This window comes from Lynx rufus, unplaced genomic scaffold (assembly GCF_022079265.1).
Source record: "Lynx rufus isolate CCGP_SWC_20201006 ecotype Redwood Valley unplaced genomic scaffold, mLynRuf1.p SCAF_5, whole genome shotgun sequence".
Classification (NCBI taxonomy): domain Eukaryota; kingdom Metazoa; phylum Chordata; class Mammalia; order Carnivora; family Felidae; genus Lynx; species Lynx rufus.
Genome location: NW_025814867.1, coordinates 56,252,367 through 56,324,455, shown reverse-complemented (window position 1 = coordinate 56,324,455; position 72,089 = coordinate 56,252,367). Strand labels below are relative to the sequence as shown.

The 72,089-nt window shown below is 35.9% G+C and overlaps 1 non-coding gene and 1 pseudogene across 1 annotated transcript; one reads left to right on the top strand and one right to left on the bottom strand.

Annotated features, from left to right (window-relative positions):
- Positions 1–35,809: 35,809 nt before the first annotated feature.
- Positions 35,810–58,337, bottom strand: LOC124527168 (40S ribosomal protein S2-like; annotated as a pseudogene).
- Positions 58,338–70,885: 12,548 nt separating this feature from the next.
- Positions 70,886–70,992, top strand: LOC124527351 (U6 spliceosomal RNA). The gene has a single exon (XR_006965815.1). It is a non-coding gene; the product is annotated as a U6 spliceosomal RNA (small nuclear RNA).
- Positions 70,993–72,089: the final 1,097 nt, after the last annotated feature.

Sequence of the window (72,089 nt, the reverse complement as noted above, 5' to 3'; positions counted from 1 at the left end):
GTCCGTGAGTTCGAGCCCCGCGTCGGGCTCTGGGCTGATGGCTCAGAGCCTGGAGCCTGTTTCCGATTCTGTGTCTCCCTCTCTCTCTGCCCCTCCCCCGTTCATGCTCTGTCTCTCTCTGTCCCAAAAATAAATAAACGTTCAAAACTTGAAACTTGAAAAGGCACTGTTCTAGGTGCTTGTAATCTCCAGATAGAAAATTTACTTGTAGATTTTCAAATTTTACTTGGCTGATACAGAGGCAAATTACTGTCTCCACATATTTTTTGACTACCCTGTCCCAGTCTACTCTCCTTGAAAAAGGGTGGAAAAATCTCAGGGAACAGGTTAGAAGTTTCCCTACCATTGCACCTCTGCCCCAATTAATAAAAAAAACAAAAACAAAAACAAAAACAAAAAAACTATAAGAATTCACTGTCAACAGTTCTCTGGTAAGGGTTATAGATTGGGGGCAGGGTTGGGGAGGGAGAGTATATTCTGTGGCCAAATAACCTTGGGAAAATCTGGGTTAATTATTTTTCATTTTTGTAAGCTGTAGAACTTTTGTGATCCTTTTGTATCAATGACTATCAAGTATGTGATCCGTTAAGAACTATTAATGTAGAATAAGATTGCTAATCTTTAAAAGGGTGCTATAAATGCAGATTTATAGAATCTATTTGATTATAATTTGCTAGTAATTTCTGAATTTCTGTGTGTGTGTGTGTGTGTGTTTATCATTCATTACAGACTGCTGTACACAAGTTTTCTTTTGTGATCATGCCTCTCTCCTTTGAGTTTTTCATTTGCACATCTGTAAAATGAGACTTAGACTGTATGAGCTATAAGATATCTTCTAGATTTAAAACATGATTTTATAGAACTAAATCAAATCTTTTATCTTTTTGATAAATCCCGAGTTAATGGAATAGCCTTAATTCATAATTCAGGTCTTCTTCTGATTATTTCTAAATGAAGACATGCACTGACCTAACAAGAAATGAAGCCCATTTATCTCTAAGATTTATGTGCACATTTCAGTGTATTTAATTGGATTTATGCCAACTTGAAATGTGATGTCTATGGAATGATTTAACCACATGTATCTTTAGTCTGTAGATTTAGTTCTCATGACTGTGAACCTTCTTTCAGTTGTCATGCATACATTCTCCTGACTTCAATAACATTCTCAGATGTTCCTGCTGTAGCATAAAGCATACATTTTTTACTTTGATATGTATAAAGTGTGGGGTGTTTTGCATGCATTTCTGTTATGAGCTACTGCATATTTATTTCATCACTGGTATCACATTCTGAACTTTTAGAAGCATTTTAGTTGGCAGGGTTTATATTTTTTTTCAAATTTTTAATTTTCTATATGAGATAAATATTCTGTGATAAAACATTTTGTAGTATAAAAATAGTCCATTTTTAACTTAAGTATGGGCAACATGGAAAAAATTCTATCAGATTAATAACAAAAACTATTTAAAAAAATTTTATTCTCTCTAGGACATCTACATTTTATTAACATATTGTATGTGCTTAAAAAGTTTTATACTGGGGGGCCCAGGTGGCTCAGTTGGTTAAGCATTGGACTTCGGCCCAGGACATGATCTTGTGGTTTTTGAGTTCAAGCCCTGCATCAGGCTTTGTGCTAACAGCTAGGAGACTGGAACCTGGTTCAGATTCTGTTTCCCTCTCTTTCTGCCCCTCCCCCACTCAGGCTCTGTCTCTCTGTCTCTGTCTCTCTCTCTCTCAAAAATAAAATAAACATTAAAAAAAGAAAAAGAACAAACTATACTAGGAATACAATATATAAAAGTGCACATTAAAACCTGAAGCTTGATGTGTTATCATAAGTTGAAACACTATCAAAGAGAGTAAATAAAATGTGGCAGACTGTTTAGAAAACTTTCAGCATTTGTAAAACTCCTCTAAAGGAACCACGACTTTTTTACCTCCTTCTAAAAGTTACTACTATCTTGTTTTCTTAAAGTTTGATTTTGATGGCTGATAGTTATATAAACTGAATCACATAGGTTTCACTTTTTCCTGTCTAGTTTACTTCAAAAATATGTGTTTGTATCATATGCATTCAGAAGTGCAGCCTTTTGCTTATTTTAATTGTGTATAATTTAAAGTTTATCATTTATATATTTTACACTGATGGACATTTGAGTTGTTTTCATTATGCGATTATCACAAATAATGAAGCTATGAACATTCTGATATGTCTTCACTGCATATGTGCATGTATTTCTGCTAGGTATATGTCTAGGAATGAAACTGCTGGTTCAAAGATGTGCATATGCTTGTCTGGAGCAGACCACTCCAAAATGGTGACTGAATCAATACAATATGAAATGGGAGAATCTGGCTTTTTTTTTTATTTCCCCATATGAAAATCCAGATTACCTGGTAATACTTGGTGAAAAAGCTGTGTCTAGTATCACACTACAAATCAAGCGCTGTTTTGTGTATCACTTTGTTTCTGTATCTTATTCTGTTCCAATAATCTTGTAATAACATGGCATTAAAAAAGAAATGGAGGGGCACCTGGGTGGCTCAGTCGGTTAAGCGTCTGACTTCTGCTCGGGTCATGATTTCGCGGTTTGTGGGTTGGGGCTCCGCGTCAGGCTCTGTGCTGATAGCTCAGGGCATGGACCCTGCTTTGGACTCTGTGTCTCCTCCTTTCTCTGCCCCTCCCATGCTCATGCTCTGTCTCTCAATAATAAATAAATGTTAAAAAAATTAAAAAAAAAGAAATGGATTTTTTTTAACTTAGAACAATTGTTATGGTCACAATTATTTTTAAAATGCATTTAACAAAAAATAAAAATAAAACAAAAATAATTTTGCAGGGAGGAATTTGTATAGAGTTCCAATAGGTCTTCAAGAAACTGTATGACATTAACTGGAATATGTTGCTATATAGGAATACACCAAGATCTAACGTTCTTGGAATATAAGCCATGAATTGTGACTTTAGACCACAAATGTGACGGAAAAACTACTGAATCAATAACAGTTCTGGATTACATATAAGAGATACATGAAAACAGGAGTGTTTTGGAACAATCTGTGGAAACCACCACTAGAAGTTCTCTGCATCTCTGGCAAATAAAGCTGTTCTTTTTGAATGAGCTCTTCCCCTTAACAACTCTGAACTCAGATGTGTGCACGTGGGGATCCACGCATGAGCACGTGCAGATGTCTATTTACCTCTATGGTGAGAAGATTTGTTAAACTGGAGTTTTAACACCACTGGTGATTTATGAACTGTTTGTCCCTAATGCATTTTATTACAAAATGTATCAGTTTATTATAGAACATATAACACCAGATTTAAGAAGACCATTATGGAGAATCAAGACGGTTATAAGACATAAATGTTTCTATCAGAATTAAAGCATCCACTTAAAAATTGAGGTATACGTTGTAACTGACAAATGCGAGGTAAATTTAAAATCTTTCTAAGTTGTCACCTGTTTCACCAGTTGTGACTTCGATGACCCAGAGTAGATACGAAATAAATAGTTCACAAAAGCTTCAATTATGCTTCATTTGAGGACTCAAAATTAATATTTGAATTATTTTTTTCAAATAAAAAATGTGTTAACATTTTAAAACTAATTTTAACTCAATGAGGGATTTTAACTTTATCATGTTTCTAAATTGCTTCTCTATTTTAATGTACTTAAGCAATTATGGTCCAGCTTCTAGTAACTCAGTATATTTAGTTAGACACATGCTTATCTCCACAAATGGATCTTAATATAATTATCTTGAAAGTGTGTAAAATGTCAAATCTCTCAAAAGGAAATCAAATCAACAATATATTATTTCTCTGATTAACTGGAATGAAATTTTTCTACAACTCTAATTTTCATTAGTCACCTGTAAGCTAAGTTATGTTAGAGACCCAACAGAAGTTTCATTGAACTTGGAAAAACAAATATGGAACAAGATTAATTCCTGACTGTGAAAATAATTACACTGTCTCTTACACGTGTATTCGTAATCAATCTTCTTTCTTGCTAATAGTAAAAGATGCCTTAAAGACACACACAAATTAACATGATTTGAATCTTCTTTCATTTCATTTTGTAATATATAACTGTCTTTAAATCCTGTTTCTCAAATGTTTTCAGGAAATTGATATTGCATAAGTGTAAACAATTTATACTGGAAACATTTATTATTATATTTTATAAAAAATAGACTTTTGTAACTCCTGATAAGGCGCACCAAAAAAATGAGTCCTGAGGAAACATATATATACATGGATATAAATGACTCTTAATAACTCAAATACATTTTAAAATTTAATAAGGCAGCTTACTTCACAGAAGCCCTATTGGAAATTATTTTAATCATGATAAAAGCATTGATTTAGACTGGTTCTAGTACTAGTATTTTTTTTTAAGACAGGTTTTACATAATTGTTTATTTTAACTTGTTTTGTGGCTTGAATTATATCTGGTCCCCTACTCCTCCAAAATATATTCTAGTCCCAAACCCCCAGCAGCTGTGAATGCGATTTAATTTGAAAACCAGATCTTTGCAGAAGTAATCAAGACAAGGTCATATGTGATTAAGATGGGACTTAATCTAATGACTAACATCTTTGTAATAAAGAAATTTGGGCACAGTGGGAGAACAACTATATAACAACAAAGGCAGATCTGGAGTGACAGACAGTAAGCTAAAAACACAAAGAATGGCTGACAACCACCTGAAATGGGAAAGGAGGGACCCTTCCCTAGAATCTTCGGAGGGAACATCACCTTACTCATCTCTTGATTTTGGCATCTAGATTCCATAAGCGTGAGAAAATTTATTTTGTTTTAAGCTATTCAGTTTGTGGTCATTTGTTACCACAGCTCAAAGAAACAGATACAACCTGGTAGGAAGTTGTTCATGCAGTTACATATCATAAGGAGTATTTTCTCTTAAATTCCCGGGCCTGTGTTAAGTGCTTTTTATTTCAATCTTTTACATTCTGACAAGAGCTAATACAGTGGGGGAGAACATTAGAATACTCAATTTGTACATAAAAAACCCAAATCACAGAGGACTCCACATATTAGACATGTTCAATGTAGTTCTAGGTAAACTACAAAATGTACTTCTGCTAAGTATTTTCTGTACATAGGGGAACCCAAGTTGTTAATTTTTAATGTATTTCATCTTCAATTTTGAAAAGACAGTAGTGATGTATGTTTTGTCATATATGTTGATATTTTAATGTGTGAAATCATAGAATAGTAATTTTATGTTATACAACTATTTTTCTACCAGGCAGCAGATTGTTCTTGTATGTGAATTTTTAGTTTTCATCTCTTCTCACGTTCTGTATCAATCAGTGCTTTTAACAGCTTTCTTGATATATAAATTACATACCATATAGTTTTTCCAGTTTAAGTATATAATGATTTTTAGTAAATTCAGAGTTGAGAAATTATTATAATCTAATTTTAGAACATTTTCATCACCCTGAGATGATCCTTATGCTCATTTGCAGTGAATGCCCTTTTTCATTCATGGCCCTGGCATCTCTCATCTACTTTCCATTTTAGATTTGTCTTTTCTGGTTATTTCATATAAACAAAATTACATAATATGTGGTCTTTTGCATCTAGCTTTCTTTCATTTAATGCTTTTAAGGTTCATCATCCAGGTTGTTGCAAGCATCAGTACTTTGATTTTTTTTTTTTTTATTGCTCAATAGTCTTCCATCATATGGATATACCACAGTATGTTCATCCATTGATGTTATCAATCTCTACATTTTTTTTTAATTTTTTTTTCAACGTTTATTTATTTTTGGGACAGAGAGAGACAGAGCATGAACGGGGGAGGGGCAGAGAGAGAGGGAGACACAGAATCAGAAACAGGCTCCAGGCTCTGAGCCATCAGCCCAGAGCCTGACGCGGGGCTCGAACTCACGGACCACGAGATCATGACCTGGCTGAAGTCGGGCGCTTAACCGACTGTGCCACCCAGGCGCCCCATCAATCTCTACATTTTTGATTATTCTGCCAAAAGCTGCTATAAACATTCATATGTAAGTATTTGTGTGGACACGTTTTCCATTTCTCTTACCTGGGAATAAATTCATGTTTAAGATTTAAAAAAATAACATTTATTTATTTTCAAGAGACAGATTGAGACAGTGTGTGTGGGGGAGGGGCAGAGAGAGAGGGAGCCACAGAATCTGAAGCAGGCTCCAGGCTCTGAGCTGCCAGCACAGAGTCCAAAACGGGGCTCAAACCCACCAACTGTGAGATCATGACCTGAGCCAAAGTCATAACGCTCAACTGACTGAGCCACCCAGGCGCCCCTCATGTTTAAGGTTTTTAGAAAAGGGGCACCTGAGTGGCTCAGTCAGTTTAGCATCCGACTCTTGGTTTCAGTTTAGGTCATGGTCTCATGGTTCGTGGGATCAAGCCCTGCATTGGGCACTGTGCTGATAGTGCGGGACCTGCTTTGGTTTCTCTCTTTCTGTCCCTCCCCTGCTCATGTAAGTGTGCTCTCTCTCCCTCTAAAAATCAATAAATACTAAAAAATATATATTTTTAGAAATTACCAAGCTATGTTCCAAAGCAGCTGAAACATTTTATATCCCAATCAGCAATACATGAGGATTCATATCTCTCCATCCCTGACAACACTTTATTATGTGTGTTTTTTATTAGAGTCGTTCTAGTAACTGTGAAGCATTATCTGATTATGGTTTTAAAATGCATTTCCCTAATGAAAAATGAAGTTGAAGATCTTTTCATATGGTTACTGACCATTCCCATATCTTTGGTGAAGTTTCTATTCAAAATCCTTTGCTCACTTTTTACTTGAATTATTTGTAGTTTTTAAATTCTAAAGGATCTTTCTATATTCGGGATGCAAGCCCATTACCACATATATGATTTGCAAATAGTTTTTCTACTCCGTGGTTTTCCTTTTCATATTATTAGTGTCTTTTCAAGCACAAAGCTGTTGAATTTGATCAAGCCTAATATTGCAGATACCAGTTTTTTTTTTTAACTCCTTTGTACATTTCAATCACTTAAAAAGTTTAATAAAGAAAAATCACTTCTGTTCCTTTTTTTAATCCAGGGACCGAATAGAATCAGTCACTCTTCAGTGCTGTCAGTTTGAGAATCAGTACTCTATATGGAAAAATTCTTGTATGCAGAGTATGCTCCAGGGTTTTCTTTTGGGGTATAGAACTCAGAAAACAAGTGCATGAAGTGCTGGAGACTGATTTGCACATTCCAAAAACCTGTTCAGGATTAGACTAGGAATGAAGACTGTTCTGAAGGGTGTGTTGTAGATTATGAATTTCATATGTTTAATATGCATAATATGGGATATTTTATACTGTTTATAAGCATCAGCAGATAAGCAAGGTGGAAGTTAGAGAACTTTCTAAGAGAAGATGAAAAAAGTTTTTCATGTTGACCTGTGTGAACATGAGGCTGAGTGAAGACTAATGTAAGAGTGAGGAACTTATGGGGCCACATTCTCAAGCAGCCTGTTTTTTGTGGGTTTCCTTCTAGAAACCCCATAAATTTTGAGTTCTCACTATGAGGATCCAAGAAATATCCCCTCTTGGCTCTGGCCAGAAGAGGGGGAGAATATTATGAACCACAGCAGAACAAAAGACCACTCTCCAGGGAAAACTATTTTGACAGCACAGTTATTAAACTTTATTCATTCTTGGAAAAGAGATGATCCACCCTTTAGTTCCCTCCAGCATGAACTCCAAAAAATGATTAAAAAAAAAGATAGCAGTCAACAGGAGACAAGGCTTCAAGGAAATAGGCTGGGAGTTTTTCGGACAGGGAAAAAAGTAGGGAATAGGACAAATTATAGAATACAGACAGGACAAAGAATGTAAGAAATATTTAAATTAATAATGGTGGAGAACTTTCCAGTATTAATGAGAGAAATGCTTATGAAAGTCTCAGTACTGAAAGACAGATTCACTAAAACACTGTTTCTCAATCAGTAGATTATAGAACATCCTCCTTCCCCACCACTTAATTACCACACAAATAGAGTCCCAGTGTAACATAATTATAGTGGGGTTAGATAAAAGAGATGTATAATACAGACCCTCTATAAAGATATCCATCTCCTCAAAGTCAAGATAGGACATAGAAACATCAAAAGCATTTGAATCACCTGGTACATAAAGCTTCAACAAACATTAAACATAGCCCAACTCCTAACTAAATTAACTTAAATCCTCATAAAAAAGACATATTTATCTCATTTCCTGTTCCCCAACTTCTCAGGTAGTTAGTCCAACTTTCAAAAAAAAATGCAAACATTATAAAAGGCAAGAAAAAATGAAACCTGAAGAAACAAAGCAGTCATGAGAACGAGCCTAAGATATGACATAGATGTGAGAATTATCAGATAGGAAATTTAAAATAAGTATGATGAAGAAACTTAAAGACTCTAATGAAAAAATTAGACAACATAAAAGAACATAGAGATAATAGAAGCAGAGAGATGGAAACTAAAATAGTAAAGAAATGTTAGAAACAATAATACAAATAAAAATTGCCTTTCTGGGGCTCATCAGTAGACTCAACATAGCTAAGACAGAATCAGTGAAGGATAGACAGTAGAAACATACAGATAATTGGAATACTACTAGAAAAAAAAGGAAGAAAGAAGAACTATCTAAATCAATAATGGTGGAGAACTTTTTGGTATTAATGAAAGACACCAAACTACATCAAGGTAACTTTAGCCAACACCAACCAGGAAAAATATATGTGCACCCACACATACACACCCCCCCAAAGGATAACACATTCACAAAAAGACAATATTAAAAGAGGAAAAAAGACACCCTATTTGTAGATGAACAAGCATTACATTTACAGTGGATATATCACTATAAAAAGTGCAAGGAATAAAAAAGCAGAGTGAAATATTTGAAGTGTTAAAAGAAACAAAAGGGTAGAATTCTATAATCAGTGAAATTATCCTGTAAAAGTGAATGAGAAATGAAGACCTTTTCAGACAAAAACTGGGAGATTATATTGCCATAATACTTGTCCTGCAATAATTTTAAAATTAGTTTTTTGGGGAGGTGGAAAATGATATAGGTTAGAAACCTGGACTTACATAAAGAAAAGTACCAAAAAATAAATAAATAAATGAAAGCAAAATCTGTATTTTTTACTTGTAACTTATCTAAAAGATAAGTATTTAAGTAAATAGTAGGGACCATGCACAGGTGATTACAGAGTACAAATAAATGAATTAAGTGACAGCAATGTCATAAGGGGCAATAAGAAAAAAATTGGGACTATTATACTAAAAAGTACCTCACCATCCTGCTAAACGATGAATGGGCTAACCAAGGAGTTAAAGAAGAAATTAAAAAGTACATGGAACCAATGAAAATGATAACACCACAGCCCAAAACCTCTGGGACACAGCAAAGCAGTCATAAGAGGGAAGAATATAGCAATCTGGTCCTTCCCAAAGAAGGAAGAAAGGTCTCAGATATACAGCCTAACCTTACACCTGAAAGAACTGGAAAAAGAACAGCAAGTAAAACCCAAAACCAGCAGAAGACAGGAAATAGTAAAGATTATAGCAGAAATCAATGCTATCGAAACCAAAAAAAGAGTAGAACAGATCAGTGACACCAGAAGCTTGTTCTTTGAAAAATTAACAAAATTGATAAACCACTAGACAGTTTGATCAAAAACGCAAAAGGAAAGGACCCAAATAAATAAAATCAAGAATGAAAGAGGAGAGATCACAATCAACACACCAGAAACATAAACAGTAATAAGAGAATATTATGGGCAATTATATGCCAATAATATGGGCATTCTGGAAGAAATGGATAAAATCCTAGAAATGTATAAACTACCAAATATGAAACAGGAAGTAACAGAAAATTTGAACAGAATGATAACCAGTGAAGAAATCGAATTAGTAGTAAAAATTCCCCCCCCCCCAAAAAAAAGAGTCCAGGTCCAGATAACTTTCCAGGGGAATTCTACCAAACATTTAAAAAGAGTTAATGCCTATTCTCTTGAAGCTGTTCCAAAAAATAGAAATGGAAGGTAAACTTCCAAACTCTTTCTATGAAGCCAGCATTACCTTGATTCCAAAACCAGACAAAGATCCCACTAAAAAGGAGACCTATAAACCAATTTCCCTCATGAACATGGATGCAAAAATCCTCAACAAGATATTAGCCAACTGGATCCAACAATACATTAAAAAAATTATTCACCACGACCAAGTGGGATTTAAACCTGGGATGCAGGGCTGGTTCAATATCCACAAAACAATTAATGTGATTCACCACATCAAGAAAAGAAAGGACAAGAACCACATGATCCCTCAGTAGATGCAGAGAAAGCATTTGACAAAATACAGCATCCTTTCTTGATAAAAACCCTTAAAAAGGTTGGGATAGAAGAAGCATACCTTGAGATCATAAAAGTCATATCTGAAAGACCCAACGCTAATATCATCCTCAATGGGGAGAATTTGAGAGCTTTCCCCCTAAGGTCAGGACCAAGACAGGGATGTCCATTCTTGCCACTGTTACTCAACATAGGATTGGAAGTCTTAGCCTCTGCAATCAGACAACACAAAGAAACAAAAGGCATCCAAATTGGCCAAGAGCAGGTCAAACTTTCACTCTTCACAAATGACATGATACTGTATATGGAAAACCCAAAAGATTCCACCAAATAACTGCTAGAACTGATCCATGAATTCAGCAAAGTTCCAGGATATAAAATCAATGCACAGAAATCGGTTGCATTCCTATAGACCAAGAATGAAGCAACAGAAAGAGAAATCAAGGAATCGATCCCATTTACCATTGCACCAAAAACCATAAAATACCTAGGAATGAATCTAACCAAGAGGTGAAAAATCTATACACTGAAAACTGTAGAAATGTTATGAAAGAAATTGAAGAAGACACACACAAAAAAGGAAAAATATTTCATACTCTTGGATAGGAGAATAAATATTAAAATATTAATACTACCCAAAGCAATCTACATATTCAATGCAATTGCAATACCTATCAAAATAACGCCAGCATTCTTCACTTAGCTAGAACAGACAATCCTAAAATTTGTACGGAACCAGAAAAGACCCCGAATAGCCAAAGCAATCTTGAAAAAGAAAACCAAAGCTGGAGGCATCACAATCCTGGACTTCAAGCTGTATCACAAAGCTATAATCAACAAGACAGTATGGTACTGGCACAAAAACAGACACTTCGATCAAGGGAACAGAATAGAGAACCCAGAAATGGACCTACAAATGTATGGCCAGGTAATCTTTGCAGGAAACAATATACAATGAAATAAAGACAGTGTGTTCAGCAAGTTGTGCCGTGAAAACTGGACAGTGACATGCTGAAAAATGAACCTGGATCACTTTCTTACACCACACACAAAAATAAACTCAAAGTGGATGAAAGACCTAAATGTAAGACAGGAAGCCATCAAAATCCTTGGGGAAAAAGCAGGCAAAAATCTCTTTGATCTTGGCTGTAGCAATTTCTTACTCAACATATCTCCGGAGGCAAGGGAAACAAAAGCAAAAAATAAACTATTGGGATCTCACCAAAATAAAAAGCTTCTGCACAGTGAAGGAAACAATCAGAAAAACTAAAAGGCAACTGACAGAATGGGAGAAGATATTTGCAAACAATATATCAGGTAAAGGGTTAGTATTCAAAATCTATAAAGAACTTATTAAACTCAACACTCAAAAAAACAAATAATCCAGTGAAGAAATGGACAAAAGACATGAATAGACACTTCTCCAAAGAAGACATCCAGATGGCCAACTGACATGAAAAAATGCTCAACATCATTCATCAGGGAAATACAAAATCAAAACCACAATGAGATACCACCTCATACTTGTCAGAATGGCTAACATTAACAACTCAGGCAACAACAGATGCTGGTGAGGATGCAGAGAAAGAGGATCTCTTTTGCACTGCTGGTGGGAATGCAAACTGGTGCAGCCACTCTGGAAAACAGTATGGAGGTTCCTCAAAAAATTAAAAACCGAACTACCCTATGACCCAGCAATTGCACTACTAGGCATTTATCCACGGGATACAGGTGTGCTGTTTCGAAGGGACACAGGCACCCCAATGTTTAGAGCAGCACTATCAACAATAGCCAAAGTATGGAAAGAGCCCAAATGTCCATTGGTGGATGAATGCATAAAGAAGAAGTGGTATATATGCATACAATGGTGTATTACTGAATCATCAAAAAGAATGAAATCTTGCCATTTGCAGCTATGTGGATGGAACTAGAGGGTATTATGCTAAGCAAAATTAATCAGTCAGAGAAAGACAAATATCCTATGACTTCACTTATATGAGGATTTTAAGATACAATATAAAGTTAAGGGAAGGGAAGCAAAAATAATATAAAAACAGGGAGGGGAACAAAACAGAAGAGACTCAAATATGGAGAACAAACAGAGGGTTAATGGAGGGGTTGTGGGAGGGGGGGATGGGCTAAAAAGGTAAGGAGCATTAAGGAATCTACTCCTGAAATAATTGTTGCACTATATGGTAACTAACTTGGATGTAAACTAAAAAATAAATCAATTAAAAAAAAGTTCCTGAACTGCATATGAAGTGGTATAAGATTACATGAAATTGGACTTAGATTATGTGAAAATATATACTGTAAACTCCAAGGCAACAATTACATGTTTTTAAAAGATATACAATATGTTAAAAGTAAAATAAAATGAATTAAAATGGTTAATTAAAATGAGACCAGGGCACCTGGTGGATCAGTTGTTAAGCATCTGTCTTCGACTCAGGTCATGATCTCATGGTTTGTTGGAGCCCTGAGTAGGGCTCTGTGCTGACAGCTTGGAGCCTGGAGCCTACTTCTGATTCTGTGTCTCCTTCTCACTCTCTTGCCTCTTTCTCACTGGCACTCTGTCTCTCTCCTTCCCTCCAATATAAATAAACATTAAAGAAAAGAGAGAGAGAGAGAGAGAGAGAGAGAGAGAAAGGAAAGAGGGAAAATAAGCAAGAGCAATGAATGGAAAACAACTACAAACATAGTAATCCAAAAATACCAATAAGCGCTTTAACTGGGAATGCCTAAAAACACCAATTAAAAGACAGAAATTAGGGGCGCCTGGGTGGCGCAGTCGGTTAAGCGTCCGACTTTAGCCAGGTCACGATCTCGCGGTCCGGGAGTTCGAGCCCCGCATCAGGCTCTGGGCTGATGGCTCAGAGCCTGGAGCCTGTTTCCGATTCTGTGTCTCCCTCTCTTTCTGCCCCTCGCCCGTTCATGCTCTGTCTCTCTCTGTCCCAAAAATAAATAAACGTTGAAAAAAAAAATTTTAAAAAAAATTTAAAAAAAAAAAGAAATTATCAGAATGGATGATCTAAAAACAAGAATCAAGTATATGTTGCTTACCAGAAATCCACATTAAATATAAAGACACAAGTAGGTTGAAGGTAAAAGGATAAAGAAATGCACACAATGATAATACCAATCAAGGGAAATCTGGACTAGCTTTATCAGTTTCTAATAAAGCAGACATGAAAACAAGAAACAGTATCAGAAATAAAGTGGAACTGCTACATAATGCAAAATTTATATTCTCCAGGAAAAGTATCTTATATATCTGCTTATTGAACAACAAATATGAAATACATGAGACAAAACCTGATAGAACTTCAGGAGCATCCATTTTATTTTATTTATTATTTATTTTATTATTTTATTTTATTTTATTTTATTTTATTTTATTTTATTTTATTTTTATTTTATTTTATTTTATTTTTTCATCCAGTATTTTAGTTGGAGACTTAAACAACCCTCTCTAAGTAATTGATGGATAAGCAGGCACAAAATTAGTAAGGGTACAGATCACCCTAGCAGCACTATCACATACCACTGATATAATATGCATATATAAGAAACTCCATCCAACAAAAGAATAGTCTTCTCAAGCTCACATGAAACTCTCAACAAGACCACATACTATATCATAAAACACACTGTAATAAATTTAAAAGAATAGATCCCTATATAGGATGACTTCAGACCATAAAGGAATTAAGCAATAGTCAATAGCAGAAAGATAGCTGAAAAGTCTCTAAACTATTTACAAATTATGCAACACATTTCTCAATGACCTGAGTCAAAGATGCTATCTCAATCTAAGGTAAATAAAATACAACTTATCAAAATTTGTACATCAAAGGTATAGTGAGAAGGAAACTTGTAACATTAAATGCACGTGTAAGAAAAGAAGACCTGAAATAGTCTAAGCTTCCATCTTAAAAATCTAGAGGAACAAGAGAAAATTAAGCAATAAGAAAAAAAAGGAAAATAAACAATTACAGCAAAATCAATGAAATTGAAGATAGGAAAGCAATAGATAAAATTAAAGCAATCAAAAGCTGGTTCTTTGGGAAAAACAAAACAAAACTTCTACCCAGACTAACAAAAAGAAAGTGAGAAAGAGAGAGAAAGAGAGATTAGGCATAAATTACTAATATCAGAAATTAAAGTGAGTCATTGCAATGAATGCCATGAAAATTAGGACAATAAGGGTATTCTATAAATAATTTTGTGCTGACCTATTTGATAACTTAAAAAAATTCCTTGAAACACAACAGCTATCAAAACTCACAAAAGGAAAATAGCTAATCTGAATTTCCTTATATTTATTAGTTAAATTGAATCAATAATTAAAAACCTTCCAAAAAGAAAAGCTCCAGGTCCAGATGACTTCACTGATGAATTATTCCAAACATTTCATCCCAGAAATAGAAGCAAAAGGAACATTTTCTAACTCACTGTATACAACCAGCATTACCCCATTATGAAAACCAGTAAAGTCATTACAAAAAAAGAAAATTACAGGCTAAAACTTCCTATGAACATAAGCACAATAGTCCTTAACAGAATATTATCAAAGCAAACTCAACAATATATACAAAGGATTTTACATTTTGACCAAGTTAAGTTCATTCCATGAAATACTATTTTAACCTTTATATGTTAATCAATATATTTCATCAGATTAACAGACTAAGAAAAACCATATGATTACATCAACAGAATGCAGAGACTTGTAAATAATCACTGTACTTGATTTGATGATGTCATGTTCCATGGTGCACAGATAAACAGTCCTGAAAACTCTACATATAAGTATACCATAATTGAACAACTCTGTAAATTGATGGCAGATGGTGGGACCCAGTTTTCTTACTGTTGTAGAAATATTACGACAGGTAGGAGGAGAAGACTAGTATTATCCATGTGGTAATGGATTAGATTTGAAGATATCAATGTGAACCTGTGTTTACTTTAATATAGACTCAGATACAGAAATGTTTATGGGCAAGTGTGTGTGTATATGTATATGTATTTTCGTTCATTTGTTATTGAGATGGCCTAGACACAACAATACCCCAGTAGAAATAAGTATTCCTAGGTACCAAGGTCTTAGTTTCTAATAACACTCTCTAATAGAAGAAACCAGAGCTCCTGGCGAAATGGTTGACTTTAGGGTTGAGACAGGTAATACACAAGATGATCTTGGAATACCTTGTAGTATAGAAAGTAAGGAAGTACTAAAAGATCAATTAAAGACATATGCCAGGGGACACAGGGGCCAAATGAAAGAGCTAATGTTTGAAGTTGAAAGAATTTGAGCAACATTATTTGAACATACCATGCTATAAATAAATGACTGACCACATAAATAAATGAATAGGTAAATCTTCCATGCAGAAGAATTCCAAGTAACTTATGTACCATTTCTCCTTTAAAGAGGTAAAGCAGATCTTCTTACTTAAGTGTATAATAATTTCAAAGATTACAGTATGTAAATGAAGGAAAAAGGTAAATTTACAGTGAATAAAACTGATAAACACTATCTCAACCCAGTTGATCAAAGTCAACATCAAAGTGATGTCATAGTGATTGGCACATATCCTTAATATAATGTGATAAAAATGTCAGTTTCCTTCTCTGGTCTTCTTTCCTAAAACACATTACCCCAATATAATCATGAGAAAAACATCAGACAAATTTTAGGAACATTCTACAAAACTTTTGACTGGTCCTCCTCAAAACTGTCAATGTCATCAAAAATAAGGAAAGCCTCAGAGACTATCAAAACCAAATGGAGCCTAAGGAGACATGACAACTAAATGCAATGTGGTATACTGGTTGGAGATAATGACAGAGAAAAGTGGTATTAGGGGAAAACTGAGGAAGTCTGAAAAATAAACTTTAGTTAATAACGTATCGATAATTATGTTCATTAATTATGCCAAATGTGTCATACTAATATAAAATGTTTATAATGCTTGTTTTATCCTTCCTCTGGATATATTTATTTATATTCTAATATGTAAAAATCTTGAATCCTTCACTTTCACTTCCTGAGGACAATTTCCTTATGGTAAGAAGCAAAGATATCTTTGACTAAAAAGAAAGAACGGAACAGCTATCCCACTCCTTTATAAACTTTCAGATTCATATTTTGGGAAGCCTCTTTGTAGTATATGTGGCTGACATTAAGCTTTTTGACTGTAATGTCAGTGCCTGACTTTAAACTTTTGATTGCCTTGAAATCCATTTCAAAGACATCTATCTCAAATAAAGGTATTACCAGATGTATGATACAGCTACTAGTAAAACAACTAGATAAGAAACTGGGTTCTCTCAACTATGGAATTCCCCTTTTAGAAAGCCCAGGGTAACCTAGATAACTGATGGCTTGAGTGACCTGGTTTCTTTCTTCCTGTGCCCTGATTCTTGCTCTTACACTTTAAATTAATCAATAAAGAGTGAAGTGGAGAACCTATTCCACCCTTGGACCTTAATAAAGGCAGAGCTTCAGGTCCTTCTATCTCTCTCTATCAATAACCTCACTTTGTGGGCCTGGGTATGCTCTTTTCCCCTCCAGGATCTGTGAGGAATAAATAAGTTCTCTGATGGTTTTGATGAGATGTATCATATATAATCATAATAATCACAAGGGCTGGTCCACAAATTGCTTCACATGTCAACTCTACCAAGCATTTAAAGAGTTAATATCTATTCTTCTTGAACTACTCCAAAACGTAGAAGAGTAAGGAAAATTCCAAATTCACTCTCAAGACCAGCATTACCCTGGACCAAAACAAACCACTACAAAAAGAGAAAACTACAGGCTAATATCTCTGATGAATATAAAGGCAAAAATCCTCAACAAAATATTAGAAAACTGAATTCAACAATACATTAAAAGTCATCATTCACCATGATTAAGTAGGTCATTCAATTTTTGAAAGTCAATGTGATAAATTAGATTAATAACAGGAAGGATAAAAACCATATGAGTTTCCCAATAGATGTAGAAAAGCATTTGACAATTTACAAAATCTATTCATGATTAAAAAAAAAAACCTCTCAACAAAGAAGGTTTAGGGGAAACATACCTCTACATAATAAAGATCATATATGAAAAATCAACAGCTAACATTCTATGCTCAACAGCGTACAACAGAGTTTTTCCTCTAAGATCAGGAAGAAAACAAGGATATGCACTCTCCACACTTTCATTCAACATAGTAATGGAAGTCCTAGCAAAAGTAATAAGGCCAGAAAAGGAAATAAAAGGCATCCAAATTGGTAAGGAAAAAGTAAAACTCACTATTTGCAGATAACATAATAGTATATGTAGAAAATCTTGGAGGGAAATGATAGAGGAATATAGCAGATTAGGAGGATCCTAGTTTACCCAGTCTCACAGGATGATAACACCTAGATAACAGCTGCATCAGTGCAAACCAGGAAACAAACTCAAGATTGACAGAACAAATTCCCACAGTTAATCATAACTACATTGAAAACAGTGGGAAAGGCAGAGACCCAGTGGGGAACCAAACTAACCTGTCAGACTAGCCATAAATAGGAGGGACACCACAAGCATGGGGAAGGGAGAGGAATCAACCCCACACCAAGCATCCCAGACATGGGAAACCTGCATGGGTAGACAAGTCCCTATGACATTAGGCTTTAAATCTAGAGGGGCTTCACTTAGAGGGTTTTTATAATCAGTGGGGCTTAATCCCAGGAAGTTTAAAAATTAGCAGGCTCAACTCTTGGAGAGCTGGAGGGTGACAAGAAGTTGTCCTTGCCCTTACATAGCATAACAAACAACCTCACCAAGATACAGCAAAGTAGAAGTTTGAAAAGCACCTCAGGTACACAAAAAGGAGATTTATTTGCTAATCTCAGAAAGTGTGTTAGAGGGGCAGTCATCTTTAGGAGACTTTTCAATAATCAGAAAACCCTAAAGACTCCACCAAAAAACTATTAGAACCAATAAATGAATTCAGTAGAGTTGCAGGACACAAAATTAATATACAGAAATAGGTTTCATTTCTATACACAATAAGGTAGAAAGAGAGATCAAGAATACAAAATAATTGCAACAAAAAGAATAAAATACTTAAGAATAAAGTTAAACAAGAGGTAAAGACATGTACCCTGAAAATTCTAAGATATTGATGAAAGAAATTGAGGATGACACAAATGGAAAGATATTTCATATTCATGGATTAGAAAAATTAATATTGCTAACATATGTCCATGCTACCTAAAGCAATCTACAGAGTCGATGAAATCCCTATCAAAATACTAACAGAATTTTTCAGAGAACTAGAGCAAATATTCCTCAGAATTGTGTGAAATACAAAAGACCATGAACAATCAAAACAACCTTGAGAAAGAACAAAGCTGGAGGTATCAAAATCCCAGATTTCAGGATATACTACAAAGCCATAGTACCCAAAACAGTATGGGACTGGCACAAAAATAGACATGTAGATCAATGGAAGAAAATAGAGAGCCCAGAAATCAACCTACACTTTGGTCAATTAATCTACAACAACAACAAAAAAAGAAGACAAGAATACACAGTGGGGAAAAGACAGTCTTTTCAATAAATGATGTTGGGAAAACTGGACAGCTACATGCAAAAGAATGAAACTGGATCACTTTCTTACAAAATACACAAAATGAACTCAAAATGGATTAAAGACCTTAATGTGAAACCTGAGACCATAAAACTACTAGAAGAAAACATAAGTAGTAATCTCTAGGACATAACCCTTAGCAACATGTTTATGTATTTGTCCCCTCAGTTAAGGGAAACAAAATCAAAAACAAAACTATTGGGACTATACCAAATAAAAAGCTTTTGCACAGCAAAGGAAACCATCAACAAAACAAAAAAGGTGAATGATTTAATAGAAGATATTTGTAAATGCTACATCTGATAAGGGGTTAATATCCAAACATATAAAGAATTTACACAACTCAACACCAAAAAAGTGGGCAGAAGACCTGAATAGACATTTTTCCAAAAAACACACACAGATGGCCAACAGACACATGCAAACATGCTCAACATCACTAATCATCAGGAAAATGCAAATTAAGACCACAATGAGATATTACTTCATACTAGTCAGAATGGCTGGTATCAAAAACAGAAGAAATAACAAGTGTTGATGAGGATGTGAAGACAAGGCAACAATTTTACATTGTTGGTGGGAATGTAAATGGTGCAGTTATTGTAGAAAACAGTATGGAGTTTCCGCAAAAAATTAAAGTTGGAAACACCATATCATCCAGTAATACCACTACTGCACATTTACCCAAAGAAATGAAAACACTAATTTGGAAAAGTAGATGCACACCTATGTTTATTGCATCATTATTTACTGTAGCCAAGATATGGCAGCAGCCCAAACATTCATACACAGATGAATGAATCTAAGAGGTTTATGTGTATATATATACGTATATATATATATATACACACACACACACACACACATATAGATATGTATATATATACACATGTACCTATAAAGAAAAAAAAAGACTCACAAAGGTTGATTCAGCCATAATATCTGGTGGTGGATGGTACAGGAAAGATGTTTCTAGTGCTCCCTTATGAGTATATTTGGGCCCAGGTAAGTGCCTCAAGCATTCCTAGCTGAGAACATCAAGTTCAGTAGACTGAGACTCACACAACATTCTCCTATAGTACAATCCCATTATATGTGTAGACTGTGCATCTGGCTGTCATTCTGCTACCTGTGATATGTTACATACTAGGGACCAATGCTAGAGTATCATTCTTCCATGTTGCTATAGGTAAAGAAACCCCTGATTTCTGACCCAGAGAGCTGGTATTTCTGTTGGGGTGTCTGTGTGTTTGTGTGTATCTCTTTATCATCTATCTATATGCATATGCATGTAAACAAGAAAAATCTAAGCTCCCTTATACTTTCTGATTTAGTAATTTCAAGACGTGAGAATATGATTTTGGTTTTAAACTTAGAAATGTTATAAACCTATATATAAATGTATAGTATAGGAATTATAAACAAGAAAACAAATTATTCATAAATCAAAAGTAGCTGCCATAGATATTTTTTCTCATGACCATGACTGTCTCTCTCTCTCTCTCTCTCTATACATGCATATATAAACAAATGATCATCTTCTACATTGCTATTATATTTGGCTCATTTTCATAGCATCTTATGCATGTTACATATTTAATCAGTTTTAACAAGTATTCTTTTTTCATACTAGTATGCTATTTAATAATTTTCTTTAATTTTTCTTGAATATGACTCATTTTGTTTTTCCTTAGCCTTATTTTAAGCAATATCCTTGAAATATTATGATACGTTAATTATAATTTCTTTTTTAAGTCTTTTATTCACACTAAAATGAATGTAAAATGCTAAAGTTTTTAAATGTTTATTCAGTTTTTATGCCCATAATAATTTTCCTTTTTTTCCTGATTATGAAAATCAGAACTAATAATTCTGAACTAAGGACCAAAATTAGGGAAATATTCAGCTCCACAAACAAAAACAAAAACCTCAACATAAGTAGCATGTATGGTCACAGGATGAAGGAATATGTGATTAACTTAAAGTAACAACAGGAAACAGAAAAGACCCAGGCTTTCAAAAGCAGCAGGAAATCTTAGATCTTATTTTTATGATACTAAATTAGATTATGCTCTCTCAAATTATCTGGTCACCATTTACATTCCTAGGTGAGAGATTAAAAAGTAGTCCAATTTGGCCCAGCAATATATTGTTGAAATTGTAGTCCTGTAATTATCTTTCATTGAGATTCACACAAAGTAGAGGAAAAAAAGATCCTTATTGGAAGGGAACGTTTTTTAAAAAACAAAGAAAAAGAAGTTGCCTCTATGTTGCACTCGGGGACCACTGTGCATTCAAACTATCTTTTTACACATACAAACCCAGAAAATCTTTCCATTGAGCATGCAACTTTTCTTCAAACAAAAAAGATAGAGATTCATTCCCTGTCCAGTGAGAGAAACACAAGATTTCAATTTGCTACTGTGTCCAAAAGATAATATTGTGAAGTCATTCCTCTCAGAATCCAGAACCACTAATTGATGGCACTGCTCATTTTCCTTCTAGTTCTTACTAACTAACCCTATGTAATATTACAGTAAGAAGGAAGATAATAATGTTTTTCCTTTTTTAAAAGTTTATTTATTTTGAGAGAGAGAAAGTGGGGCGGGGGGAGGAGAGAGAGGGCCAGAGAGAGAGAATCCCAAGCAGGCTCCATGCTCAGGTTGACCCTGACACAGGGCTCAATTCCATGACTGTGAGATCATGACCTGAGCCAAATTCAAGAGTCCGACACTTAACTGACTCAAACACCCAGGCGCCTCTAATAATGTTTTTCTTACGTGAGAATAACCTCCAAACACTTTGGTGGCCTGCCTGTGTTGTTGTCGCTCATCTTCTGCCTCCTGATAATCATTGCCTCTAAACATAGGAATACTATGAAGTACTCCAAATGTGTCACAATTAGAAATTTCATTTAGGTCTTTACTGGAAAATAAGCCCTCTTTCTTCTTCATAGTCATTAGTCACTCACCACATATATATTCTATCCTGTTTCCAATCATCTAGTGAGGAGCACTGACTGCAATGAGGTAGTTATCAGTGTGCCTTGGTGGCATCATCCCTTGGTTACTATGACCTGTAGACTGCAAGAGTCCAGAATTAGAGGAGCAAGCTATAAACCTGCTCAGAATAAGCTCCTAGTATAACCCTGAGAGGCATAGCCATTTCAAATTCTGTGTATCCCTGTAGAGAATATTCTTTTAACAATTAAAGTACCTGCTTTAAATAAACATCAACAAATCCACTTAGCTTATGTTAATAATGATTTACATTATGATAATGCACTCTGTTTAAAATCTGCATTTCATGTTTTTAGATTATTTGACATTTTAAATACCATTCTGTTAATTACAAAATTAATTAGAGTATAATACTCCTCTCATTAATGATGAAAATTAACATGCTATGCAATATAGATTGTTCAAATATGAAAATTGTCAGTGTTTACTGAAAGCTTAGGTAATTTTCATTTAAAATATGCATAATTGCATCCATTCATAGGAAATTTTTTCAGGAAATTATAGTTAGACTTTTTTTTTCTTTGAATGTGCTTCATATTTTTTGAGAAAGAACTGAAAACCTGATTAAGATGAGTTATAAATTTAGGAAAAGTCTTTTATCAGAAATAAGCCTTCTCTAAGGTTACAAAGTTAAAGCATGGAAATATTTCATTTATTTACTTGTAAATTTTGAGAAAATAAATTCCTTTATCAGCAATTTTTCCTTAAAAAGCCAATGGCTAAACCCACAGAAGATTTGTGGGTTCACAGTTACAGATGTCAGCTAACTTCTTGGGGTACTAGGAGAAGAGATATAGAATAAGTCACTCTAGTCTTCAGAATAACCCAAAGTGCAAAATGTACAAAGTCTTCAGAATTGTATTATGTATTAATTTTCTAGAATACTTGTCTATCTGGTTTCATCCCCACAACCTTCAACATGAAAAAATACACACACACACACACACACACACACACACCAATTTTAAATTGCATATCAATTTATGGTCAGTTTTTACAGATTATCATTTTATTAACTCAGCTACCATTGACTGAGTATATTTACTAGAGTTTTCTGTAATAGCATAGCAGGCTAATGTGTCTTGTAATAGACTAAACTAGTTGTTCATTTTCTCCTGGGAACATACAGATCAGGACTGGTTACCACTCCAACTTAGAATCTATTTTGGTCATTATTTCCATCTTGCCTCTTACCATGGAGTACCAATCTCAGTCTCTGGTTTTTGAGAATACTAACAATCCTACCAATACACTACAAAGTAAACTAGTTCCATCGCAATACCATGGTAATGGGAACACCAAGGTAAATTAGTTTATTCTGTCAACTCTGACCTCTTGAGTTTCATAAATATCCTCCTGTGTTCTTACCAGCGTATTTCTTACTACCTTGATGGAAAAAGTTGCTTTTGAGTATTTCCTGGGAACCAAATAAAGTTGTAGTTGTTCTCAAATTAGTCTTTGCAGCAACCTAGCCTATTTATTGGCTTTAAGATAAATTGAAGAATGGCCTAGAATTGAAGCACTGAGATAGCCATAGAGCATCTTTGTGCAAATGCCTCAAGTGAGATTTCTGCTGTTGTTGTCTTATAGCAAGGAAGGAGCTGGTTCCCTTGGATGGAAATATAGAGTTCAAGATGCTCAGCTACACCAACAAATTTCACCATCATATATACCATCATTATACTTTTTCCCTATCTGGGTCCTGACTTTGGCATAGATCTCCGAATATGTACATTTGGTATCCTTTGAAGCTCTGCTACAACTTAAATTAAATTTCAGCCTGATTTTTCGGTACAGTCTACCTCTCAGCTGTAGGTGACGAGTTTCTTAAAATGTCCCCATGGAATTATTCTGACAGTCATAGTGTGCCATTGATAGTTTGCTAATCTGAGTCTATCATTTTCTTTCAGGGCTCCTAAAATTAATCTCAGGACATCAACCAAATCCTTATGATGTCCAAAATGTTCCAGAATGTTGAAGAATAATCCCTACATTATAAGTCAAAGTTTCACAGCCTACCTAGTTGCATGCTGGAAGTTGGCTTTAAATAATGGATGTCTATGTTCTAATCCTCTGAACCTGTGAATATTGTCTTAGATGGATGGAAAAGGAAGTGATTAAGAATCTTCACAGGAGGAGTTTACCATTGATTTTTCTGGGTGAGCCCCAAATACAATCACATGTAACCTTATAAGAATGAAAATAAGGTTTCTTTAAAACAGATACACAGAGAAGTGAAAAAGGTAGAGATTGGAATAATGGCTACAAATCAGGGAACACCAACAGAATCTAGGAGAGAGGCATGGAATAGATTCTCTTAAAGCCTCTGGAGGAAATATAGCCTTGCCATCTCCCTCATCTCAGACTCCTGGACTATGAACTGTGAGAGAATGAAGAATATCCTCGTTTGTGGTAATTTGTCATGGCCGCACCATGACACCAATACACACCTCATAAAAATGTTCCACCAGTGAGATTCTTAGTAATGATAATGCTTCTGCATTCCACGGGTTATTGTTACCACGACTGATAACATCAGTGGAGTCCTTATTGCTGTCTGTCCTGCGGGTGATCTCTCATCAGAATGCCATGTTGAGTATCTGCTTTCTAAGGCCACTGTGATACCAATTATCTCATATCAATTGTCTGTCTCCCCATCTTCGGAAATAGAGTTTACAACCTGGGTTAGCATGCAGGTAGTTTATGTGAGGATTTTCTCCTAGGGACAAGGATTTAGAGCATGACACTAAAGTCAAACTAAGTATGTATTATTGAAGTGGTTTATGTTCAGGACAAATAAGGCTCAGGCCCTAGGATGGGCTACTTGATGTGCTGACTTGGCCAGACCATAGTCCTAAGTCATTTAACATAAACCAATCTAATTTTCCTGTGAAGATATTTTATAGATATTATAAAAATTGACTTTAATCACTTGAGTTTAAGCAGGGGATATTATTCTAGATAATCTGGGTGGGCTTGATTCAGTCAGTTGAAAGGCCTTAAGAATAGAGCTGAGCCTTTCTTGAAGAAGAAACTCCATCTATGGGCAGCAGTTCAGCTTTTGACTTGGAAGTTCCAGCTTGCCCTTCCTGATAGTTGCTGCACAGAACTGGAAATTGCCTAGCAAGCCCTCCTCAACTGCATAGGCCAATTCCTTGCTAGAAATTTATCGGTTGATCTCTCATCTATTATCTATCTAATCTCTAACAGAATGATTCTACTTCTCTGCTGAAATATGGCTGACATGAATCCCTTGAAGTAGTTCATGTACCTGTACGAACTACACCTGAGGATTTTTAACAGGAACAGAGAAGTACTCATCCACAGACTTCTGTTGTCAAATCATCAAGGGTTCCTTCAGGAGCCATTAACTACCTTACCTTTCCAAGTTTGTGCTTGAACTAGATTGGTTGAGCAAGTCTTACAGGTAAACCATGTAGTGATGGTAGATACATGCTGGGGAAAAGGAAGCAAGAGATGCAATGTGGACTGAGAAAAGTGCCCAGTGGACTCCTGCAAACTTCTGGTGCCTGCAGCAATGGCCTGATTAAAAAGGTGGCTCAAAATGATATAAGATGATTATGTAGCTATCTCTGTGTAGATACACAAAGACTCAATAAGCAAGTTGTTCTAAAAGAAAAAATAATAAAAATTCTTTTGCTTTTTCCACAATGATCACGATAAAGAAAAAATATGATTTGTTTTATTATGTTTTGCGGGACCAGTTTAGCAAAACATTTATTAAAAAATGTGAAATATTAAGTACTTAGCCATTCATATTAATTAACTTTTATTACTGAATAATATTTTTTCTTTATATAGCCCTGATTTCATTAGTGTTATTTGGAAGTAACCATGACTGATTAATTGAACATTTCATTAAACGATTTATCTGTTATGGGGTGCTTGGATGGCTCATCGGTTGAGTGTCTGACTTCAGCTCAGGTCATGATCTCACGGTCTGTGAGTTCAAGCCCCACGTCGGGCTCTGTGCTGACAGCTCAGAGCCTGGAGCCTGCTTCGGATTCTGTGTCACCCTCTCTCTCTGCCCTTCCCCCACTCATGCTCAGTCTCTCTCTGTCAAAAATAAACAAACAATAAAAAAATTAAAAAAAAATTGACTGTTAGGTTAGCTGTGATCCCTAATACTAAAATACCACATTTGCAAATACCACACTACTATTTTGGAATTTAGATTAAAATGCCCAAAATACATACAAATATTTAAATTAAAAATAATATTTATACATGTATGTAATATGCTCATGTGTCCATGGATGTATTCAAGTTGAAAAGTAAATCAATACACACACACACACACACACACACACAAACTGACAGTCATGTGTCTAGGTATATGTACATTCTTCTGTTTAGAGGAAAACTGTATTTTTCTTAACACAAGCTCAATTTTTCCTCTGAACACAACAGTGTGGAAATTTTATACATACATTCCTTTACATATTTCTACTTATTTTTTTCTATATGTATGTTTCTTCACATATTTCTTACTTTTATGTACATGCCTTTACATATATCTACTTATAAATTTCCACACATTTCTACCTTTACATATAGCTACTATTAAATAAGCATTTTTTTTAGATTGTAAAGGGGAATACTACCAAACATTTAAGGAAGAGTTAACACCTATTCTCTTGAAGCTGATCCAAAAAATAGAAATGGAAGGTAAACTTCCAAACTCTTTCTATGAAGCCAGCATTACCTTGATTCCAAAACTAGACAAAGACCCCACTAAAAAGGAGACCTATAAACCAATTTCCCTCATGAACATGGATGCAAAAATCCTCAACAAGATATTAGCCAACTGGATCCAACAATACATTAAAAAAAATTATTCACCACGACCAAGTGGGATTTAAACCTGGGATGCAGGGCTGGTTCAATATTCACAAAACAATTAACATGATTCACCACATCAAGAAAAGAAAGGACAAGAACCACATGATCCCTCAGTAGATGCAGAGAAAGCATTTGACAAAATACAGCATCCTTTCTTGATAAAAACCCTTAAAAAGGTTGGGATAGAAGAAGCATACCTTGAGATCATAAAAGTCATATCTGAAAGACCCAATGCTAATATCATCCTCAATGGGGAGAATTTGAGAGCTTTCCCCCTAAGGTCAGGACCAAGACAGGGATGTCCATTCTTGCCACTGTTACTCAACATAGGATTGGAAGTTTTAGCCTCTGCAATCAGACAACACAAAGAAACAAAAGGCATCCAAATTGGCCAAGAGCAGGTCAAACTTTCACTCTTCACAAATGACATGATACTGTATATGGAAAACCCAAAAGATTCCACCAAATAACTGCTAGAACTGATCCATGAATTCAGCAAAGTTCCAGGATATAAAATCAATGCACAGAAATCGGTTGCATTCCTATAGACCAAGAATGAAGCAACAGAAAGAGAAATCAAGGAATCGATCCCATTTACCATTGCACCAAAAACCATAAAATACCTAGGAATAAATCTAACCAAGAGGTGAAAAATCTATACACTGAAAACTATAGAAATCTTATGAAAGAAATTGAAGAAGACACAAAGTAATGGAAAAAGATTCCATGCTCCTGGATAGGAAGAACAAATATTGTTAAAATGTCAATACTACCCAAAGCAATCTACATATTCAATTCAATCCCTATCAAAATAACACCAGCATTCTTCACAGACCTAGAACAAATAATCCTAAAATTTGTATGGAACCAGAAAAGACCCTGAATAGCCAAAGCGATCTTGAAAAAGAAAACCAGGGGCGCCTGGGTGGCGCAGTCGGTTAAGCGTCCGACTTCAGCCAGGTCAAGATCTCGCGGTCCGGGAGTTCGAGCCCCGCATCAGGCTCTGGGCTGATGGCTCAGAGCCTGGAGACTGTTTCCGATTCTGTGTCTCCCTCTCTCTCTCTGCCCCTCCCCCGTTCATGCTCTGTCTCTCTCTGTCCCAAAAATAAATAAAAACGTTGAAAAAAAAATTAAAAAAAAAAAAAAAAAAAAAGAAAAAGAAAACCAAACCTGGAGGCATCACAATCCCAGAGATCAAGCTATACTACAAGGCTGTAATCATCAAGACATTATGGTACTGGCACAAAAACAGACACTCAGATCAATGGAACAGAATAGAGAACCCAGAAATGGACCCACAAATGTATGGCCAACTAATCTTTGACAAAGAGAAAAGAACATCCAATGGAATAAATACAGTCTCTTCAGCACGTGGTGCTGAAAAAACTGGACAGCGACATGCAGAAGAATGAACCTGGACCACTGTCTTACACCATACACAAAAATAAACTCAAAGTGGATGAAAGACCTAAATGTAAGACAGGAAGCCATCAAAATCCTTGAGGAGAAAGAAGGCAAAAACCTCCTTGACCTTGGCCGCAGCAACTTCTTACTCAACACGTCTCCAGAGGCAAGGGAAACAGAAGCAAAAATGAACTATTTGGACCTCATCAAAATAAAAACCTTCTGCACAGTGAAGGAAACAATCAGCAAAACTAAAAGGCATCCAATTAAATGGGAGAAGATATTTGTAAACGACATATCAGATAAAGGGTTAGTATCCAAAATCTATTAAGAACTTATCAAACCCAACACCAAAAAACAATAATCCAGGAAGGAATGGGCAAAGGACATGAATTGACACTTCTCCAAAGAAGACATCCAGGTGGCCAACTGACACATGAAAAAAATAATCAACATCACTCATCATTAGGGAAATACAAAATCAAAACCATAATGAGATACCACCTCACACCTGTCAGAATGGCTAACATTAACAACTCAGGCAACAACAGATGTTGGCAAAGATGTGGGGAAAGAGGATCTCTTTTGAATTGCTGGTGGGAATGCAAGCTGGTCCAGCCACTCTGGAAAATAGTATGGAGGTTCCTCAAGAAACTAAAAATAGATTGCATGACCTAGCAATTGTACTACTAGGTATTTATCCAAGGGATAGAGGTATGCTGTTTCGAAGGGACACAGGCACCCCAATGTTTATAGCAGCACTATCAACAATAGCCAAAGTATGGAAAGAGCCAAAATGTCCATCGATGGATGAATGGATAAAGAAGAAGTGGTATATATACACAATGGAGTATTACTCGGCAATCGAAAAGAATGAAATCTTGCCATTTGCAACTATGTGAATGGAACTAGAGGTATTATGCCAAGCAAAATTAGAGAAAGACAAATATCCTATGACTTCGCTCATATGAGGACTTTAAGACACAGATAAACATAAGGGAAGGGAAGCAAAAATAATATAAAAACAGGGAGGGGAACAAAACAGAAGAGACTCATATATATGGAGAACAGAGGGTTGCTGGAGGGGTTGTGGGAGGAGGGACAGGCTAAATGGGTAAGGGGCATTAAGGAATCTACTCCTGAAATCATTGTTGCACTATATGCTAACTAATTTGGATGTAAATTAAAAAAACAAAATTAAAATTTAAAAAAAATTATTATTGAACCATATGGTCCAGTAATTCCATTGCCAGGTATGTATGCAAAGGAAATGAAAACAAGAGTTCAAAGAGAAAACCGCACTTCCATATTTACTGCCACATTATTTACAATAGCCAAGATATGGAAACAACCTAAATGTCTGCCCATGGATGAATGGAAAAAGAAGTTGTGGGAAACATATACAATGGGATATTGTGCATCTATAAGAAAGGAAATCCTGCCATTTGCGACAGCATTGATGGGCCTTAAAGACAGTATGGTAAGTGAGATAAATCAGACAAAGATAAATATGTACTGTGAGATTTTTTTTAATGAGTGGGTTAATCCATGAAAATACAAACCAATTATTATGCCTATGTTTATACAAGACTTATTATGACCTATTAGCAGAATAATTATAGATTTTGTAATGCTTTTAATAAATAAAAGCCCTTGATTTTCAAATCCTCCAGATTATAGCAAATTGACAAATATATATTATAGTTTAACTCAGGTTATCTTGCCCCCTTTTTTTTTCTTTTAACGTTCATTTATTTTTGAGAGACAGAGAGAGACAGAGGACAAGCAGCAAGGGGCAGAGACAGAGAGGGAGACACAGAATCCGAAGTAGGCTCCAGGCTCTGAGCTGTCAGCACAGTGCCTCACGCAGGGCTGGAACTCACAAACTGAGGTCATAACCTGGGTCATCCGAAGGTGGATGCTTAACTGACTGTGCTGCTCAGGAGCCCCTCTTAGGTGCTTCTAATGATTACTGCTAGGCCCTTCTCCAATGGTTCTTTAATTAAAACTCTTTACTGCTAACATTTTATCCATAGTAATCAGAAAGAAAATAAGGTGATCACGAGAGGATTTTCCTAAATCTGTTTTCTAAAACCCACAATGACTTATATTAACTGAACTGTGGCTTTATCTTTACAGAGTGTATGATGAAATTAGCAAATATCAGATAGACACACAGGGACTGTGTGGAGGTTACCCATACAAATTGTGATTATAAATTTAAGACAAGTACAACCTTTAAAAACAAACAGTTCAATAGAATACATATATTATTTAATTTAAATGATGAGTCCTATTAATGTTGCCCTTGAGTGTATATATGTGATAAAATGCTTCCTAATGCTAAAGTTACTAATTCTTTTTTTTAATTTTTTTTTTCAACGTTTATTTATTTTTGGGACAGAGAGAGACAGAGCACGAACGGGGGAGGGGCAGAGAGAGAGGGAGACACAGAATCGGAAACAGGCTCCAGCCTCTGAGCCATCAGCCCAGAGCCCGACGCGGGGCTCGAACTCACGGACCGCGAGATCGTGACCTGGCTGAAGTCGGACGCTTAACCGACTGCGCCACCCAGGCGCCCCAAAAGTTACTAATTCTTAAAGAAATTATGGATAATAAAAAATTTGATAGGACTATATTTAATTTTTGAACAGGAAATCAAAGCTACCTAATTTAATTCAAAACATAAAATGTAATACATTGTGTGATATTTCTCCAATTCATAATTCTTTTTTGTGTTTCTCTTTTTTTCCTCTAAGAGCATCCTTGAGAGAATGATTTTATTAATTCCCAAATTAGTGATAATGGGATCTTCAAATGATCTCCATAGGAAGATCTTCATTTGATCTTCAAATGATCTCCATAGGAAGAGACAAGACAGGTGGGAACTACTAGTAGTTGGTATTGATGAATTGCCATTTCCAGAAGGACCTTCTCAATTTTTCTTCCCCAAACCAAAATTAACCAAATAAGGAAACCTTTATTTATGCACCCAAAATGGAATACACTCATTCTGGCCTTTTACAGAAAGAATCACTGATATAGATTCTTTGATTACCTTGGAACATTTCAGAAAAAAAGGAACTACCAAGATAATTTAAACCTCTTTTCTCTCATCAGAATGCAAAATGCAGGTAGGCTAGTAATTATGGTTGCAACGGCAAGTGAAAGTGTATCACGCAACCTCCTACTGTTCATGAAAGGATCATCACTCAAAACTCTGTGATGATTTCTCCTGGGTACCTTTAAACTGTATCCTTTCTACCAACCTTTTATTTCTATTTTATTTTTCTCTTCTTGGAAAAGCTACTGCTTCTTAGATTTGCAGCCTTCCTAATTTCCATCCTGTGCTTTGTGCCTGATGACAGAGTCTACAGGGACTTTCTCCATCTACTTTTCTTCCCCAACTGAAATAGAACATTCTGAATTACTGACCTCTTCACTCCTAAATGAACTTCATTCATTTGAAATGCTGGCAGTGATAAACTTCAACTTATTATCCCACAAACTGCTAAGCCTAAATAATCACTGAAGTTGTTTTAAGTCTTTTGAAAACATTGTATCAGAATTCACTCCTGTAGGACACCCACCAGCTGGAAACTGAAACAAAGCCCATTTAAATACAACAAAATGAGGTGGAAAAAAAATCACAGACGAGGAACTGAATGCTTACAGCTTTACACAGTCTAAATCTCCAATGTTCTGCAATTTTGTGACTTTGACAAAAGCTCAGTCAATTGAAAAAAAAAATGTTACTGGTGATTGATTTGTTTCCAATTTGTTTGTTCTTTGTCATTTGTTACCAAGCCAGTCAAACCACATCATGTTCCCTGAAGAACAGCAGGTTTCCATTGTGGTTTTATTGTGGTCACCATGATGTATTCAACTCTGTGGCATTGCAATTAAATACCAAAACATATTAACGATCAAATAAAATTTAAAACAAAAAGATTGCTCCTGAAAATGAATGCAAGATTTCCAAGATTAAGGAAGTGCATCTGCTTAACTGTTACTAAATGAACGAAACTGGAAAAAGAAGTAGGGGAAATGAATAAATATTAAATGCTCTTTGGTGTCAACTCTTGTTGCTTTAAGTACTATCCAGTAAAATGGATCTCATATTATTTACCTGAAATGCTTTCCAGATATTTGTTAAATATCAATTTCTTTGTCAGCCAGAGTAATGTGTTCCATTAGGTGGCCCTTATGTATAAATACCTGTGTCATGGTGGATATGCTATATTGTTTACCAAATTGAAGTTACTGAACCCTCCTTTTATAGTCTAGAACATGGGATATTAAGGAGGACTGGAGGGCACAAGACTACATTGGAGAACTGTGATAAATGTTCAATGCCTTATTTTCTAAAACAATCTCAATTTCATTAAATACATTTTCATGTTTTATTGGAATTTTGGAATGTGAAGGCAATTAACCACACCTGTAGATTCATGACAGACAATAGTGCTAAGAGTTCAATACCACTTATTTTAATTTTTCATTGTTTTAATGCTACACCCTTTCCTCTTTCTCCATCTCATACCTCTTTCTACATAGATATTCACTCTGGTTTGTTGTATTTACAATCTACATGCAAAACAGCTACTTTGAATCAGGTGTATAAAATACTTTGTCTTTGTGTTTCAATTCTGGGGTGGTATTGACCTTTATATATTGATCTTTTGATATTTTTTCAAAAAATTTATTTATTCATGTTGCTATTTGAAACATAGATCTATTTTCACACACTTGCAATCCACTAATCTAATGCTGTACATATATCAGGTTATTGTTCTGACATCACCCCACTTTTTTGTATGAATTTCTGTATTTATTAGAATAATCCAAACTGGATTTTATTTAAATTTTGGGTTAACTTCAAACTTACATAAATTGTTCAGGAATACAAGAAATTCCCACAGTCCCTTTTACTCAGATTCACCACTTGATAAGTATTGCACTCTATTTGTTTTAGCAGTTTCTATATTATTACATGAACAATTTGATAACTGCAAACAATATGTTCCTTCACACTAAATAATTCAGTATGTGTTTCCGAATAAGGACCTTAGCCACAGTACAATTATAAAAATTACAAAATTTAATGGCACAACAGTACTAAGATCATACAAGTTCCCTATTAATGTACATTGTATATATGTTTCCGTAGCCAGGACCAAATCCAGAATGATGTATTGCCTTTAGTTGTCATATCACCAGTTTCTTAAAATTTTAATCTGTTCTTTTGTCATTCTTGTCTTAATATTTTTTAAGAATGTAAGTTACTTATTTTAGTAAAATGCCCTTTAATTTGTGTACTTCTGATGTTTCTTCATGACATGTGGAGTGGAATTACCACTTAAATAATATAATGTCCTCTTCAGTGCATTATTTCAGAAAGCACATTTCCCCAAACTGGTGATGTTAATATTAATCACCTAAATTTACACCTGTCAGGTTTCTCTATAAAGTTACTTTTTTTCCTAATGAATAATTTTGGGAAAACGTATGAAAATATTTCAATATTCTTTTTATCAAAATTTCACTGAATAGTTTAACATCCATTGATGATTTTCTAGTTTCAACAATGCTACTGCATTCATTGGTCTCTATTCTATAAGAAATGGCTTTCCTTTTTTTGTGTGACATATATTTAATATATCAGTAGGATTTTATGAATTCTCGTTGCTTTCAATGGATTGTTATTTGATTATGTATTTTGATGCCTGACTTGTCCCAAACTTGGCCAGTTGGAAGCCTCTTCAAACTAAATTTGTGTCCTTTTGACATGGTCCTGTAATTATTTTATTACTTCCTCACTCTCCAGTGTAAAAATAAATACCAGGTTCAACTTCTACTTTACGAGCCACACTCTGGAACAGACTATTTCTCTTGGTTTATTTCAGTGGAGAATTTTTTTTAGAAACCCAAAACTGGATTCTAGGAATGCTCATTGTCACTGGTGTATCATTGCTTTTAGGTCCTTTGTGTAAACAGATATAGGAGCAGATACATAAATGTATACATACATATAGATAGATCTATAAAATGAGTCTAGATATATATCTCTCTTTATCTATATAATGAGTCTATCCTGATATCCCCAATTCTATGCAACAAGTTTCATTCTAGCCTTTTCAAATTTCCCCATCTTTAACTCCTTTCACCACATAGGGAAATACAACTTTTATTATCCTCAAAGTATTAACTCATTTGCTTAAGCCTAGTATAACAAAGAGTAGTTTTAGGCTTTTTTGCCCATACTGATGTGAAAAACAAACCTAGAAACTAAATACTTGTTCCCATGGTGCCATGTAAAATTTGCATATAGTGACTGAACACATTTTCATAATAAAACTCAATGAATTTTTAATAATGCATATGCCTGGATAAACTATATAGCCATCAATAGAAAAATTCCATTACTAGAAAGTTCTATCACATCTCTTCTCAGTCAATATCCCAACAAGAGAGAATCATTGTTTTGATTTTTTTTTGAAACTATAGACCAGTTTTAGGACATCTTGTAAACAGAATGTACAATATGTACTGTTTCACTTTCATGTTCTCACATTCCGGCAAAATATTTGTTTGAGTCACTGATGGTACCAGCATTATTAGCAATTTCTTCCATTTTAATGCTGTGAAAGTGTTTCTAAGTGATCAGATTCCAGACTTACTCTGAAGTCAGAAAAAAAAAAATGTTGTCTATGGATCAGTGGTGGAAGAGAGAAATCAAATTGGCTGCCCAAATATTTGTTATGAGTGACTAGAGTTATGAGGACTAGAGTTCACCTTCATTGAAATGAAGAAGACAAGGTCAACAGGTTAGAGCTCAAGTTTGGGCATGTGAATTTTGAACTGCATGTTAGAATTACAAGTTGAAAAGTAACTTTACTTTTGTTCTTAGCAGTTGACAGGAAAACAGCATACTGACGGAAATGCTTTACTGTAGAACAGTAAAGTTTTATATTGGTCTTTTTTTATTAAAAAAAAATGTTTATTTTTGAGAGAGAGAGATAATGAACATGAGTAGGGGAAGGGCAGAGAGAGAGGAAGACACAGAATCTGAAGCAGGCTCCAGGCTCCGAGCTGTCAGCACAGAGTCCAATGCGGGGCTTGAACTCACAAACTGTGAGATCACGACCTGAGTCGAAATCGGATGTTTAACCGACTGAGCCACCCAGGTGCCCCTATATTGATCTTTCTTATTTTGCTGTTTCCTCATAAGTTGTTACCCTGGGCCCTTAGCTCTTTGTTTTTATAATTTTGTTTTTTCTTATATAAGCATTTAGATGAAGCACAACTGCATTAGCTTCATCTCATGTGCATTTTTGGTTCATTATTATAAGTATTTTTAAATTTTCACTATTATTTATTTAAAACCATGAATTAAGGTGTATTATTATTTAATTTGAAAACAAGGTTTTTGTCCGATTATCTCTCCCTCTTTTTTTAAACAGGCTTTAATTAACTTTATTTTTCTTGTATAAAACTATGTGGTAGCCACAGCTGGTGCCCGGGTCTTCTGCAAGGAGATTCTGAGTGTCAGTCTTTACAAGACAGTCTGTGAATGCCTGATAAGGAGACTTGGTGAACACAGTCTTTTTCCAGAGATCAGGAATAAGACAGCTGTAGGTCTTAGAAATGGCATCAACAGTGGCCTTGTCAGGAATGCATGGATGGATGGCTCTGTGGGCAACTGGGCCACTGGTTATGTGGCCAAAATAACTATTGGTTATGTGGGCAACATGGGATGGTTATGTGGCCAACTCTTGATTTCTTCTCAGGTCATGATATCATGGTTTGTGAGTTTGAGCCCCAAGTCAGGCTCCAGGCTGACAGCATGGAGCCTGCTTAGAATTCTCTCCCTCTCTCTCTGCCTCTTTCTCTCAAAATAAATAAATAAACTTAAAAAAAAAAGTGGCCTTCTTGAAGTTGCCCAGGGTGACAATGCAGCCCCTGGCCAAGGTATAGCAATTGTCAATACCAGCCATCATCAGTAGCTTCTTGGGCACAGGGGCCTAGACAATGCCAATACCTCTGGGAGCCAGGATGAGGTACACCAGCACAGAGCCACAGGGGCTGGTCACCTTGTATAGGACAGTGTGGGGCCTGCCAATCTTGTTCCTCCAGTAGCCTCACTGCACTGCATAAGGCGATGGAAAGCTTATCCAGCATGATGGCCCCAGGGATGGCAGTGGCTACCTCCTTGGAACACTTAACACCCACACTAATATGTCCATTGTTTATAATGTTTTTAAGAAAATGTTTAATGTTCTTTTTATTTATTTTTGAGAGAAAGAGAGTGTGAGCAGGAGAGGGGCAGAGAGAGAGGGAGACAGAATCAGAAGCAGGCTCCAGGCTCTGAGCTGAAGTCACATGCTCAACTGACTGAGCCACCCAGGTGCCCCTAAGTGTTAATTGGAATCTCCAATGGCAACAAATGCCTTGAACCCTCTCCACAGGCCAACATAGGTCTGCTTTTGCAAAGGCATAACCTTCAAAACCTCATTCTTAAGAGATGCCCCCAGGAAAAGTCAATGATTTTGGATTCCATGATGGGCATGGGGAAGAGATAGATATCTTTCAGGGACTTAATCCTCATGCCCTTGACCAAGTGGCCTCACTTGTTGACAGGGATTCACTCTTTGTCCTCTGCCTTGTCTCTGTGAGCTGTGGGGCCTCAGCTGCAGCCCCAACCTGGCCCACGGATGCCACTGCTGAAGCCTCCAAGCTCTCCCATTCTGGGGTCCTCTAGGGTCCTGCACCAGCATTATCCACCATTTGGTGTTTTTCCAGAGACAAACTGTTCAATTATCTCTTGTTATTGATTTCTGGTATCTCTCATCGTGGTTAAGAAAAATTGGTTCTGTAAGTTCAACTCTGATATTTACTGAAATGGGCTTTATGGCACAGACTTATGATGAACTTTTGGAAATTATATCTGTTAAAAAAATCTGTTTTATTAAAAAATCTATCATTAAGAATTCCAAATATATTTGTTATCTCAAGTAGGCAGTGATAAGTAGTATTAAGAAAGAAAGTTGTTAATCTATATTAAGTTAAAAATAAAGAAGTAAAATGGGGAGGGAAGGAAGCACTATTAATGCTTTAACAGATACTGCTATTTTCTATTCATTATTCATTTTTGGTTTTAGTAGAATTCTTGAAGTTTTAATAGGCATATATATAGGTTCTTAGTTCTGAGATTACATCCTCAACTTCCTGAGCAGTGACATACTGCTGTGATAGTATTTCAGGCCAATGGAATATGAGAATATGTGATTTATAAAACATCCTTAAAGAATTGCTGCTTGTCCTAGATTTCCTCCAAGCTAAGCCTGTTGTCTTGGAATGGTCTTAGTTAGAGCAGGTGGCTTTGACGCATAGCTAGAAGTCGTATATTCACGATGGAACAAACCACTTAGTTGATTCAAAGTTCACAATATAGGTCTGTGAATTGGCTCAAGTCTGGAAATTGAGTAAATCATGAAGTTTTCTCACTTGAGTTTAGTGAAACAGTCATCTATCTCAATCCTAGCATCCCTACAATCAGCCCCGATCAAAGATCTGTGTCAAAAGATTCTGATTACTGCAAACTCTGCTGCCCCTTACAATGACCATGTTCACCCAGCTTCTGATGATGAAGCTCTATCTGCAGCCCTGGGATTCTATCATCCCATTTACATCTGAAAACTCACTGCAGTGACAGTATCTTACAGTATCCCCTGATGAGGGAGGACCACTGCACAAAGAGCTAGGGATCATCAGCAAGGCTCAGTGAATATTAGGGAAGTGCTGGGGGCTATAGTTGGGCTCTTCCTGCAGTCACTTTTGTATATCATCCCAGAGCTGCTGCCAGTAGCTCTTCTGAGCCTCTACTGCCTCCAGATTCCAGTTCATGTTCTCAGAGATCATCAGAGGCCAATATCCAGCTGCCTAGCTGCCTAGCTGCCCGGCTCATTGCCTCTGAGAGAAGCAGCTGGGGTCCCAAGACAGACCACATTGGATGGATGGTTTTTGGAAAAAAAAAAAAAAAAAAACTGCTCTCTCGCAGATAACAGCCAATTAATACAGAGCTCTTTATTTTTTTTTCTTTAAATTTTTTAAGTCTATTTATTTTAAGAGACAGAGAGCAGAGGAGGGAGAGAGAGAATCCCAGGCAGGCTCCATGCTGTCCCCACAGAGCCTAATGCAGGGCTTAAACTTGCAAACTGTGAGATTATGACCTGAGCTGAAAACAAGAGTCAGGTGCTTAACCAACTGAACCACCCAGTCACCCCAATATAGAGCTTTTTCAGTGAGGTGGATGCTTTTCAAACATTCAAAGGTGTTATTAGTGGAAGACATGTCCTCTGGACATTCCCAGGTGACAGCTAAGGAATAGTGAGATCAAACATAGTTAAGTTTATATTTACACTCATCTCCTTGAACTTTTAGATTTTCCCTTTAGAGGATAACAAGTATGTTCTGAAATCCCAACTTCATTTAATGTAGGCCACTTTTGAGCCCAGGTTTTATTCAAACAAATGAGTAAAGTGTTAGAGCTATCTTCTCATGTTCAAAATATCAGATTCAATATTGTTAATGTCCAGAATTTATTGCTCAGGGTCTTTTTGATCAGTGTACCCACATGAAATCAATTCAGCCAGACCTAAAAATATATATATTTTTAATCCCTCGTATAGCACTCTTAAACTTATTCTCACCTGAACTTATCAGGTCTGTGTCAATATAGCCTGGTAAAATTCCATAATTCTTTGTTTTGTCTGGTGCATCCTGTCAGGTTAGACTTTATAGTCATCCTTTTATGGTCTGCTGGGATTTTGTAGTCTGCTGCATCTAGTTGGAAGTCTAAGCACAGGGAAAAGTAACGGATGTAGAAACTGAGAACAGGCATCCACCTAAAAAGCCACAGTCAGGTGAGATCTCTACAGAGAGATAAAGCAATACTTAGCTAATCCCTTCATTGGGGAGGATTCTGCTACTTCTACCCACAAGAGAAGCTCATAATGAAGTTTCAGGGTCTTCAATTCATCAGAATCTACCCATAAGTCCACCTAAGTCCACACTGTAATTCAAAACCCCAATCACTCCTGATCATGAGAAGGTGACTATCTGAAAACCAAGAAGATAAGCTTTGCCAGAAATCAGCCCTGCTGGTACCGTGATCTTGGAATTCTGGTATCCAGGGCTGTGAGAGGCTAGTTATCTGTTGTTCGAGCCACCCAATCTATGGTAGGTATTTTGTTACGGCATCTCAGGCTGACTAAAACACCATTAAAATCAAGCTTTTAAGCAGTATTATTGTGAAGTAAAAAAGAGAGTGAAAACAATGTGTCTAGCACCATACTGAACATAGAAAAGTAAATAGACAAATACTTTATACATTGAGGGCAGACTGGAAAGAACTACGATGAAAACAAAACCAAACCAAACAAAAAAATAGGTTTAGTAAGAATTCTTGTAAACCACTCTTTATTTGGGGGAGCAAAGCCTTGTTTTCCAAAACAGCTTCACATTGATGAGTCATTAGAATTTAGCTCCATTCTGGCTGGCAACATCTGTTCAGAATGTCCCAGTTAATTTCATGCAATCTGTGGCTGCTGTGTAACCCTGCCTGCATGAAGCTAAACTGGAGGGTGGAGGGGGGGTGGGGTAAGAGAGTAAGAGATGACACTGTAACTGATCATTGGGAAAACAAAAATGATACATGATTCTAAGTTCAGACTCTTTGAAAAGAGATAATAATAGAGTCCTTCATACTTAGAATGCTTCCAGTAGTAAACCTAAAACTTACTACTCAGAACATGTTCTTCTGCTTCTAGCTATTTTAATTGAGAAATAAAGAAAGTTCTGGGGCACACAAACTCAGTCGATTAAGCATCTGACTCCTGGTTTGGGCTCAGGTCATGATCTTCCGGTTTCATGAGTCCAAGCCCTGCATCAGGCTCTGTGCTGGCAGTGCAGTCTGCTTGGGATTCTCTGTCTCCTCTCTAACACGGTCTCTGTCTCTCTCAAAATAAATGAACTTTTTTAAAAAAAGAAAAAAGTCCTCAGTCATTGTATCCATGTGTCCAATTTTCACTAATGTTGGCTTAGTGTCCATTTGGTGTTTTACTTTAAAATTCTTTTTTAATCTCATTCTTTTTACTAATTCAGTTTTCAACTTTAAAACATGTGTAACTTACTTAAAAATGACTTTATGAAGTTACTTAGAAGTACCACAGCCAAAGGGATGCACTTTGAAATAGACCAAATAGCACAAAGATGCTGTGGCAGGGTCAACTAACACCGTACTCTCCCTTTTGTACAAAAGCAAGTGGAATTATCTTCCCACACAAATAATTTAATCCTAATCTCAACCAGCTGACACTCCTCTGGAGACCCATTGTCTATCCCTCTAAAAATTTCCACAGTATAAGCCTTACTGCCCTACTTCCCAATGCTCCTTAGCTATCCATTGAATACCAGTTCTGACCTTTCATAAGTTTCATGACTTTAAATGAGGGAGTGAACAAAAGAGTTAAAACAAGCTCACCAGGTTTTCCTTTTGGTTATTGTAAATGCTTTCAGGATTATCTGTGCTGAATTGGTTCACAAGGTAGAAATCAAATACACATGTATGTGTGTATACATATATGTGTGCATATATATATGCCTATATATATGCACACATATATGTGTATATATATATAGTTTTGCTTAATATATATTATATATGTATGTATATATATTTTCTTTTCTTTTTTGGTTTTTTTATATGTATATACATATATACAATGTTAATACATATATATATATATATATATTTTCTTTTGTTCTTTTTTGGTTTGTTAAACACAGGAGTTACTATTTCCTCTATGAGCTGATGGGGAAGAACTAGAAAGTAGAAAACTATTTTATTTTTTTAATGTTTATTTTTGAGAGAGAGAGACAAGCAGACCGTGAGTGGGGGAGGGGCAGAGAGCGTGAGATACAGAATCCGAAGAAGGCCCTAGACTCTGAGCTGTCAGCACAGAGCCTGACATGGGGCCCGAACTCATAAACCGTGAGATCATGACCTGAGTTGAAATTGCACACTTAACCAACTAAGCCACCCAGACACCCCAAAAGTAGAAAGCTACTAAAATGCCTTTTTCCCTACACTTGGCTCTGCATGATTTACAAAATTCACAGATGAGCATAGAGCAAGTCGATTTTACAATTTATATAATACACTTGAATAAGTGTCCTTTCTAGGCTCTCAAGCATACTTCTGTCTTAAAAGAAGGGCTTTAATATTTTCAAGGAGCTACCTTTGCAATTACTTATTTCGAGGTACTTCTGAAAGAGATCTTTGAGTGTGTGTATGAAAATGTACTTAAATAACTGAATATCAAAACCAAAGAATTTGAGTATGGCCTTTGAATATTTGCTCTTTTGATGAGATATATTATTTCATATGCTTTTCAGCTAGAAGCCATGCTGTATACCATATATAAGGCTAAATAAAATACCTATATTATAAAAACCAATGTATAGAAAATTTTGAGCCTAAAGAGGACACACAAAAATACCCCTCTAACTTAAATACATGTCAAATTAATGCAAATAATAGTTTAATGTTTATTCCCCAATAACAGAGAGATGCACCAATGAAGGAAAATACTAGAGAAGTAATGTTACGAGGTTGGCAACATAAACTATTCCTACCTTTGCTTTCCCTCAGAAGAACAACTAACAACCATTCCTGGACAAGGTACACCTGAAAAAAGCCTAGAACACGGGGGTGAGACTGAAGCAGCCACTAGTACCACAGAGACTTTTTTTTTGAATGAGTAAAATTTGACTTTTATTTATTTATCTACTTATTTTCTCAAGTTAGCTAACATACATTGTAGTCTTGGCTTCAGGAGTAGATTCCCATGATTCATCACTAATATATAACTAGCAGTGCTCATCCCAACAAGTTACCTCCTCAATACCCATTACCAATTCTCCCCAGTTCCCCAACACCCATCCCAATCAACCCTCAGTTTGTTCTCTGTATTTAAGAGTCTCTTATGGTTTGCCTCCCTCTCTGTTTTTACCTTATTTTTCCTTCCCTTCCCCTATGGTCATCTGTTAGCTTTCTCAGATTCCACATATGAGTGAACTCATATGATATCTGTCTGTATCTAGCTTGTTTTGCTTAGCATAATACCCTCCATTTCCATTGACATTGTTGCAAATGGCAAGATTTCATTCTTTTTCATGGCTGAGTAGTATTCCATTGTATATGTATGTATGTGTGTGTGTATGTGTGTATATATATATATATACACACATACACACACACACACACACACCACATCTTCTTTATCTATTCATCAGTTGATGGACATTTTGGATCTTTCCATAATTTGACTATTGTTGATAGTACTGCTATAAATAGTGGGGTGCATGTGCCTCTTTGAATCATTCCTGTATCCTTTGAATAAATTCCTAGTAGTGTAATTGCTGGCCATAGTGTAGTTCTATCTTTAATGTTTTGAGGAACCTCCACATACTGTTTTCCAGAGTGGCTGCACCAGTATGCATTCCCACCAGCAGTGCAAGAGGGTTCCCCTTTCTCCATATCCTCAACATTTGTTTTTTCCTGAGTTGTTAATTTTAGCCACGACAGGTGTGAGGTGGTATCTCAATGTTGTTTTTATTTGTATTTCCCTGATGATGAGCGATGTGGAACATGTTTTCATGTGTCTGTTTGCCATCTGAATGTCTTTGGAAAAGTGTCTATTCATGTCTTCTACCCATTTCTTCACTAGATTATTTGCTTTTCAGGTGTTGAGTTTGGTAATTTCTTTATAGATTTTGGATACTAACCCTTTATCCAATATGTCATTTACAAATATCTTCTCCAATTCCATTGGTTACCTTTTAGGTTTGCTGATTGTTTCCTTTGCTGTGCAGAAGCTTTTAATTTTGATGAGGTCCCAATAGTTCATTTTTGCTTTTGTTTGTCTTGCCTCTGGAGACATGTCAAGTAAGAAGTTGCTGCAGCTGAAGTCAAAGAGGTTGTTGCCTGTTTTCTCCTCTAGGATTTTGATGGCTTCCTATCTTACATTTAGGTCTTTCATCCATTTTGAATCTATTTTTGTGTATGGTGTAAGAAAGTGTTCCAACTTCATTCTTCTGCAGGTTGTTGTCAAGTTTTCCCAGCACCATTTGCTAAAGAGTGATTTTTATTTCTCAAATACTGTGAAGCAAGTTGGGAGAAATGGTCCCCTGATGAGGGAGGACCACTGCACAAAGAGCTAGGGATCATCAGCAAGGCTCAGTGAATATTAGGGAAGTGCTGGGGGCTATAGTTGGGCTCTTCTTGCAGTCACTTTTGTATATCATCCCAGAGCTGCTACCAGTAGCTCTTGTGAGCCTCTACTGCCTCCAGATTCCAGTTCATGTTCTCAGAGATCATCAGAGGCCAATATCCAGCTGCCTAGCTGCCCAGCTCATTGTCTCTGAGAGAAGCAGCTGGGGTCCCAAGACAGACCACATTGGATGGATGGTTTTTGGAAAAAAAAAAACTGCTCTCCATTCAGGCTGGTGCAACATAACATGACTGGTTTTCCCTATGCCTAAGGTATTTCAATGGGTAAAAAGAGGCTAAGACAGGTATGCAATTCCTTCAGTGTTGTGGATCACTCACTTCTTGGGAGCCTCTAATTCAGTCTCATTCTATAGTGATTGTGTGAGGATATGCAGGGCTAACCACTGGGAATCCAGTGAAAAGAAAAGAGATAGAGGCTTGCAATAACCATCACTCAGATTTTGGCAGACTGAGTTCCTACCTGCAGTGCCCAGGTAGTTCCAACCACCATCTTTATTCATCTGTGGAGTCAAGACAGTGGCACAGTTTGACCAGGGAACTTGGCAGTGTACAGGTCTGCCTGATTTGGGTCTTCAAACAAAGAGCCAGGCCCTGGAGGCTAGTCGGTCCCTGCCTAGGCAGGGGAGCAAATTCAAAACCCCACCCACTGTCAAGTATAGCTCCCAGCCATGCCTGACCAGAAAACCTGGCTAGAATACCTGGAAGCTGTATAGTCCAGCAACATTGGAGCAGAGATCCTAACAGAGTAGATCATTCAGAACAAAGCCAATGGCCCCATTCAGTCAGGAAAATTGAGGAGCGGGTAGGCTCAATTCAAGACCACAAACAAAGAGACTGGCCACACTTGGAGTCAGTTCTTCTGCTTGGCCTAGGCAGAGAAATCAATTCAGTCCTACAAATCACTAAATACAGCCTTCAGATCACCTCATCAGGGAACTAAATCAGAGCACACCAAAATCTGTGTAACCCATCCAACAGCCCAGCATACAGGGGCACTTGAACAAAGAACACATCCCATGGCTTAGGCCATCTATAGAGCAAAACAGGTGGCTCCTTCTGGCCAGGAAATTCAGTGCACAGGCTTGCCTAATTTATGTTCCCAAACAATGAGCTATGGAGGTCCTAGGAGCAACTCTACTACTCTACCGGGGAAGGGAGCTAATTCATAGTCTTGCCTATTGCTGAGTATCATACGCAGTTCTGATCACCTAGGAAGTCTGATGAAGCCAATCCTATGGCCTATTTGGGTGGGGAACCAAACCAGCAGTCCTATCAAACTGTTCATAGCCAGTGGCAACTGCCATCCCAACTTCAGAGCTCAGGCTGCATCCTCACCAAAAATAGACCCTGGTAACAAGACCAAGGACATCACAACAGATAGATCTAGAAACCTAAACTGTGTTGACTGGTGAAAAGATGTTTCTGCCAAAGTGAACCTGTAAGGTATGGAATAGGATACTGCTTACTCAAATGTGCAGATACCAACATAATAAACAGGATCACAAAAATCAGGTAAACATGGCACTACCAAAGAAAAGTAATAAAGCTCCAACAACTGACTCTAAAGAAAGAGAGATCAACTGTCAAAAATTCAATATAATTATCTTCAAGTTTAGTGAACTATAAGAACAAACAACTAACTACAATTAGAAAAACAATTCATGGACAAAACAAGAAATTCAACAAAGACATTGAAACCATTAAAAAACCAGAAATCCTAGAACTCAAAACTTTAGTAACTAAACTGAAGACTTCAAACAAGATCTACAAAATAAGATTTTAAGAAAGAATCACTGACCTAGAAGACAGAACATTTGAAATTATCTGGTTAGAGATTCAAAAAGAAAAAGAGAATGAGAAAGAATGAAGAAAGGTTTGGGAATTATAGGACACAATCAATGGAAACAATATCTACTTTATGGAAATTCCAGAAGAGAAAGAGACAGAAAGTACATTTAAAGCAATGATGGCTGAAAACTTCACAAGTTAAGACTTTGTCAAATGTCTCAATAGAAGCTTATCACATCAGGATACAATAAAGTGATTAAATCAAAATACTGAAATAACAAAGCCTGCCAACCAAGAGTCCTATACCTGGCAATGCTGTCCTTCAGAAATGAAGGAGAGATAAAGATTTTCCCAAACAAACTAAGTCACAGGGAGTGTATAACCACCACACTTACCTTATAGGAAGTGTTAAAAGGAATTTTTTGAGTGGCAGTAAAAGTACACTAATTAAAATAATAAAAAACATAAGAAGGTAGTATAAAGTGTCACTGGAAATGGTAAATATTTTTAAAAATAAATAAGTAAATACAAATTAAAAAAAATACTAAATGTAACCCTAATATATAACCCTAAATACAACCCTAATAAATTACAATATATTTACTGCTTACACAATACAAAAATGAGTAAACTATAATATCAATAACCCAAAATATGATGGGGAAGATAAATAAAAGTATCAAGTTTAGGGATGCTATTGAAATTAAGTTGCCATCAGTTTAAAATAAGGTTTTATAAGTCTTAGATTTTTAAATGTAAGCCTCATAGTAATCGCATGGGAAAAACCTGTAGTAATTACACAAAAGAACATGAAAAAGCAGTCAAAACATATATATACAAAAGACCAAACACACACACAGTTGAATGAGAAGAAAGGAAAAAATGGATTTACAAAACAGCCAGAAAAAAATTACCAAAGTGGCAATAGTAAATCCTTACTTACCAGTAATTACATTACATGTAAATAAATTAAATTTCCCCATCCAAAGCCATCGAACAAATGGAAAAAATAAAAGATTCAATGATATGCTGCCTATCAAAGACTCACCCTAGCCTTAAAGGCACATAGAGAGTGAGAGTCAAAGAATGAGAAAAGATATTTCAAATAGTAACAACAACAACAACAACAACAACAACAACGACAATAAAAGCAGGGGTAGCTTTACTGAAATAAGGCAAAACAGCCTTCAAACTAAAAATGATAAAAAGAGACAAGGTCATTATGGTGTAATGATGGGATAATCCATCAAGAAGATATAACAAATATAAACATTTAGGCATGCATTATAGGTACAAATAAATATAAACAGCAAAACTAACAGAGATAAAAGAAGAAAAAAACATCAATAATATCTGAGGATTTTTAATACCCCACCCTCAATAATGAATAGTACATCCAGACAGAGAATCAATAAGAAAACTAATTGGAACAAATGATCCTAAATGGGTCTAACAAAGGTATGCAGAATATTCTACTCCACAACAGAAAAATACATTTCTCTCAAGTGCACAAGGAACATGTTCTAAGATAGATCATATGCTAAATGATGAAATAAGTCTCTGAAAATTCAAGAAAACTGAAATCATACCAGTTATAATCTCTGACTATAATGGTATGAAACTAGAAATCAATAACAGGAAGAAAACTGGACAATTCATGAATACAAGTAAATTAAACAATACTGTCCTGGATAACAATGGATCAAAGAAGAAATTAAATGGGGAAATAAAAAAAATCTTGAAACAAATAAATGAAAACAAAGTACACAAAATGTATGGGATACAGTGAAAACAGCTTAAAGAATGGGGGTTTATAGCAATAAATGCCTACATTAAGAAACAAAGAATATCTAGGGTGCTTGGGTGGCTCAGTTGGTTGAGCATCCAACTTCAGCTCAGGTAGGTCATGATCTCGTTGTTCCTGGGTTTGAGCCCTCCATCAGGCTCACTGCTGTCCACAAATGTGGGCATGCATATGGAGAAAACGGAATCCTGGTATGCCACTGTTGGGTTTGTAAACTGGTATAGTTATAATGAAAAACAGTATGGAGTTTCCTCAAAAAACTAAAAACAGAACTATTATATGATTGAGTTATTCTTCTTGTGGAAATATATCCAAAGGAAATGAAAACACCATGTTGAAGAGATACATGCATGCTCTATTCAGAGTAGCATTAATTAAAATAGCCAAAACATGGGAACAAATTAAATGACCCTGGATAGAAGAATAAAGAATACACACGCGCGCGTGCACACACACACACACACACACAGGCTAGAATACTATTCAGCCATTAAAAAGAAAATTTTGTCCTTCGTGACAAAATGGATAGACTTGGAGCATGTTATGCTAGTAAAATAAATCATACAAAGAGAAATACTTTGTGATGTCACTTGTATGTGCAAACCCTGCACAATAAACAAACAAAAAATCATTCAAAAAGAGATAAGATTTGGGGTTATCAGAGGCAAGGGATGAGTGGGTGAGGGAACTGGATAAAAGTGATCAAAACGTACAAATGTCAACTTACAAACAAATCCTAGGGATGTAACATACAACATGATGACTATAGTTAACACACCTGTATGGTATATTTGAAAGTCTTAAGAATAAATCCTAAAAGTTCTCAATATAAGGGGAAAAACATGTTTTCTTTTTTGTATCTATATAAGAGGATAGATGTTACACTAAATGTATTGTCTTAACCATTTCACAATATATGTAAGTCAAATAATTATGCTGTATACCTAATATTTGTATAGTGTTGTGTGTCAATTATATATCAGTCAAATGGGGGGAGGGGATAAAAGAAAATACCAAAAAGCAAATACCAATCAAGTGATAAACTAAAATTTGTACTACATCATACGCACTTTAAATCTTGCATGCAGTTGTTTCTCACATGTGTTTGATGTTTAAAAACCCAAGGATTTCACAAATTGATCAAAATAGATTTACTAAGGGTAAACTTAATGCTTCCAAGTGTCACCATGAAGGACTCTGTCTTTATAAGTGATTTATATAGTTACTGAGATTCTGATTATAGGGAGCTAGTGAATTAGAAACTGTGCCTTCTAATCCTTCATACAGTTGCTTTCACACCCGATAACATTCTGCCTTCCTGAAACAACAATATGGAAATCCACACTTACTACCAAGATTGCCATTACAAATGAGGTATTTTTATGATTTCTTTCTTGCTTTAGATGTGGTCGAAGCTATCATGTAAATAAAAATGCCAACACTCCTCATTGAATAATGGCTTATCATGGAATCTGTTGGTGCTTTGATCTTTGACTTTCTAGCATCCAGAACTGTGAGAAATATCTATTATTTAAAAGCCATCCAGCCTATGGTATTTTGTTATAGCAACCTAAACAGACTAAGATAGAAATGAAGATATGGCACCCAATATATAAAGGAAACTTTATTTAAAATAAGCAGTGTTGGAGGTGCCTGGGTGTCTCAGTTGGTTGAGTATCCCGCTGTTGATTTTGGCTTGGGTCATTCATGATCCCAGGGTCATGGGATTGAGCCCCATGTCAGGCTCTGTGTTCAGCACGGAGCCTGCTTAAGATTCTTTCTCTATCTCCCTGTGCCCTTCTCTCTTACTTGTGTGCTCTATAAAATAAATAATTAAAAATTACATAAATACATACAATAAGCAATGTTGGCTTATACAAAAACTTCAAACAATGTCATTTTTTGAGAGAGAGAAAAGGTGCAAGCAGGGGAGAGGGGCAGAGAGAGAGAATCTTAAGCAGGCTCCACACTCAGTGCAGAGCCTAAAGTGGGATTCAATCCCCGAATGCCTGGGATCATGACCTGAGCCAACATCAAGAGTCAGATGCACAACCAGCTGAGCCACTCAGGTGCCCCTTATTTATCATCTTGGAATAATTACAAACTGAGTAGACACCGTCTAATTACATACTACTTAGTTACTTAGACCAAGAGAATAAACTTATTAAATATAAACCATAAAAAGCCACCTCTCTCTTCATATACACAGAAGCAAAAATCTAACCTAAATTAGAATTTTTAATTTAACAACAGCGCATTTTAAAATAGGCACAGGTGCTGTTTATAAAATGTTTCTAAATTATCTATTATTACTTTCTTTAAATCTTTCTTCCAGGGTAAGCCTGAAGTTTGGGAGAGAAAAAGAAAACTCAGATAGTTTATTCCCTACAGAGATGTATCAGACTGTGTGCAAAACAGGTCACCCAGAGCCAATAGCAAAGAAATGATCACTGCTGATCACTACTGCCCTGTGAGCATCTTATGGTAGAAGATGAACTCCAAGTACTAATCTTCCTAAAGTTTACATAAAGTTTTACAGCCTACCATATTGATGTCTAGTTTAAAATTCATCTTTTTTTTAATCTCGTGGATTTCTTTCCACTGACATTTGATTAGTTTTTATTTTTACAAGTTAATTTGATTTTTTTCAGTAAGTTGTTAAAATAATTCTATGAGTCGTCAAGTTAATATTTAATGTTTTGGTATCCTGTAGAGAAACCTCAACCTGGGAGTCGTAAAGATCAAAACAAAACAAAACAAAACCCTTATAATTAGCTTCAATTGGAACAGCTTTTTTCTTAAAAATTGGCATGCTGTTTTATTCTGCAAAAGTGGTTTGGAGTTCTTTTCATTTCATTGTAAATTTTATTGGCTATCAAGTTGTAAGTACACTCTTTGATTTAATGTATTTTGTGTTTAAATCTTTTGGTCTATGTTGCCATCTTTGCTTACATCTAATTTATTAATCTGCGAGGTATATAACCAACATGAATTTGTGAGATTTCTGACTTTTCTATTCTTTTTCTTATAAAATGGGTTTTTGAGATTTCTTATAGTTCCAGCTTCTAATCTTACAGACTTTGTAATAATAACAAAAACTGAATACTGTGAAGTATTTTAGTTTACTGTCATTCTTACTTTATGATTTTTCATTTTTGTGCTTTGTTTCCATTAGAAACAAAATGGATTTTATACACATGCTTGTTTTGTCTTATAGTTTATACTAATTTCAGTTAAAGATTACTTTTATGTTTTCAAAATACCTGTAAATATTTTTAAAAGTCAACTCAAGAAATGGATTACCTTTTGAATAAATATTTCTAAATATTTGGCAAAACAACTGAGAATTTTAAAATGTTATTTTTTCTAACATTGCATAAATCATTATTTGTGTCCCATTTTAATTTGATTATAAATTGTTTAGGCTAATTCTTCTTAATCACTCATTTGAACAGTTTTGTTTTATTTTCTTTTTTTTTAAAGTAACAATTTCAAAGTGAACCGTTTTTTTTTTTTAATGTTTATTTATTTTTGAGAGAGAGAGAAAGAGAGAGAGAGACAGAGGGAGGGTCAGAGAGAAAGGGATACACAGAATCTGAAGCAGGCTCCAGGCTCTGAGCTGTCAGCACAGAGCCTGAATAGGGGCTCGAACCCAGGAACCATGAGATCATGACCTAAGCTGAAGTCAGAGGCTCAACTGACTGAGCCACCCAGGCGCCCCTCAAGTTTTTATTTAAATTCTAGTTACTTAACATATAGTGTAATACTAGTTTCAAGAGAGAATTTAGTGATTTATCACGCACATAGAACACCAGTGCTCATCACAACAAGCTTTGATAGTGCCCCAAATTAAAAATAAATGGCTTCTGGGGCAGCTGGGTGGCTGTACGTTAAGCATCTGACCACTTCAGCTCAGGTCATGATCTTGTGGTTTCTGAGGTGGAGTCCTGCGTTGGTCTCTCTGCTATCAGCACAGAACCTGCTTCAAATCCCATGTCCCTCTCTCTGCCCCTTACCTGCACACTCTTGCTCACTCTCTCTCAAAAGTAAACAAACATTTAAAATGTGTGTGTGTGTATACACACACACACACATATACACATATGGCTTCTGCCACAAGAAAGGACTTACTTTGATCATACCCTGATTTCTAAATTTCCAAGGAAAGGAATAATTGGCCCAGCTTTGACCAATTCAGTAGGCTTAAGGGAGGGATCATTTTTGAGCATCATTTCCATGTCCATCAATAAAATAAGTGCTATGATAACTAGGAGTTCTCAAATTACAGGAAAACAAACAATTACAGCAATCTGATAATTATAATAGATCTACAAGGCATATTAAGCTTTTACCTACTCTGGGATATGCTATGAGCATTTGCTGGAAGTTGTTATTTTGTATGTGTTACATGAATTTCAAATATAAACCCTGCATCACAAACATTAAATCAATTAAAATAATATTTTAGGTACATTTAATAATTTAAAATTTTGCTCAATTCCTTTCTTAATTCTACATATCTTTTGACAATTGTGTGTCTTCTTATGGGAAATACCTATCCAGGTTCTTTGCTCATTGTTTAATCTGGTTAAATATTTATTTATTCATTGCTATTGAGTCACAGGAATTCCTCACATATTTTAGATATTAACTCTTCATCTACAGTCTGCCAATATTTCTCCCATTCTATTGGTTGCCTTTTCATTTTGTTATTTTCTTTGCTGTGCACTAGCTTTTTATTTTAATACAAACTCACTTGTTTATTTTTAACTGTCTGTGCTTTTGGTGTCATAGCCAAAAAATTATTTCCCAGATTTTTGTCTTTCTCTCTAGTAGTTTCAAGGCTTTGGGTCTTAAGTCTTTTTTTTCTTTAAGTCTTAAATTTACTCCATTTTGAATTGACTTTTGTATATGGTGTGAGACGTGTCCAATTTTATTATTCTGCAAGTAGATATCCATTTTTCAACACCATTTATTGAAAAGACTAATTTTTCCCCATTGCGTGTTCTTGCCACCCTTGTCTAAGATCAGTTGCCTATCGATGTGTGAATTTTGGGGCTTTCTGTTCTATTTATCTCAATATCAGTTTTTATGACAGCACCATACTGGTTTAATTACCAATACTTTATAATATAGTTTCAAGTCGGAGAAAACTTTGTTTTTCATGCTCAAGATTGCCTTAGCTGTCAAGGGTCTTTTATGGTTCTGTGTGAATTTTAGACTTGATTAATATCTGTGAAGAATGACAATGAGATTTTGGTAGGGATTGCACTGAATCTCTAGGATGCTTAGGATAGTATGGACCTTTTAACAATATTAACTCTTTCAATCCATGGACACAGATAACTTTCCAGTCATCTGTGTTTTCTTTAATTGTCCTTCTTGATGTTTTGCATTTTCAGCATTACATGTCTTTCATCTCTTTGGTTAAGTTCATTCCCAAGTATTTTATTCTATTTATGGCTATTGTGAATAGGATTGTTTTTTTTTTTAATTTTCTTTTTAGATAAAAAGATAAAACAACTATTTTTATATCCTTCAGATTAATTTTTATATCAATTTACATTGACTTTGTACCCTGCAACTTTATTGAATTTATTAGTTCTAACTTTTTGAGTTTTTAGGGTTTTCTATGTATATGAATCATGTCATCTGTCAACATAGACATTTTTGGGCCTTCCTTGATGATTTGGATGCCTTTTCTTTTTCTTGCCTAATTAATTTGACTAGAAATATAGGACCATGTTGAAAAGAAGTGGTGAGAGTGGGTAGACTTGCCTTATACTGGATCTTGGAGAGAAAGCTCTGATTTTTCCCTAAATTGTAATGTTAGTGGTGAACTTTTCATATATGGACTTCACTGTGTTGAGGTAAGTTCCTTCTATACTTATCTTGTTGAGACTTTTAGTCATGAATGGATATTGAACTCCATCAAGTGCTTTTTCTACAACAACTAAAATAACTGTGTGGTATTTGTCTTTCATTTTGTTAATGTGTTATATCACATTGATTAATTTGCACATGTCCTAACATCCTTGCTTCCCAGGGATAAAATCCAATTGGTCATAGTGTATAATTATTTTTAATGTGCTGAATTTGATTTGCCAGTGTTTTATGGAGAATTTTTGCATCTATACTTATCAGGGATATCGACCTACAGTTTTATTCACTTGTAGTGTCTGTCTGGTTTTGGTATCAGGGAGATGCTGGTCTCATAAAATGAGTTTGAAAAGGTTCCCTCTTACCCTCTTGAACTGTTGGTGGGAATGCAAAGTGGTGCAGCCGCTCTGGAAAACAGTGTGGAGATTCCTCAAAAAATTAAAAAGAGAACTACACTACGATCCAGCAATAAACTACACTACGGAATTTACCCAAGGGATACAGGAGTGCTGATGCATAGGGGCACATGTACCCCAATGTTTATAGCAGTGCTTTCAACAATAGCCAAATTATAGAAACAGCCCAAATGTCTATCAACTGATGAATGGATAAAGAAGATGTGGTTTATATATACAATGGAATACTACTTGGCAATGAGAAAGAATGAAATCCTGCCATTTGCAGCAATGTGGATGGAACTGGAGGGTATTAGGCTAAGTGAAGTAAGTCAGTCAGAGAAAGACAGATACCATATGTTTTCACTCATATGTGGATCTTGAGAAACTTAACAGAAGACCATGGGGGAAGGAAAGGGGGGAAAAAGTTAAAGAGAGGGAGGGAGGCAAACCGCAAGAGACTCTTAAATACAGAGAACAAACTGAGTTTGATGGGAGGGGGGGAGAGGGGAAAGTGGTGATGGGCATTGAAGAGGGCACTTGTTGGGATGAGCATTGGGTGTTTTATGGAAGCCAATTTGACAATAAATTATATTAAAAAAAGGAAAAGAAAATGTTCCCTCTTCTATTTTATGAAAAAGTTTAAGGGCTGGTATTACTTCTTTAAACATTTGGTAGAGTTCACCTGTGAAGCAATCTTAACCTGGGCATTTATTTTTGGAAAAGTGTTTGGTTACTAATTCTGTCTTCATGTTTGTTACGGGTTTCTTCAGGCTAGTGTTGTTCAAATCAGTCATTTAATTTTTGTGTATTTTGAAGTAAATTTCTGCCTTGAGATATGCCAACATTGGCTTTATATTTTAACTGCTCTAATATTGGATGTACACTTATAATTATTATATCATCCTGTTAAATTGACCCATTTATCATTATATAATGACTTTTTGTCTGTAGGCAGTTCTAAACTTAATCTATTTTGTCTGATAAAAATATAGCCATGCCTGCTTTCTTTTGGTTACCATTTGCATGAGATAGCTTATTCTATTCCTTTACTTTCCACCTTTGTGTATCTCTAAACCTAAATTGGTTCTCTTGTAGGGGGCACATCACTTGATCTTATTCTTTTTAAAAATTCATTCAGCTACTTTATGCCTTTTTAGTATTAAGTTTAAGCCACTTACATGTAAAATAATTATCAATTGAGGGCTTAACACTGCAATTTTAAAATTTTCTGTTCTGCAGCTGTGTTTCTCTCTTCCTTTTTTTCAGTTTGAGATATAATTGACTTATAACTGTATAATTTTTACATTATAATAACTTGATTACATATATTGTGAAATGATTATCACAAAAATTTAGTTAACATTCAGCACTTTATATAGTTACAATTTTTTCCCATTTAATGAGAACTTTTAGGATTTGCTTTCTTAGTACCTTTCAAATATACCATACAGCAATGTTAATTATAGTCATAACCTCAGTACTTATCTTTTTTTTTTTAATTTTTTTTTTCAACGTTTATTTATTTTGGGGACAGAGAGAGACAGAGCATGAACGGGCGAAGGGCAGAGAGAGAGGGAGACACAGAATCGGAAACAGGCTCCAGGCTCCGAGCCATCAGCCCAGAGCCCGACTCGGGGCTCGAACTCACGGACCGCGAGATCGTGACCTGGCTGAAGTCGGACGCTTAACCGACTGCGCCACCCAGGCGCCCCAGTACTTACTTATCTTAAATCTCAAAGTTTGTACCCTTTGACGACCTTCCCCCAATTCCCCATCCCCCAATCTCCATGTCTGGTAACAATAAATCTGACCTCTTTTTCAAGAAGTTGGTTTTTATATTCCGCAGAGAAGGGAGATCATATAGTATTTGTCTTTTTCTGACTGATTTCACTTACGAGAATGCCCTCAAGTTCCACCCATGTTGTCATAACTGTAGGATTTCGTTTTTATGGATGAATAGTATTCCACGGTATACATAGGTCACATCTTCTTTATCCATTCATCTGTCAATGGACACTTGGGCTATTTTCATGTCTTAGCTATTGTAAATAATGCTGCAAATATATGAGTGTCCAGGCATCTCTTTGACATAATGACTTTATTTCCTTCAGAAATAGTCTCAGAGGTGGAACTTTTGAGTCAAATGTTATTTCCATTTTTAACTTTTTTTTTAATTTTTTTTATTTTTTTTTAACGTTTTATTTATTTTTGAGACAGAGAGAGACAGAGCATGAACGGGGGAGGGGCAGAGAGAGAGGGAGACACAGAATCGGAAGCAGGCACCAGGCTCTGAGCCATCAGCCCAGAGCCCGACGCAGGGCTCGAACTCACGGACCACGAGATCGTAACCTGAGCTGAAGTCGGACATTTAACCGACTGAGCCACCCAGGTGCCCTCCATTTTTAACTTTTTTGAGGAAATTCTATACTGTTTTCCAGAGTGGTTGAACCAGTTTATATCCCACCAATGGTGTACAAGGGTTCCCTTTTCTCCATACCCTTGCTGGGCATTTGTTATCTTGTGTTTTTGATGACAGCCATTCTACCAGGTATAAGGTGATCTCTCATTGTGTTTTTTATTTGGTTTTTCTCTGATGATCAGTGATGTTGAACACCTTTTAATGTACCAGTCAGCCATTCAAATATATTTTTGAAAGCAATCATGTCCTTTGTCCATTTTTAAATTGAATTATTTTACTATTGAGGTATAGGAGTTATTTTTTATATTTTGTATATTAACCCCTTAATAGATATATAGTTTACAAATGTTTTCTCCCATTCCATAGGTTGCCTATTCATTTTTTTATTATTTCTTTTGCTGAGTTTTTTCATTTCATGTAGTCTCACTTTTTTATTGTTGTTACTTGTGCTTTATATGTCATGTCAAAAAAAATCATTGCTAAGACCCATGTGAAGGAGATTTATCCCTATGTTTTCTTTTAGGAGTTTTATACTTTCCAGTCCTACATTTAAGTCTTTAAGCCATTTTTAGTTAACTTCTGTGAGCAGTGTAAGATATGGGTCTAGTTTCTTTCTTTTACATAAAAACATCCAATTTTTCCAGCACAATTTACCGAAGACACTGTTTTTTCTCCATTGAGTTTTCTTGGCTTTCTTGTTAAATATTAGTCGACTATATATGCATGGGTTTATTATTGGGCTCTTATTCTGTTCCACATGTCTGTTCTATGCCAGTACCACCTTATTTCACTTACTATACCTTTATAATGTAGTCTGCAAAGTTCCCTTGTTACTTATTTTTCATAGTGGTTTCCTTTGATGCTTTCCTCTTTATCTTTTGTGTATCTATTATGTCTTTTCTTTATGCTTAGCTCAAGGCTTAGATAAAACGTCTTGTAGTTATAACTGTCTTTTAAATTAACAACTTCAATTGCATAAAAAACTGTGTACTTTTACTCTTCCCACATGCTTTTTGTTCTTACAGCTAGAGAATATCTTTATATTGCGTACTCATTAACAAATTTATCTTTTAACTTTTATATTAGTTTTAAAGGTAATTTATATGCCATTATTACAGTATTACATTAATCTGTATTTGTCTAGTATTTACATTTAGCAATGAGGCTTATATTTTCATGAGCTTTCACATTGCTGTTTAGTGTGTTTTCATTTTATATTGAATAATTCCCTTAAGTATTTTGTGTGTATTGGGTCTGTTGGTGATTATTTAGTTGTGTTTTTGTTTTGATTTTTGTGTGTATTGGGTCTGTTGGTGATTATTTAGTTGTGTTTTTGTTTTGATTTTTGCCTAGGAAAGACTTGCTTCAGGTTAAAATAATTTTGACATTAAAATTATTCTTGTGTGTGCGTGTGTTTTTTTCTTTTAGCACTTGAATATGTCATCTCACTTTTTTCCAGACCTCTAGAGTTTCTACTGAGTAATCTACTGACAGTCTTACAGGTGTTCCCTTATATGTGGAGTTATTTTTCTCTTTCTGTTTTCAAAACTCTCTTCTTTGTCCTGGACTTTTGGCAATTTACTGATATGCAAATCGCTGTAGTCTTTAGTTGATCCTATTTGGGCACTTTAGGTCTCATTGATTAGATGTTCATTTCCTTCTCAAGACATAGAAAGTTTTAAGTGGTGGCTCTGGCTGGCTCTGAGGGAGCATAGTAGCATAAACTCAACGTACTCATCCTCTAACCTTAGGATAAGCCAAGACAGTGTGTGTCCTCAGTAGCCAAATTTGTGAGCAATCATGGCAATAGAAATCATTGCTGGGGTTCTCAGTGGCGGTGGCTGAGTGTGGGGCTGGTTACAGACATGGCCAAAGGGATCTATCTTTGCACAGGGTACTAGGGTGTGGGCCTACACATGATGTTGATGCTGGTCAAGAATGCAGCTGTGGGCAGAAAAGTAGTGGTGTCTGTATCTTGGCCACATGTTTGTACACGGTGACAGTTCTGGGACACAGGTGCACATGAAGTTATGGTCACACCATTGTCTAGGTCTAAGCATGCACAGAGGGACCACAAAGCTGGAGTTTGGGAGATGGGAAAGTACAAAGCAGTGGTAACACCAGGGACAGGGGTATAGCTGATATGCGGTGCTTGTGACACTAGGTCTGTTGCATAGTAGCTATGGGGCCAGGATTCAGCATGTATATATATGTGGCGTGGCCACAGACCTGGAGTGTGGGATGCTGGCACATGCAGAGCAGCAATGACACTGGCGATTCATGATGTGGGCGGCTGTAGAACAACTTCAGAGCCAGGGTCTGGGGTGCATTCATGCATGGAGCAATGGTGGTATCGGGGTCCAGGGCATGGGCACACATGAGGAATCATGGATCTGGCATTTTAGCATGTGCACAGTGGTATCAGAATCACTGATTCTGATTCGGAGTGGGGCACAAAGCAGTAGTTCCCTCTCTGTGGGTGCACACTGGCATGGACTCTGAGTAGCTCTGTCAGCTGTGATATGCACTGATAAAGAATGGAAGTGGGGTAATTTGTGTTGGAAGTGGTGATTCTCCACTAGAGGTATAGGTTTCCAGGGTCCTTCTGTTTTTTCCATTCCTTGTAGGGATGTTACAGGTGACTGGATCCCTGTTGATGCTGAACTATGAAGCAGTGGGGCACAGAGTGACGCAGGTAAAATTCCTCCTACTCTTGGCTGTTTGTTTTTGTGGGTGTGTTTCTTTTTTTTTTTTTTTAATTTTTTTTTCAATGTTTATTTATTTTTGGGACAGAGAGAGACAGAGCACGAACGGGCGAGGGGCAGAGAGAGAGGGAGACACAGAATCGGAAACAGGCTCCAGGCTCCGAGCCATCAGCCCAGAGCCTGACGCGGGGCTCGAACTCACGGACCGCGAGATCGTGACCTGGCTGAAGTCGGACGCTTAACCAACTGCGCCACCCAGGCGCCCCTTGTGGGTGTGTTTCAATGGGTGCTGCAGGTTTTGCAGTTGTTGTTTGTTTTTTGTATTTAAGAGCTTCCCCAGAAGATTTTCATCAGTTATTTAATTATTATTTTTGTGGAGGGGTCAAGCACCTGGAACTCCTGGTATATCATTCTTGATGCTATCCCTGCTTAATTACTTTCATTCAAAAATATAACTGGTATGTTTTAACAACCATATAATTTTTACTTAGTTCTATTGACAAAAGACATATCATTATATAATAAATGGATTAGGCACATATAGATAAATGAGGAATAAGTAATGAATAAGGAATTATAAAAAGCTAATGTTTGCCAGCTTAAATATCTATCTGGACCTTCAACTCCCTAAACATTTGTGAATTTGGGTGTAATCACAAATCATGAGAATAATTACCAAATCCAAAGGGTGACGCTGGGTTAATTAATCTTTAAAATTATTTGTAACTGTTTACACACTCAAGAGTACTCATCCTCTGGGACACTGCTTCTTTGACTCATTAAGCATTGTAGTTCAATAGTCTTTCCTTAAAAATGTCTTTATTCCTTAATATGAACCTTAGAATAACTTTATGTCTACATTATGGTTAAATAGGATTGTACAGGTCACTGGACTTCAACATTTACATGATCCATCATTCCATAGAGTTTGCCAAGAATGATTGGCTAAATAATGGAGGTGGCCATATGATAAAGAAGGGTAAGAGGCCGACTTCAGAGTTCACAATTTTACTTATTACTAACGTTGTTTGATGTTTAAGAGGTTTTTATTAATATTAGAAAAGTATTCTACAAATTTGACAAATTAAATATAAAAAGATTATGATATTTACTGGTATTGTCGAAAATTACTATCTGACCCATTTATTGTCATTTTAATAGACTACCTTGTAAAAAATAAATAAAAATTAATTCACTATGGTTTCCTAACATTAATTGCCTCCCTTTCAAAATCTATTCTTTATCTATGAGAATATATTTTACATAGTTGTAATGATAATATAGTCACAATTTTGATATATCAAAACTATTTAACTGGATAGCAATATAAACTTCATAATGATAATATTGAGTATATTATGACAGATTTGGCTAGCCATAGTTTTATATCAATTCTCCTAAGTTTTTATATAGTACTAAATATGTACCTGATGCATTATTTAAAATATTTTTTGAGAGAAAAAGAGAGGAGAGAGACTGAGCAGTGGAGGGAGAGAAACTTAAGGAGGCTCCATGTCCAGAACAGACCCTGATGCAGGGCTTGATATCTTAACCACAAGATCATGACCTGAGTGCAAATCAAGTCAGATGCTTAACAGACTGAGCCAACCAAGAGCTCCATAAAATATTAAATGAGTATTTAATAATCACTGACTTGATGATAGTTTTCAAAATAGATCTTCAGTTAAACAACTTTTTTTTTCCACACAAGCACAATTAATCTTAATGTTTTATCCATGGATGATTATGAATGGCTGCTTAAATTAATTTATTCTCAACTGTCATTCTTGTTCTCCCTCATATATATAAAAATAATGTATACAGTTTCAATCATATTGAACCCAAAATTTTGTTTTCTCCAGATTTCCAGTCATGTGAAACATGTCAGTAATATCAAAGTAAACACTGGCTCTAGTTTCAGTCTCACAAAACTTAAAAGAAGTTATATTGTGTTGTAGTTCCCACCAGTAATCCGAAAGAGGAGAGGTGTTCTTGATTTAAAAACTCAGTTTTAGCAAAAATAGAATTCAAAAATAAATATTTTTTTTTTTTATTTTGAGAGAGACAGAGTGAGCATGAGCAAGGCAGGGGCAGACAGAGAATCATAAGCAGGCTCTGTGCTATCCAGAGCCTAACACTGGGCTCAAACTCATGAATCATGAGATCATGACCTGAACTGAAGTCAAGAGTCGGATGCTTAACCAACTGAGCTACGCAGGTGCTCCCAAAAGTAGAATTTTGATAGGAAACACAAATATGCCCATACAGCATACACAAATACATGTATCTGTTGTCACATTACGCCTTCAGCAATCTAAAACAAGGCCTAATTTCTGGGTCTTTTTTAAAAAATTTTTTTAACGTTTATTTATTTTTTGATACAGAGAGAAACGGAGCATGAATGGGGGAGGGTCAGAGAGAGAGGGAGACACAGAATCTGAAACAGACTCCAGGCTCTGAGATGTCAGCACAGACCCTGATGGGGGGCTCGAACTCAAGGACCGCAAGATCATGACCTGAGCCGAAGTCAGATGCTCAACTGACTGAGCCACCCAGGTGCCCCTACTGGGTCTGTTGATATGCAATAAGGAAGAATAGTGGTAGGGAAATATCCACTTATGGTTGCTAATTCAAAACTTTACTTTTCAAAATTTTATTCCTCTGCTTGAGATTTCAGTTTTCAACTTTTGAACATCAATAGAAGCTTAAAAGATTATTTAAACATATAATCTTCTAATAAAAAGAGAATAATAGCCTTAAGATATTTTATTTGAATTATACAAAGGACAATTTTGGATAGGGTATTTAGATCTTTTCTTATTTATTGAGTCAGATTCTTCCCATACACACCTGAATGAAAGTCATCTCTTATTTTCCTTAGAGGACATGCCTAGGGGGTCTTTATGCCTTCTCTAAATCATGTGCAAGCTGGTGGGCTGTTTAAATACTATATTGGTTCTTAACACTAGTATATTAGAAGGGTGAACCCAAGTTGAATTATTAAAGTTCAAAATCATTTATAAAATGTCATCACCAGGAGCATTTACTTATCTATCATACCAAAATGCCATTAACATTCACAGCTCAAACATCAAAGGATAAACTATCTTTATTCCCACTAAAAAAGAGAGCTGTTAGAGATCCACATTCCTCCAAAGACATTTCATGGATTTGTGACTATCAGACACTTTTCACATTCAAATCCTCTTAGTATCTTAGTCACATTTTAACACTCAATATTTGTGTTTTTTGCAATCTCCTTAAATGCTGATTAAAAAAATAGTAATGGCAAAGATTATGATTTTTAACCAAATAAACACAAATATTGTGTTGCTTGACAGTGGCATTTGGTTCTAAGTAAAATTCCATTTGGTATTGAAATTGGTATTTCTTTCTGATAATACCATTGAAGAGAAATGATTAAAACTAATTTTGTTGGTAGAGGCAGTTCAAGATGGCTGCTCAGGAAGATCCTGAGTTCACCTCCTTCCATAGACACAACACAGCTACAGCTATATAAGGCACGATTCCCTCTGAAAACCCTTAGTAACTAGCTGAAGATCTCCTCTACAACAAAGGAAAAAAGTGCCACAATGAGACATGTAACAAAGGCAGAGATGTGGTCTTACCCAAACCCTCATGCCCAGCACAGCAACACATCAACACAAAGTTCTCACAAATATCAAACTCCTCTCTGAGGAGCAAGGGTATTGTACCACACATTAGGCATAATGATGTTTGAGACTCAACCAGAGAGTTGAGCCCCCCAAATGTTTAACTTTAAAACCCAACAGACTTACATCCAGAAGAACCATAGGTTCATAGGGAATGAAGTATTATTTAGTATTTTTTTAAGAGCACATATGCAGATAGTTGCACTGGGACCCAGACCAAAAGCAGTGGATTGAAAAGATGCTAGACCGTATGCGTGATTCATTTGCTAATCATAATTTGCCAGAGGGGCAAAAGCACCTTGGGACTCTCAAGGGACAAAGATGCTGGCAGGTACCATTTTTACATTCTCTACCTTGTCAGTGCCAGCACTGGCAATTGCCATTTTTGTACTTTCATTCTGACTTGCTAGAAGCTCCTCCTCAGCCAAGGCCAGAACTCCACCAGAGACATTGAATGCCTTATCCCCTGTGCTACTGCTGCAGTGGCCCTAAAGATCACAGACAAGTGCCTCACCTCACTACATCCCTCTTCTGGCCCAAAAAGGGGCAGCGGGTAGGTGTTCCACCCTCTTCATGGCCCTCCACATTCAGCAGGCATACACAGCCTACGTAGGGGATGTCACTTGAGTGCCAGGTTCTGGAGGCCAGGGTGTATTATGTTTCTGAGCCCAATGGGTCTAAAAGAATGAGAGAGACACTTCAAGAAACATCCAAGAACTAAGACAATAGTAAATGATAAGGTTCATAGCCTACACATGGCCACCCATTCAAAACCAGGAGAGAGTTGTTTCATTGAATAAATAGAAACAAACATAAGAAGCCAAGCAAAAAAAGGGGCGCCTTGGTGGCTCAGTAGGTTAAGCTTCCAACCTCGCCTCAGGTAATGATATCATGGTTCAAGAGTTCAAGCCCACTTCGGGCTCTGTGCGGACAGCTCAGAGCCTGGAGCCTGCTTTGGATTCTGTGTCTCCCTCTCTCTCTGTTCCTCCCCCATTTGTGTGTGTGCTCGCTCTCTCTCTCTCTCTCTCTCAGAAATGAATAAACCTTTTAAAAAAAAAAGAAGCCAAGCAAAATGAAGAGACAGAAAAATGTCTAATTGGAAGAATAAAACTCCAGAAAAAGGCCCAATGAAATAAACATATATAACTCTTTACTTGTTAAAGAGTTTGTAGTAACAGTCATAAAGATGTTCTTTTTTTTTTTTTTTCAACGTTTATTTATTTTTGGGACAGAGAGAGACAGAGCATGAACGGGGGAGGGGCAGAGAGAGAGGGAGACACAGAATCGGAAACAGGCTCCAGGCTCTGAGCCATCAGCCCAGAGCCCCACACGGGGCTCGAACTCATGGACCGCAAGATCGTGACCTGGCTGAAGTCGGATGCTTAACCGACTGCGCCACCCAGGCGCCCCAAGATGTTCTTTATGTACATCTTTATGTACATCTTCTAAAGAAGTCATAAAGTACATTACTACTGTACTCAGAAGAATGAATAAAGAGACAAGTTCAATAAAGAGAAAATATAAGTATAAAAAGAGGTCACAGAGCTGGAGAGTACAATAACTGAACTGAGAAATACACTAAAAGTGTTCAACAGTCAACTAAGCACTAGAATCAATGATCTGAAGATGGCATTAGAACTCACTCAAACAGAGCAGGAAAAAGAAAAAGTTCAAAAATGAAGATAGTTTAAGGGACCAATGGGATAATGTCAAGTGGAATAACATTTACATTATAGGGATTCCAGGAAGAGTAGGGACAGAAAGGGGCAGAAAACTTATTTGAGGATGTAATGGTTGAAAACTTTCCTAACCTGGGGAAGGAAACAGGTTATGCAGGAGATTTCCAAATGAGATGAACCCAAAGACACCTTCACCAAGACACACGATAATAAGTATGTCAATGTTAAAGAGAGAATCTCAAATGCAGCAAGAGAAAATCAACTTGTTATTTAAAAGTAATCCTACCTAAGACTATAAGCATAATTATCAGCAAATTTTGTAGGCTAGAGGGAATATAAGGATACGCTCAAAGTACTAAAAGCAAAACACTTCTAACCATGGATACTACACATGGCAAGATTATCATTCATAACTAAAAGTTCATTAAAGAGTTTTTCAGACATGCAAAAGCTAACAGAGTTCATCACCACTAAAATAGCATTACAGAAAATGTTAAAGGGATTTATTTAACCTGGACATAACATTAATTATTAATAAGAAAATGTAATGAAAGTAAAAATCTCACTGATCATCATAAATATGTAGTAAAGGAAGTGGATTAATCACTTACAAAACTAGTATTAAGGTTAAAAGAAAAAGGTAGTAAAATCAACTATACCTACAATAATTAGTTAAGGAATATAGAAAATAAAAATATATAAAATTTAATTTCAAAAATATAAAATAGGGAAGGGGAGTATAAATAGAGTTTTAGAATGTGTTCAAAATTAACTTGCTTTAAAATTAAAGGACTACTATATATATATATATATATATATATGTATATATAGGCTGTTATATGTGAGCCAGATGCTAACTACAAAGCAAAAACCTATAATAGATACATAAGAGATAATTGGAAAGAATCTAAACATAGAACTACAGAAAGTCATCAGACCACAAGAGAAGGAAGAGAAAAAGAAACGAGCATGGAGAAGCTACAAAACACCCAGAAAACTTATTAAGAACATGGTAATGAGTGGGGGCGCCTGGGTGGCGCAGTCGGTTAAGCGTCCGACTTCAGCCAGGTCACGATCTCGCGGTCCGGGAGTTCGAGCCCCGCGTCAGGCTCTGGGCTGATGGCTCAGAGCCTGGAGCCTGTTTCCGATTCTGTGTCTCCCTCTCTCTCTGCCCCTCCCCCGTTCATGCTCTGTCTCTCTCTGTCCCAAAAATAAATAAACGTTGAAAAAAAAATTTTTTTTAAATAAAAATTAAAAAAAAAAAAGAACATGGTAATGAGTATAAACTGATTAATAACTTCTTTAAATGTAAATGGACTAAATTCCCCAATCAAAAGACACAGCTTGCTAGAAGATCAAATAATGCCTAAAGATAGAAGGAAGGAAATAATAAAGATCAGATCATAAATAAATGAAAGAGACCAAGAAAAAAAAATATCAATGAAACAAGAGCCAGTTCTTTGAAAGGATAAGCAAAATTGGCAAACCTTTAGCTAACACACTATGAAAAATGAGGGAAGGCTCAAATAAATAAAATCAGAAATCAAGGAGAAATTACAACTGATGTCAAAGAAATACAATGGACCATAAAGAGAATACTATGAACGATTTTATGCCAACAAATTGGAAGATCTAGAAGAAATGGGTAAATTCCTAGAACATACGATATTCTAAAATTGAATCACAAAGCAGCAGAAAATTTGAGTAAACTGATTGCAAGTAAGGAGGTTGAACCAGTAATCAAAAAACTCCCAACAAAGAAAAAATTTGGAACTAAACAGCTTCACTGGTGTATTTTACAAACATTCAAAGAGATTCAATACCTAACCTTCTTAAATTGTTACTAAAATCTTCAGTGGAGGGAATACTCCCAAACTCATTTTACAAGGCCAGCATTACTCTGATACCAAAATCAGACAAGATCACTACCAAAAAAAAAAAACCAAAAAACAAATTAAAGGTCAATATTCCTAACAAACACAGATGCAAAAATTGTCAACAATATATTACCAAACCAAATTCAACAATACATTGAAAGGATTCATCCACAATGATCAAGTAGGATTTATTCCAGATATGTAGGAAGGGTTCAACATACAAATCAATATTACACACCATATTAAAAAATGTAGGACTACAATCATATATCCATCTCAATACATGCAGAAAATCATTTTTCAAAATTCAAAATCCATTTATCCTAAAATTTTGAACAAAGTAGATATAGACTAAATGTAACTAAAATAACAAAGACCATGGCAAACCCATAGAAAACATCACTCTCAATGCTGATAAGCTGAAAACTTTCCCTTGAAATCACTCACAATACAAGGTTCACTACTTTTATTAGTTTTATTCAACACAGTATTTGAAGTTCAAGCCAGAGAAATTAGGGGGAAATAAAAGAAAGATATGAAGGGCATCAAAATTGGAAAGGAAGATGTAAATCTATTACTATTTGTGAATTACATGATTTTATATCTAGAAAACCCTAAAAACTCCACCAAAAAGCTGTCAGTACTAATAAATGCATTCAGTGAATTTGTAGGTTACAAAATCAGTATACAAAAAAGTCTGTTGAGTATTTATATACTAACAATGAACTATCAGAAAGAGAATTTTTAAATGCCATTTATAATTGCATCAAAAATAATAAATATGTAGGAATCAATTTAACCACAGAAATGAAAAACCTGTACACTGAAAGTATTAAGACACTGATAAAAGAAAGTGAAGACAGGAGCACCTGGGTGGCTTAGTCAGCTGAGAGTCTGACTCTTGATTTTGGTTTAGGTCATGATCCCAGAATCATGGGATCAAACCCTGCATCAGGCTCCACACTGAGCATGGATCCTTCTTGAGATTCTCTCTCTCTCTCTCTCTCTCTCTCTCTCTGCCCTTCCCCCCACCGGTCCTCTCCATCTAAAATAAAATTAAAAAAAAAAGAAAAGAAAGTAAAGACAAAAAAGTGGAAATGTATTTCATGCCCATAGATTGAAGAATTAATATTGCAAAAATGCCCATATTACCTAAAGCAATCTATAATACAATGCAATCTCTTATCAAAATTTTAATGGCATTCTTCACAGGAATAGGATAATCCTAAAATTTATATGGAACCAAAGAGAGCCTGAATAGACAAACAACTCTCAAAACACACACACGTGCGTGCGCGCGTGCACACACACAGAAAAAGCAAAAACAAAACAAAAAAACAACAAAAAAAAACCCAAACAAAAAACCCAAAAAAACAAAATCCCAGTGCTAGAAGCATCATGACCTCTGATTTCAAACTATAGTACAAAGCTATAGTATTCAAAACAGTATGGTACTGATAAAAACAGAATATAAAATAGAGAAATTGGAAATATACCCACACATATATGGTCAATAAATTTACAACAAAGTAGACAAGATATAGAATTAAGAAAGGACAGTTTTGTTTTATTTTTCTTTTTTTTTACATTATATTTTAAAAAAATTTTTTAAGTTTATTTATTTATTTTGAGAGAGAGAGAGAGAGGGAGAGAGAATGTGAGCATGGAAGGGGCAGAGATAGAGAACACCAAGCAGGCTCCCCACTGTCAGCCTGGAGCCCAATGTGGGGCTCAAACACATGAACTGTGAGATCATGACCCAATCTGCAACCAAGAGCTGAACACTTAACCAACTGAGCCACCCAGATGTCCTCATAGTTTTTTTTAGTAAGTGGTGTTGGAAAAACTGGACATCCATATGGAAAAGAATTAAATTAGACTACTAAATTAGACCACTATCTTACACCACACACACACACACACACACACACACACACACACACCCCTCAAAACAGACTAAAAAGTTGAATGTTAAGACTAGAACCTAAAAAAAGTCTAAAACAAACAATAAACAAAACAAAAAACATAAGCACTAAGCTCCTGGACATTGTTCTTGGTTATCTATCTATCTATCTATCTATCTATCTATCTATCTATCTATCTTACTCTAAAGGCAATGATAACAAAAGCAAAAATAAGTGGGTCAACATCCAACCAAAAAGCTTCTGCACAGTGAAGGAAACTTCAACAAAGTAAAAAGGCAACCTACTAAATGGGTAAAAATATTTGTAAATAATATATCCTATAAGAAGTTAATATTCAAAATACAGAAAGAACTCCCACAACTCATTAGGAAAAAACAAGAAGTCTGATTAAAAAATGGGCAGAGGATAGGGGCGCCTGGGTGGCTCAGTCGGTTAAGCGGCTGACTTCGGTTCAGGTCATGATCTCGCGGTCCGTGAGTTCGAGCCCCACGTCAGGCTCTGTGCTGACAGCTCGGAGCCTGGAGCCTGTTTCAGATTCTGTGTCTCCCTCTCTCTCTGACCCTCCCCCACTCATGCTCTGTCTCTCTCTGTCTCAAACATAAATAAACGTTTAAAAAAAATGGGCAGAGGATCTAACAGACATTTCCCAAAGAAGACATATAGATGGCCAAAAAGCACATGAAAAGATGCCCAACATCATTAATCACTAGGAAAATGCAAACCCAAACCACAATAATATATCACTTCATGCCTTTCAGAATGGCTATTATCAAAAGGACAAGAAATTACAAGTGTTGGGTAGGATGTGGAGAAAAGAGTACCCTCATGCAGTGTTGGTGGGAATGTAAATTGGTACAGTCACTGTGGAAAACAGTATGATGTCCTCAAAATAATTAAAATTAGAACTACCATGTGATTCAGCATATCCACTTGCATCTATCTGAAGAAAACAAAAACACTAATTTGAAAACATTTATACCCCTTTATTCATTGTAGCATTATTTATAATACCCAAGATATTGAAACAACCTAAGAGTCTAGTGACGGATGACTGGATAAAGAAGACATGGTGTATATACACAATGGAATATTAGCCATAAAAAAGAATGGAATCTTGCCATTTGCAACAACATGGATGAGCCTTGAGGGCATTATGATAAGTAAAATAAGTCAGAGAAAAACAAATATTATATGATTTCATTTACATGTGGAATCTAAAAAACAAAACATATAAACAAACCAGACAAAACTAAACCTAACTCATAAATACAGAGAATATACTGGTGTTGCTACAGGGAAATGGGATGGGGTTGGGCAAAGTGGGTAAAGGGGATCAAGAGGTACATGCTTCCAGTATAAAATAAATAAGTGATGGGGATGAAACATACAGCATGAAGACTATCTTCCATTATATTGTGTTGCAAATTTTAAAGTTGCTAAATAAACCTTAAAAAGTTCTCATCACAAGAAAATAATTTTGTAATCTGTATGCTTATGAATGGTAACTAGACTTATTGTGGTGATGCTTTCACAATATATACAAGTGTATCATGTGGTACACCTAAAAATAATATACTCTATATCAATTATACTTTGGTAAAAATCAATGTAAAATTCATTAAAAGAAATAATTTTGACCACATAGTTGTGGGGACATTTCTGGGTTTTCTATTTTGTTCCACTTATCAATGTGTCTGTTTTTTTGTGCCAGTACCATACTGTCTTGGTGACTACAGCTTTGTAATATAACCTGAAGTCCAGAATAGTAATGCCTTCAACTTTTTTTTTTCAAGATTTCTTTGGCTATTCAGGGTCTTTTGTGGCTCTATGCAAATTTTAGCACTGTTTATTCTAGCTCTGTGGAGAATGTTGGTGATATTTTGATAGGGATTGCATTAAATGTATAGATTGCTTTGGGTAGTGTAGCCATTTATTTTCTTTAAATGTTTGTTTATTCTGAGAGGGAGAGAGCATGATTGTGGGAGGGGCAGAGAGAGAGAGAGAGAGAGAGGGAAGGAGAGGGAGAGGGAGAGGGAAGGAGGGAGGGAGGGAGGGAGAAAAAGGAAGAGGAAGAGGAGGAGGAAGAGGAAGAGGAAGAGGGAAAGTATGCCAAGCAGGCTTCGTGCTTTTAGCAACAGAGCCTGATGTAGGTCTCAGTCCCATGAACTGTGAGATCATGACTGATCAAAAGTCCATGCTTAACTGACTGAGCCACCCAGGTGCCCCAGGTAGTATAGACATTTTAACAGTATTTGTTCTTCCAATCCACGAGCATGAAATATTTTTCCATTTCTTTGTGTAATCTTCAATTTCTCTCTTAAGTGTTCTGTACTTTTCAGGGTACAGATCTTTTATCTCTTTGGTTAGGTTTATTCCTAGGTATCTTATGGTTTTTGGTACAATAGTAAATAGGATCAATTGCTTTATTTCTCTTTCTGCTGCTTTACTACTGCTGCATAGAAATGCAACAGAAGATATTTGAATATGACATATCTGATTAGAGTTAGTATCCAAAATCTACAAAGAACTTACCAAACTCAACACCCAAAAAATAAATAATACAGTTAATAAATGGGCAGAGACGTGCCTGGGTGGCTCAGTCGTTTGAGTGTTCAACTCTTGACTTCTGCTCAGGTGATGATCTCATGGCTCATGAGATAGAGCCCTGCATCAGGGTCTGTGCTGACAGCACAGAGCTTGCTTGAGCTTCTTTATCTCCCTCTATGTCTCTGCCCCTACTCCCCCCCTCTCAAAATAATAAATAAACAAACTTAAAAAAAAGAAATGGTCAGAAGACATTAATAGAAATTTTCCAATGAAGACTTATAGATGACAAACAAACACATGAAAAGGTACCAATATCACTCATCATCAGGGAAATACAAGTCAAAACCACAATAAGATATGACCTCACACCTGTCAGAATGGCTGAAATTAACAACACAGGAGACAACAGATGTTGGCAAGGATGCAGAGAAAGGGGAAACTCTCACACTGTCCATGGGAATGCCAACTGGTGCAGCCACTCTGGAAAAGAGTATGGAAATACCTTAAAAAGTTAAAAATAGTGCTTGCTTTGGTAGCACATATACTAAAATTGGAATGATATAGAGAAGATTAGCCTGGCCATTGCACAAGGATGACACTCAAATTCATGAAGCATTCTATATGATTAGGAAGATAATAAAACCTGGTAATTCCCACCCCGCCCTCCCAAAAAAAAAAAAAAAAAAAAAAAACGTTACAAATAGATCTACCCTATGACCCAGCAACTTTACCACTAGAGTATTTACTCAAAGGATACAAAAATACTGATTAGAAGGGGAACATACACCCAGATATTTATAGCAGCATTATCAACAATAGCCAAACTGTGTAAAGAGCCCAAATGTCTATCGACTGATGAATGAATAAAGAAGACATGGTATATATAAATAATGGAATATTACTCAACCATCAAAAAGAATGAAATCTTGCCATTTGCAACAACATGAATGGAGCTAGAGTATATTATGCTAAGTGAGAAAAGTCAGAGAAAGACAAATATCATGTGATTTTGCTCATATGTGAAAGTAAGAAACAAAACAGGTGAACATAGGGGAAAGGGCAAAAAAGAGAAGGGGACAAACCATAAGGGATTCTTAATTATAGAGAACACACTGAAGGTTGCTGGACATGAGGTGAGTGGAGGGATTGGCTGAATGGGTGATAGGTATTAACGGGGGCACTTGTATGGATGATCACTGGGCATTATATGTAAGTGATGAATCACTAAATTCTAATCCTGAAACTAATATTATGCTATATGTTAACTAACTAGAATTTAAATAAAACATTTAAAAATAATTTTATAGATACCATGTCAAAAAATAGGTTAAGACGTGTTTTAAAACACTCATAATTTAGATTTCTTGGGTAAAGAACAAGAGAGTAGCTAAATAGAGATCTATGTACAATATCAATCTGCAGATCCTAAGTGTCTTGTTTGGCTTGTAATTATATTCAAGCCTCAGGGGAAGATCAGCTTCTGGCAAGAGTGCAAACAGAATGTTTTTTCCTAATTACAAGTGTCCCAAAGTCTCATTTCCTGCTCCTTTTCCCCTTATATCCCCTCTTTATAGTCTAGCTTTTAATAAACAGATCCCTTCTACTAAATGCCTTCTCAATATCCCCTTTTCTGTTCCTACATCTGTAGGGCAATTTCCTACCCACCATCTCTCAGGTAACTGCTTTCTCTAAAATAAGATCAAATAAACCTAGTATCCTAGACT